This window comes from Dysidea avara, chromosome 5 (assembly GCF_963678975.1).
Source record: "Dysidea avara chromosome 5, odDysAvar1.4, whole genome shotgun sequence".
In the NCBI taxonomy this organism is placed as follows: domain Eukaryota; kingdom Metazoa; phylum Porifera; class Demospongiae; order Dictyoceratida; family Dysideidae; genus Dysidea; species Dysidea avara.
The window spans coordinates 39,565,500-39,637,588 of NC_089276.1; the positions used below are offsets into that span (position 1 = coordinate 39,565,500).

The following is a 72,089-nucleotide window of genomic DNA, read 5'->3' on the forward strand; positions in this document are numbered from 1 at the left end:
GGAGTACACGAGAAGTTCAATACAAGCACCTTAAAAAGATAGTCAAAAAGTATTTGTGCATGCTTGTAACAAGTGTAAGGTCAGAAGTATGGGGTGCCGTTTGTACCAAAATTGTACAAAAATGCCTTATTTATAAACTATAAGCATACTTTATAAATCAATGCACTACTTTATAAATCATGAACATATACTTTATAAATCATATGCATGATTTATAAACCATATACCTGATTTATAAATCATTGACATACTTTATAAACTATAACATTGATTTATATAAATTATACATGTGATTTGTAAACTATAACACTTATTTGTAAAGTATAAACACTGATTTATAAATTATAATATTAATTTATATATCAATGTACTATATAGTTATACAATGGCCACGAGTGCTCTGCCTGATATAAACGCACGAGCCTGAGGGCCGTCAGGCCCGAAGGCAAGTGCGTTTATACAGGCAGAGCACGAGTGCACGTTGTATAACTGTTATGTACCACTCACCTAATAGGTGGGGAGAGTCTCACAAGACAGCTGTAACACTTATAAAGGCCAGGTTTCTAATATCGATTGTGGGTAACCAAGCCGGACGTTGCGATGACGTTCCCCCTGCAGTACTGCAGCCACCTGAGATACTGAAAGCTAGTACGCAAATGGATAAATTATATCACTAACCTGCATTCGCTGTTCTACTCTCATCATGTAGTGTTCAGCATGCCAGTGTGATCACTCAATTGCCATATAGACTAAGCACCAGACTATAATCACCATAGTGATTCTCTCGAGCAAAAAAAAGCAGCTAAATAGACGGTTTAAGTGAACAAAACCTAACTACTAAACGATACTAGTCTAATTCTTACTATTCACACTGGCTAAACTTGAATCTGGTGGCATGACAAAACTGGTTACCACAATCGAACGTAAAGGTTAGTATTATTTAGAATATATTAGTTTTATTGAGTCATTGTCGAAGTGGACTACAGTTTAATCTGGGCTAAGATGGCACCGACTAGTAAGGTGTATAAGTACGTTTATATATGTAGACTAGAGTTGTGGCCACCCGCGTTGGCTTTTTCGATCGCCATTGGCTGCTTGTAAACATTATACGTATTGGTGACGTTATGGCCCACAATCGACCTTTACATGTCAGGCTATAAAAGAATTCGAGTGATCTGTGAAGTGTCTTTCCACCTATTAGGTGAGGTGTCGTAGTGGTCTTGGCCACCGGTACTTGTGCTATGCTGCACAAAACCGCAGCCAGTGCAATATCTGTATATTGCACTGCGGTCGGTGCATTATAACTTATAATGCACTCGTTGCGGTCTACAAAACCGCAACCAGTGCGTTATAAGTTATAATGCACTCGCTGCGGTCTGCAGCAGTGCATATACAAATTATGGCACTGGCGGTGCCTTTGAACTTCCCACACAGAGTGGTACATTACTTTATAAATCATGTGTATAGTTTATAAATCATGTGTATAGTTTATAAATCATACACATGATTTATAAATCAATAACATACTTTATGAACCATACATGCATAATTTATAAATCATCATTATGATTTATAAATTGCACATGTCAGATTAATAAATCATAAGTATATTTTACAAACCATCATCACGAGTGACTTAGTTTGGTTATTGTTGTATTTTATAAATAATTGTCCTACTTTATAAATTTAACACATACTTTACAAATCACATGTACAATTTACTTTTGTAAACTAATACATGATATATAAATCAATAGCGTAATTTAGTAGCCATATGTTGTTGTTTAGTATCGATAGTTAGAATTCATATCTATATTGCTTAGATGTGCATCAAATGGAAAGCATTTGTGGCATGTGATCCAGCACAGGATTTAGCACACTTAGTAGCTACAAGCTTTGGCAGCTGTTGTGAGCACTTGCACTAATGAGAGCAACCCGGCAAAGTGGAGTATCACCATTACCAATGCCCCTATCATCGTCGTGGGTAACTCCCCTGCCAGTAATTCCACTAATTATGCCACTCTTGCTGGCTACTCTTACATGGTGTAGGATTTGGGCTCAAGCCGGCCAGTGACAACAGTGGCATAATTGGTGACAACAGTGGCATAGTTGGTGGAACCATTGGCAGGGGCATTGGTAATGGTGATATACTCCACTTTGCCGGGTTGCTCTCATTAGTGCAAGTGCTCACAACAGCTGCCAAAGCTTGTAGCTACTAAGTGTGCTGAATCCTGTGCTGGATCACATGCCACAAATGTCTTACATTTGATACACATCTAAGCAATATTGATATGAATCAAGACACACGATAGTGTGTCGTGCGGCCCAAGAAGCCAGCACACCGTGAGTATATTAAAAGGAAGAAAGAAAACGCAATTTTCACACCTATGTAGCTCTGTGATCCCTTACCCGATTGGAACCAAACTTGCTACAGACGTGCCGCCCAGTTAGGGGAGTATACATACCAAATTTGAAGAAAATCGCTCCAGCCATTTCCGAGATACGAGCGAACAAAATTTCGTTTTAACTTCTTCGTTTTTTTCTTCATCTTCTTCATTTCGCACACTTCGCAAAATTAGCCATAAAACACGAATGCGTGCTCGGAGTGGGCTGAAATTTGGCACATTTAAAGGGCTCATTAAGGCTGATCTCTGTACCAACTTTGGTAGGAATCCGATGAACATCCACGGAGTTATGACCGATTATTTGTGTAAAATAAGGTCGAAGGTCTGTCACCCCTACAGGGTAAACCCCTTGGAGGAATCAGTTGAAAATTGATATGTAGATGGAGCAACCATCGTAGGAGTGCCTTTTTGTGGTTTGAAAGGAATCGGGATAAAGACCATGGAGATATGACACAAAACCCAACCTGTGTCAAAATTATGCGATCGATTTTTATGAATAAAAAAACTATTAGTTTTCGTGTCTACCAGGAAAACCACTTAGAGCAACGAGCTAAAAATCAGTATGTAGCTGGAATAATCATCATAGAAAGTTCTTGCAGTAGTACAGAAGAATCGGAGTACAAATCACTGAGTTATGATTCGAAAGGCAACTACGTGCAGCAAATGCGAGATCGAGATACTCTAATAGAACAGTCACCCTAATAAAGCATTCAGCTGCATTTATAATTTACTCAGTTATATTACATTGCAAGTTATTCTGTAGGGAATTCAGCTACAAACAAGTCACCCTGTAGTCAGATCAGCTAGAAGAAGATACCTAATAGAGAGTTCAGCTACAAAGAAACCATCATGTAGAGAGTTCAGCTCAAATAAATCACCCTGTAGAGAATTCAGCTACAAACAAATTGCCCTGTAGAGAGATCAGCTAGAAGAAGTTGCCTTGTAGAGAGTTCAGTTACAAAGAAACAATCGTGCAAAGAGTTTAGTTGCAAACAAATCACCCAGTAGAAAGTTCCGCTATGAACAGATCACACTGTAGAGAGAAACAAGTCATCCTGTAGATAGATCAGCTAGAAGAAGTCACTTTGTAGAGAGTTCAGCTACAAAGAAACTACCATGTAGAGAGTTCAGCTGCAAACAAATCACCCTGTAGAAAGATCAGCTAGAAGAAGTTACCTTGTAGAGAGTTCAGCTACAAACAAATCACCCTGTAGAGAGCTCAGCTAGAAACAAGTCACCCTGTAGAGAGATCAGCTAGAAACAAGTCACCTGTAGAGAGTTCAGCTAGAAGAAGTTACATTGTAGAGAGTTCAGCTACAAAGAAACTACCATGTAGAGAGTTCAGCAGCAAACAAATCGCCCTGTAGAGAATTCAGCTACAAACAAATCACCCTGTAGAAAGATCAGCTAGAAGAAGTTACCTTGTAGAGAGTTCAGCTACAAACAAATCACCCTGTAGAGAGCTCAGCTAGAAACAAGTCAACCTGTAGAGAGATCAGCTAGAAACAAGTCACCTGTAGAGAGTTCAGCTAGAAGAAGTTACATTGTAGAGAGTTCAGCTACAAAGAAACTACCATGTAGAGAGTTCAGCTGCAAACAAATCACCCTGTAGAAAGATCAGCTAGAAGAAGTTACCTTGTAGAGAGTTCAGCTAGAAACAAATCACCCTGTAGAGAGCTCAGCTAGAAACAAGTCAACCTGTAGAGAGATCAGCTAGAAACAAGTCACCTGTAGAGAGTTCAGCTAGAAGAAGTTACATTGTAGAGAGTTCAGCTACAAAGAAACTACCATGTAGAGAGTTCAGCAGCAAACAAATCGCCCTGTAGAGAATTCAGCTACAAACAAATCACCCTGTAGAAAGATCAGCTAGAAGAAGTTACCTTGTGTAGAGTTCAGCTACAAACAAATCACCCTGTAGAGGGTTCAGCTACAAACAAGTCACCCTGTAGAGAGTTCAGCTAGAAGAAGTTACATTGTAGAGAGTTCAGCTACAAAGAAACTATCATGTAGAGAGTTCAGCAGCAAACAAATCGCCCTGTAGAGAATTCAGCTACAAACAAATCACCCTGTAGAAAGATCAGCTAGAAGAAGTTACCTTGTATAGAGTTCAGCTACAAACAAGTCACCCTGCAGAGAGTTCAGCTAGAAGAAGTTACATTGTAGAGAGTTCAGCTACAAAGAAACTACCATGTACAGAATTCAGCAGCAAACAAATTGCCCTGTAGAGAATTCAGCTACAGACAAATCACCTTGTAGAAAGATCAGCTAGAAGAAGTTACATTGTAGAGAGTTCAGCTACAAACAAATCACCCTGTAGAGAGTTCAGCTAGAAACAAGTCACCCTGCAGAGATCAGCTAGAAACAAGTCACCCTGTAGAGAGTTCAGCTAGAAGAAGTTACATTGTAGAGAGTTCAGCTACAAAGAAACTACCATGTACAGAGTTCAGCTGCAAACAAATTGCCCTGTAGAGAATTCAGCTACAAACAAATCACCCTGTAGAAAGATCAGCTAGAAGAAGTTACCTTGTAGAGAGTTCGGCTACAAACAAATCACCCTGTAGAGGGTTCAGCTACAAACAAGTCATCCGGTAGAGAGATCAGCTAGAAGGATCACCTTGCAGAGAGGTCAGCTACAAAGAAATCACCCTGCTTCATCTTTTCTTCTTCCTGTAGTAAAGAAAAAATGACAGGTTAAAAAGCCCTAAAGCTGGCCATAGGCCGGCTTTGGGGTATACAAATACAAAAAGAAGTGAAATCTAATCCAAAACAGCCAAGCTGTAAAAAAAGTGTGCGGCCCTGAGAAAGGCTATGGTGAAAAAAGATGTGAAATCCAAGGTGGCGGCCAAGAAATGGCTGTGATGGTAGGTTAATGGTAAAAATTTTAATAACAACAATTCAGGTGAATTTGGTGCTGCTTGGTCTTGGCACAAAATTCACCTGAATTGTCGTTATTAAAATTTTTACCATTAACCTACCATCACAGCTATTTCTTGGCCGCCACCTTGGATTTCACATCTTTTTTCACCATAGCCTTTCTCAGGGCCGCACACTTTTTTTACAGCTTGGCTGTTTTGGATTAGATTCTAACTATCGATACTAAACAACAACATACACCTGTATGGCTACTAAATTACACTATTGATTTATATATCATAGTATTAGTTTACAAAAGTAAATTGTACATGTGATTTGTAAAGTATGTGTTAAATTTATAAAGTAGGACAATGATTTATAAAATACAACAATAACCAAACTAAGTCACTCGTGATGATGGTTTGTAAAATATACTTATGATTTATTAATCTGACATGTGCAATTTATAAATCATAATGATGATTTATAAATTATGCATGTATGGTTTATAAAGTATGTTATTGATTTATAAATCATGTGTATGATTTATAAACTATACACATGATTTATAAACTATACACATGATTTATAAAGTAGTACATTGATATATAAATTAATATTATAATTTATAAATCAGTGTTTATACTTTACAAATAAGTGTTATAGTTGATAAAGTATGTCAATGATTTATAAAGTATATGTTCATGATTTATAAAGTAGTGCATTGATTTATAAAGTATGCTTATAGTTTATAAATAAGGCATTTTTGTACAATTTTGGTACAAACGGCACCCCATACAGAAGAGGTGTTTTCCACAGCAGGCAATGTGTTAACACATAAAAGAAACAGACTGCTACCAGAGAATGCGAACCGGCTTGTATTCTTGCATGAAAATCTTGTGGATTAATCTCATCAGTTTGACAATGATTAAAGTTTTTATTGTGAATGTTCAGTTGTACAACATGAAAAATTAATGTACAAAATCAAACTGTATTAAAACGTAACATGACTACTATAGAACATACAGTTATGATGTTTAAATTAGCTACAGTATGCACTGGTACTGTAGTGCATATGGTCCATGGTCAGTTTCCTTCAGTATTGTATCGAACAGATTTGTTACAATGATACACAATACCCAAAATTCCCAGTATCGCAGAACACTAATTAGGTGTATGCGCCTAACAGATAGTATGATTTTTACAAAAAGGATTCTCCAAAAATTATAAGCGCATGCGCTTAACAACCTGATTTTATGATAATAACAATAAAGTGAAACTTTCTGCTGGAAAGGGTGATAGAAGGTTGATGAAACATGCTAAAATTAGGAGTGTATCGATATACTGATACATATCGTATCAGTGGCTGATATGGAGATTTTTGCCAATATTGGTAGGTTCCCTGATATAGCCACCAAAACCGATACAATATACCGATATAAAACTGAATAGTCTTAGCTATAGTGGAGTGACACTATACCCTCTGTTATACAGCTAACAGGGCTGGGGAAACAGTAGTTTTCTATATCCTTGGAAAAAAAAGAAACACTACACCACAAGAAGCCATAGAAATACGCATTTAGCAAACATTCGTTGTTACAATACTTACCAACTGTACAACAAATGATCATAGTGGAGAGCTATAAAAAGCAACCATGGGATAAACCAACTAGAAACACAGCTTAAACAACCAGCCATCTTTACAAGCCATTAAAATACGGAGTAATGCGGACTCATCTTGGGGGAGCATGCATTAAAATATTTTGTGGGTGCCTCACTGTTTGGGTTGTTAATTGAGGCTACACCACCACAGGCAATCAAGTATTGTCAGTGATAGTCAGCAGTTTGAACTGCTCACTAAGTGCATCTTATGGCAAGAAAATAAAATGTTAAAGTTCCCCAGTTTCCTCCAATCTAAATGGATAGCTACACATTATTATATTGGTATATTGGATCAGTATCAGTGTTCAGACTCAGTATATCGGTTTATATTGGATCGGTTCAAAATTTCTCTATCAGTACACCTCTAGCTAAAATGACTTCACAAGGGAACGGACAAGTTTGCAGCTATGTTGCCATGCAGCTGCGGACCTACTACAGCCTCATGGATGACCATATGACTGTATTCTTGTTTTACTCTACCGGCCATGCCTTGTGCAGCTATGTTGCCATGCAGCTGCAGTCCTACGTATCACAGCTACACACAGTTTTATTTATTTTACTTTTTGTGTAGCTGGTAGCTAGTTTGTACATTATTCTAAGGGCCAAACAAGTGCACAGCCATTTGCAGCTATGTTGCCATGCAGCTGCGGACCTACGTACTATATACAATTTGTTTTGTAAAGTTTGTTCAATTTGTAATTCTATGGGCCAAGTTAGCACACAACTATGCAAGCTATTTGCAGCTGGGTTGCCATGCAGCTGCGGGCCTATCTACTATATACAATTTGCTTTGTAAAGATTCAATTCACAATTCTACGGGCCAAGCTAGCATACAATTATGAAAGTAATTTGCAGCTAGGTTGTCATGCAGCTGTGGACTCACTTATACAATTTGTTTTGTAAAGTTCGCTCAATCCACTTTTTCTTTTTACTTGTTTATTTATTTATTTAGTATTATTTTTTAATGGGCCAGGTTAGCAAACAATTATGAACACCGTTTGCAGCTAGGTTGCCATGCGGCTGCATAGATATAGAAGTTCTTTCATTCTCTCATTGATAATCCTGCAATAGCAGTAAGCTCTGCTCACAATTTTACCTATTATACTTTTGAGCAATGCTCAAAATTCAAGCCCACTACAGCTGTACAATGAAATCTGTTGTTTTCTAGTGTTTTAGCTAGCCTGGGGGGGGGGGGGGGGGGGGGGTGAACAGTAGCTTTTTCATCTTATTGCACTACCAAGATACGTGCACGAGTGGCTATTTATCTAGCTTGTTAGTGACAATTACCTCAGGTTTACACAGCACATTAGAGGCCTACCAATGTACCAATCATTGCCGATGCGTACTCGCATGGGCTTGCATTCACACTATCACAAAACAGACATAGCTACATGGAATGGGCTCACCGGATTCGAAGAACGTTGATGCGTTCTCAGACTGGCTGGCTCTTCCTGGCTGCCGTCTTCACTCCATGCCACTGCTATGACACGTGGTGCTACTTATCACATGTATAATTCCAATGAGCGCACACATGTGTACATGTGATGTACTTGTAATTAGCGATACTGACTCACTCAAATGATGGATTACTGTTTAACTGCAGCCCTACCCACATTAACTTAGTTTAAGGTCTTTAACTTCATATAGTTATGTGTATAAACTGAAACATTCCATGATTATATTTTCACGAAGCTATCATCACTTGTGAATTAAGTTTCAACCCTTGAAAATTTCCAGCTATACGGTACAATTAGAAGGTTATCCTTCACGTTGGTAAAGTGTTTTTACATTGGTAAAGGCAGGAAATAACAGGACGATGTATAAATCAGCTGTCATCTAACTCTAGACAGTATGGCGATATTTCTAAATTCGTCTGGTATGGTAACGGGTATCATTAAAGTACCTTCTCCTATGGTACGTACCGGTATATCGCCCAGCTCTATTTTCTCCATTAATTTTGCCATCTTAAATACTTAAATATTAATTTTATCAGTTCTTACTACTTTGCAATGCTGTAATTCCAATGATTCCAGTCTATAAATCTGGAACTTTGACTGAGCATTGAAAATAACAGTACTGAATAAGATATTGTGTTGAGTTTTCTCAGATTCACTTACATAACAGTATACCATAGTACAGTATCAAAATGTACGTATTCACATTGTGGGAATAAACTATGTAAAAGATACCACATTCTAGTAAAAAAAAACAACTAACAACTAGACTTTACAGTATGAGATGTTAACACTTGCTCTATTAATGAACCAAACAATTGCAACTTTTGAGCAAGTCATCATACTTGATAAATCAGAGAGGTGTTATACAATATCTAATCAAAAACAGCCAAGCTGTAAAAAAAGGTGCGGCCCCCAAAAAGGCCATGGTGAAAAAAGATGTGAAATCCAAGGTGGCGGCCAAGAAATGGCTGTGATGGTAGGTTAATGGTAAAAATTTTAATAACGACAATTCAGGTGAATTTTGTGCCACTTGGTCTTGGCACCAAATTCACCTGAATTGTCGTTATTAAAATTTTTACCATTAACCTACCATCACAGCCATTTCTTGGCCGCCACCTTGGATTTCACATCTTTTTTCACCATGGCCTTTTTGGGGTCCGCACCTTTTTTTACAGCTTGGCTGTTTTTGATTAGATATCACTTCTTTTTGTATTTGTATACTGCAAAGCCGGCCAATGGCTGGCTTTGGGTTTTTTTTTAACCCATGTGTTTTTTTCTTTACCACAGGAAGAAGAAAAGAACTTAAAGAACATTTTTAATACTTCAATTATTTTTGATTTTATTAGTAATTATACAAATTATATACATATATTTATTACATGCCCATTATTCCCCACAGGATATTATTTTGCAGCTGATCTCTCTACTGGGTGACTTGAAATGTAGCTGAACTATCTATAAGGTGACCTCTTCTAGCTGATCTCTCTACAGGGTGATTTGTTTCTAGATGAACTCTCTACAGGTGATTTGTTTGCAGCTAAACTCTCTACATGGTGGTTTCTTTGTAGCTGAACTCTCTACACGGTGGTTTCTTTGTAGCTGAACTCTCTACAAGGTGACTTTTTCTAGCTGAACTCTCTACAGAGTGATTTGTTTGCAGCTTAACTCTCAGAGTCTACATGATGGTTTCTTTGTAGCTGAACTCTCTACAAGGTGACTTCTTCTAGCTGATCCCTCTACAGGGGGATTTGTTTGTAGCTGAACTCACTACAAGATGACCTCTTCTAGCTGATCTCTCTCCAGGGTGATGTGTTTCTAGCTGAACTCTCTACTGGTGATTTGTTGCAGTTAAACTCTCTACATAGTGGTTTCTTTGTAGCTGAACTCTTTACAAGGTGACTTCTTCTAGCTGAACTCTCTACAAGGTGATTTCTTTGTAGCTGAACTCTCTACATGATGGTTTCTTTGTAGCTGAACTCTCTACAAGGTGACCTCTTCTAGCTGATCCTTCTACAGGGCGATTTGTTTGTAGTTGAATTCTCTACATGGTGATTTGTTTGAGGCTGAACTCTCTACATGGCGGTTTCATTGTAGCTGAACTCTCTACAAGGTGACCTCTTCTAGCTGATCTCTCTACAGGGTGATTTGTTTCTAGCTGAACTCTCTACAGGTTATTTGTTTGCAGCTAAACTCTCTACATGGTGGTTTCGTTGTAGCTGAACTCTCTACACGATGGCTTCTTTGTAGCTGAACTCTCTACAAGGTGATTTCTTCTAGCTGAACTCTCTACAGAGTGATTTGTTTGCAGTTTAACTATCAGAGTCTACAGGATGGTTTCTTTGTAGCTGAACTCTCTACAAGGTGACTTCTTCTAGCTGAACTCTCTACAGGGTGATCTTTTTGTAGCTGAACTCTCTACAGGGTGATTTGTTTGCAGCTGAACTCTCTACATGATGGTTTCTTTGTAGCTGAACTCTCTACAAGGTGACCTCTTCTAGCTGATCTCTCTACAGGGTGATTTGTTTCTAGCTGAACTCTCTACAGGTAATTTGTTTGTAGCTAAACTCTCTACATGGTGGTTTCGTTGTAGCTGAACTCTCTACACGATGGTTTCTTTGTAGCTGAACTCTCTACAAGGTGACTTCTTCTAGCTGATCTCTCTACAGGGTGATTTGTTTGCAGCTAATCTCTCTACATGGTGGTTTCTTTGTAGCTGAACTCTCTACATGATGGTTTCTTTGTAGCTGAACTCTCTACAAGGTGATTTGTTTGCAGCTGAACTCTCTACATGATGGTTTCTTTGTAGCTGGATTCTCTACAAGGTAACCTCTTCTAGCTGATCTCTCTACAGGGTGATCTTTTTGTAGCTGAACGCTCTACAGGGTGATTTGTTTGCAGCTGAACTCTCTACATGATGGTTTCTTTGTAGCTGAACTCTCTACAAGGTGACCTCTTCTAGCTGATCTCTCTACAGGGTGATTTGTTTCTAGCTGAACTCTCTACAGGTTATTTGTTTGTAGCTAAACTCTCTACATGGTGGTTTCGTTGTAGCTGAACTCTCTACACGATGGTTTCTTTGTAGCTGAACTCTCTACAAGGTGACTTCTTCTAGCTGATCTCTCTACAGGGTGATTTGTTTCTAGCTGAACTCTCTACAGGTGATTTGTTTGCAGCTAATCTCTCTACATGGTGGTTTCTTTGTAGCTGAACTCTCTACATGATGGTTTCTTTGTAGCTGAACTCTCTACAAGGTGATTTGTTTGCAGCTGAACTCTCTACATGATGGTTTCTTTGTAGCTGGATTCTCTACAAGGTAACCTCTTCTAGCTGATCTCTCTACAGGCTGATGTTTTTGTAGCTGAATGCTCTACAGGGTGATTTGTTTGCAGCTGAACTCTCTACATGATGGTTTCTTTGTAGCTGAACTCTCTACAAGGTGACCTCTTCTAGCTGATCTCTCTACAGGGTGATGTTTTTGTAGCTGAACTCTCTACAGGGTGATTTGTTTGCAGCTGAACTCTCTACATGATGGTTTCTTTGTAGCTGAACTCTCTACAAGGTGACCTCTTCTAGCTGATCTCTCTACAGGGTGATCTTTTTGTAGCTGAACTCTCTACAGGGTGATTTGTTTGCAGCTGAACTCTCTACATGATGGTTTCTTTGTAGCTGAACTCTCTACAAGATGACCTCTTCTAGCTGATCTCTCTACAGGGTGATTTGTTTCTAGCTGTGTGAACTCTCTACAGGCGATATGTTTGCAGCTGAACTGTCTACATGGTGGTTTCTTTGTACCTGAACTCTCTACAAGGTGACTTGTTTCTAGCTGATCCCTCTACAAGGTGACTTCCTCGAGCTGATCTCTCTACAGGTTGATTTGTTTGTAGCTCAACTTTCTACAGGGTGATTTGTTTGCAGCTGAACTCTCTACAGGGTGATTTGTTTGTAGCTGAACTCTCTACAGGATGGTTTCTTTGTTACTGAACTTTCTACAAGGCAACTTTTTCTAGCTGATCTCTCTACAAGGTGACTTCCTTTAGCTGATCTCTCTATAGGGTGACTTGTATCTACCTGAACTATCTACAGAATGATCTGTTCATAGTTGAACTCTCTACAGGTTAATTTGTTTGTAGCTGAAATCTCTTGTTTGAAACTGATCTCACTGTAGCATAACTTCTTTGTAGCTGAACTCTCTACAGAGCGACTTTTTTTGTAGCTGAACTGTATATAGGGTGATTTGTTTGTACCTGAACTTTCTACAGGGTGATTTGTTTATAGGTGAATGCTCTGCAGGGTTTCTTTGCAGCTGAGTTCTCTACAGGGTGACTTCTTCTAGCTGAACTCTCTCTTGTTTCTAGCTGATCTCTCTACAGAGTAACTTGTTTGTATAGCTGAACTCTTTACAGAGTAGTATTTTGGTTGCTGAACTCTCTACACGGTGACTTGTTTGTAGCAAAATTCTTTACAGAGTGACTTGGTGGTAGCTGAAGTCTCTACAGAGTGACTTATTTGTAGCTGAATTCTCTACAGAGTGACTTACTTGTAGCTGAACACTGTATAAACTATAAAGTGACTTGTCTGTAGCTGAACTCTCTTCAGGGTTACTTGTTTGCAGGTGATCTCTATAGGGTAACTTGTTTGTATAGATGAACTCTTTACAGGATAGTTTCTTTGTAGCTGAACTCTCTCCACAGTGACTTGTTTGTAGCTGAATTCTCTAGAGAGTGTAGCCGAACTCTCTACAGGGTGCATGACTTGTTTATAGCTGAACTCTCTTCAGTGTGACTTGCAATGTTATGAATCACTACAGCGATATATTTGTAGCTGAACTCTCTATAGGGTGACTTGCTTCTTGCTGAACTGTCTATAAGATTAACTGTTTGCAGCTGAACTCCCTACAGAATAACCTGTAATGTAATAGAATTCTATAATGGAGTAAATAAATTAGCTGAATGCTCTATTAGGGTGACTGTTCTATTAGAGTATCTCGATCTTGCATTTGTTACACGGAGTTGGCTTTTGAATCATAACTCAGTGGTTAGTAACCCAATTCTTCTATACTACTGCAAGGACTTTCAATGAAGATTATTCCAGCTATACACCGATTTTCAGCTCATTGCTCTAAGTGGTTTGCCTAGTAGGCGTGAAAACTAATACTTTTTTATTCATAAAAATCGATCGCGTAATTGTGACACAGGTTGGGTTTTGTGTTATATCTCCATGGTCTTTATCTCGATTCCTTTCAAACCACCAAAAGGCACTCCTACGATGGTTACTCCATCTACATAGCAATTTTCAACTCATTCCATGAAGCGGTTTACCCTGTAGGCGTGACAACAAATCGATCTTGTTTTACGCGAATAAGCGGTCATAACTCCTGAATCATTCACCGGATTTGCACCAAATTTGATGCTAGGATTCGCCTTTGTACTCCCCTTCTGTGTGCCAAATTTCAAGGCGATCGGAGTAAGCGTTTGCGTTTTATAGCAATTTTTGCAAGTGTGCGAAAAGACGAAGAAGAAAAAAAAAACGAAGAAAAAAAACGAAACTTTGGCCACTCGTATCTCGGGAATGGCTTGAGTGATTTCCTTCAAATTTGGAATGTAGACTCCCCTAGCTGGCGGGCAACTCTGCAGCAAATTTGGTTCCAATCGGATGAGGTATCACCGAGATACAAATGTGTGAAAATGATGTTTTCTTTCTTCCTGTCAATATACTCACGGTGTGGCGCGCCGGCTTCTTGGGCCGCACGACACACTATTGTGTGTCTTGATCTATACGGTCTCAAAGTTTGTACAATTGCTTTGTAATAAAGAAACCCATTATTCAAAATCAGAAGCGTTATATCCCTTAAACCTGCATAGCCCAGAAAACTGGATTTGATAAAAACCGAACTTAAAAGCACAATAATTCTTGCCTATTAATACATACAGCCAGTCTGTACATGGAAGCCTGTTTATTTTAAACAACCATATCCCGTGAAGCATTCACCCAGTCTCTTAGAAATGCAGATTTTACTAATTGGCAAGGAGCAAGTTATCTAACTGTATAAAGTTTTAACCCTTTAACCGTCAAGTCTTCCAGCAGAGCATACCATGGACCAAAAATGGGGCTGCATTAGCCAACTTGTACAGATATTCACTTAATAACTATATATCAAAATGCTCCCTATGGACTAAGGAACTCGATCGAGGTGTTTTTATTTACACAGTGTAAACCACAAGACTGTTATTGGGGTGAGCCTGAGCAAGCCCCACAAATGGTAGTAGTCACTCGTACGTCCGACCGTACATCTGACCATTCCCGAGAGTTTACGTAATGAACATGGACAGCCCCTCACTGGTAGTGTTCAACTGTACGTACGACCGTACGTCTGACCATTCCCGAGAGTTTACATAGCGAACACGGACAGCCCCACACTGGTAGTGCTCAACTGTACGAAAGACCGTACGTCTGACCATTCCCGAGAGTTTACGTAACGAACACAGAAAAATGCACCACATGGCTTAGAATTTGTCACTTCACTCACAACTTCTTCTTATCTACATTGACATGGACAAAGAAGACCGTCTTGGAAGAAGGCGGGGAGAGAACGAGACAGAGCGAGGAGGGAACACTGGCTGGTGAATGCCCAAGTGAATGATACGTGCGTCACGTTCACAAAACTTCCTGTACGAAAAAGGCCATATTTGCGCACTTAGCTTAGAATTTGTCACGTGGGTTACAACTTATCTACATGGACATGGACAAAGAAGACCGTCTTAGAAGGAGAGAACGAGAAGACAGGGTGAGGACGGCAGCAGAAATACCAGATGAAGCAGAGGTAAGTAGACATCTGATAGACGCCATGCACACTCGCAGAAGAGAGCATGCAGTTGGCCAATGAAACTGCAGAAGACAGCGAGATAAGTCCTAGCTGACTATGCTTCCACACAGTTATGTAGCTATATACTGGCAGGCCACTGAGCCTCCCAACTTGAACTTTTTTTCAGCTACCTCTAGAGTAGCCTGAGAATTTCTGTAGCTATGTATAATTACAAACACACACACACACATTAAACGCTATTCATGGAAATACAGTTGATGCCGCATCACTTTTTACACAACTCAGGCTCGCCCCATCATGCTTTTAGCATCTGTCTAGTATATATATATAAAGCTAAAAAGCTGTCTGTCTGTCTATTTGTCTGTTTCATGACGCCGCTAACTCAACAACCAAAGCACCTATCAATTTGGCACTTAAAATTAAGTGCTTATCATCTGGCAACTCCAAGTTTGTTTTTACAAATCGCTATGGCTTCCTTTCGTTCTCTATAAAGCGTTGAAGGCATTGGTGTAGGGGAAAACTTGAGCTACATTCCTGTCAAAACCATTTACAAACAGCCAAAGTGATAGCACATAGAACTGTTAACCTGAAGGTCCAGGGCTCAATTCCTGCCCATGACAACTTTTTCTCAGTGTCACCTTTTCTTGACACACTTTTTCATGTCAGCTATTGACAATGATTACTCGGCAATCTGTACATGTATTGACACAATTCACATGCATAACAAAACATTTACCATCTGGTTATGTCACAAAGTTTATTGCAAGCTTCTACGTGCGTTCCTTTGTCCGCTACAGCACCTTGAAGGCCATGATGTAGAGAAAGCTTCAGCTGAATTCCATTGCTATCCACATGATAAACAAGTCAGCTGGTAAATCACCTCCCTGAAGTTGTTGTGGTTACTGCTGTGTAGGATGTGGGTTTGAATCCGGCCAGTGACAAACTTTTTTGTTTTGTTTTGTATACATACCTTTTTGATGCATACTTATTCTAATTCAACTTTTTTTCCTCATGGTAAGTTCATAGCATCTTGGTAGAGCTGCAGAGAATATGGAGTGTTGGAAAAGTATACAGTAGCATATTCGATAGGTATAGGGCAGGCCAATTAGGTGTGTATCATTTGTCTGTGTGTTAGTCCCGTGTGTTCTATTAGAGTAAGTTCCTTCTCTTTGTAACTCCAATTCTTTGTAATGTTAACTACTTTCTTAAATTATAAAGCAATTAGCCAGAAAGTGTGTACCTGGTGTAAAGTAAACTTTACTTAAACCTTTGCTTGCAGTATAGCTACAAAAAAAAAATACTGCTCTTTGTTGACCACTACAGTGCCTGCATGATGGGACAGCATCACATAATTTACAGAAGCATTGCATTGGCTTAGCTTACAACAAGCATGCTACTTTAGGACATGATCTTTAATGCTTCATTTTCCTGTAAGCATTTGAGCGTTAATTGGATTGCCTCAGGTTCGAGGCTGCCCATGGATTTTTTCTCCTTTCTCCACCTTTTCAAACACACTTTATGTAACAACTTTAAACAGATTGTAGCTACAGACCTTCAGCACTTGTGCTGTAAAGCCTTAATAAATAAAAAATAAAATTCCCGGTGCATTGAATCATGTTATTGTAGTTAATGTGGAAAGTGAAACAGTCCTGCATGTAGGGCAGGTACCAATGCTACTTAAACAATAAAATCACAAAAACGGTATATTATCAGCTGCAAACATGATCCTATCTCTATCAAAGTGTATAATGTTACTTCTAGTACTGTTCTAAGGTGTTAACACATGGAGTGATTTAAATCAGGTCTAGTTTCTTCAAGTTCTCCACTGTCACGCTCAATGCGCATGTTTGAAGAAATGCATGGCCACCATGCCGCGTCTTGAAAAAGTAACTTGTACCTGTCCCCATTGTTATAGATCGTCTTCTTTCATTCCTTCTTAATGATAGACATGATTAACAACTTAAACAACTAACAAACTAGTCTGCTTTCACGATGAGACATTTTCCGTCATTATGTAACTTTTGCACAATAATCCGCAAGGGATCCATTTACCCCAGTAACCGGGACTCTGTGGGAGTGAAGATTTCAGGTTAAGCACACTGCATTATTAAACCCACAAACAAGTCATAGCAAAGTCAAAATTGTACCCAGCACGTACATTATTAGATTGATATGCCATATGGCGGTTGTGATAGTTAGAGGTTTAAGATACAATGAGGAACCCACCCACCATGAAACGTTGAATCTTTCACCTTCAACTTGCTCATCGGCCATTCAATGAATCAAGTGATATCTATATATCAACCAAATCAGCATACCGTGACAAGCAACATGATGTTAAGAGAAAGTTGATAGAATGAAGTATGGCCAAGTTATGGCCTTTTGTTCATCAGTATGAGGGAAGATGAAAAGATATGGTACTGCACATGCGTAACGTCCGTCACAAGCACTTGAGTGTACGAAATTGCGTGGGATAAAAACTTGCTAAAAGGGGGTGTGGTAGCCGTTTTGCTCGTGAGTCTTCACCTGTCAATTCCAGGGATGAAGACATGCAAGTGAAACAACTGCCACACCTTTTTAGTGAGTTTTTAATCATGCGCATCGCATACATTCAAGCACTCACGACATTATGTGGTACTGTACTGCTTTTGTAATACTAAGGCACAGTGTAAAAGTTCTGGGTTGGAGGGATGAAAGACCATTTAACCAAAATTTAATAGTGAGTGAAAGGGCATTCATAATTTTAAGATAGCATTAACAGTTCTTGTGCTATTGGAGTTTGTTTTAAAAGGTATGCGTAGAATCCAGTTTACTGAAAAATGCACTTTCAGTGCTTGCGTTTTTTAAAATGGCTGTGGGTTTAAGGAAAATATCAATCAAGCTATTGAAATGATGTTTGTATGCAACTTTGATCACTAAATATTATGACAATAGCATGACTTTAGTGTGGATAAGATACATATGTGACCCACTGAGCGAAAACCTGACTAGTTTGCATAATTCTGTTTCTGAGAAAAACCGCATTGAAATACATTGGGCAAAAAAAGCATACTACAAAATAACCTTACGCACGTTTTAATTGCTTCAGTAAACAGTGAAACAAAGCTGGAATGCAGATAACTGAGTGACCAACAGATTTGCCTGTTAATGGTGAGTAAGAATATCTTTGTTTTGTTTCAGTGTTATGAAGCAAACAAAAGTTACGGGAGTTTGTTTATGTAGTGGTAAAATATTACATAACATTGCCATTTTAAGTTTAAACAGCCCCCTAAATGCATGGGTGTATGTAGGGTATAAACTGTACCTTGCTGAATGCCCCAATTCATTGTAAAGACAATGAGTCAGGTCCCATCTCCATAGCTTGTCTTCTTCATTAGTTATGATTTATTAAACGAGTGCTTGTAATTTTTTTTCCATATAGTCACTGTACAAATCAATTGTTTTGCACTTCCTGTTGTCTATCGCTATAACTTCACAGCTATTCACCAGATAAGGCTGAAACTTTGACAGCCCATTCGTTTTTCCCTCTGAATAACAAAGAAGTTATAAAAAAGAGGTTTGATAAAAAAGCAAACTAGTCGAGTTTTTGCTCAGCGTGGGTCACATATTATGGACACCCGTAAACTATTATGATCAACTTACACTGTACAGTGATGTTAATATTCCTAGCAGCGCTATTGACAATATTACTAACTGAACATGTATACATTCCAGTGTCTACTCTCATAGCTCCTGTCACCATCAGTCCTACACTTACACTAGTCACATTACCAACACCAGTAGATGACATCACTTCACTACCAGATACTAGTCTCATATTACTTAGACTACTCCCATCACTGTTCTGCCATACAACTGTTGGTGGAGGATAACCTGTAGCTGTACATGTGATTGATCCATCACTTTCTTCAGTGATATTAAACTCTTGTCCTTCCACTGGTACAACAATGTTTGGTGATACTATAAAACACCAAATGATGTACACATCACATTTTAGATAATAAAATAATCCTCACCATTAACAGTCAATACTCCAGAAGTAGTGTCACTAGATACCACATTAGTAGCATTACATGTGTAGGTACCCACATCAGATGACTGTACACTCATTATTGTTAGTGTACTACTGTTAGTAGTGACATTTAAGGATGTCACTGATACAGTATATTTTGTAGTATTAGTCACATCCACTGGAACATCATTAAAGTACCAACTGATGGTAGGAACTGGTTCACCAGTAGCTTGACAAGTGAAGGAAGCTGTGTCTGTCTCATTTTGTGTTTGGTCCATCACTTCAGGACTGATAGCTGGAGGAACTGTAATGTATGAGAATACATAGATACTTGATAAATGACAATTGGTACCCATTCATATAGTAAGATGCCACGTACATGTATCACACCAATGTATGCGACCACATTTTTGAAAACCATTCTGAGTGTATACAGCATTAGTTTTAGAAAAAAAATTGAACAGAAACTACTATGCTTATGATTTGTTTATTGTATGTCATTTAACACATTAAATCCCTAGCTGGTTGGTAAATTTCATATCATTGCAAAAAGAAAATTTCAACAATGTAGTAGCTTCACAATGGGTGCCGTGTTCATCACCAGCTAGGCTTCAAAGTGTAAGGAAAGGATTGAAGGACAGAGACATGAAATATATGTTTCTAATGGCTCTAAGGTACAGGCAAGCAATAAAGTCCATTTCACTGACTCTTATCAAGTATGGTCCTTGCCAAAGCCAGAGTTCACCATTCAAGTTTGGTACATATCTCAGAAAAGGTGTCTCTTAAGAAGGCTCTCTCTTATTTAATTTAAGAAATGATGGTGAGACTTACAATCACTAGTATGTGCATATATATCATTAAAAATTGGTATAAATGGACATATATGAAAGTAATGAAATAGATCTAGGCAACTGTAAAAAGACTGCTATGTACATTTACAAAAATTTTTGATACTAAAGTTGGTAGCTATGGCCTTATTGTCAATAAATCTGCAAATAATGACATCACTAAAAATTAATGCTATGTGTTTATCATATACTACAAGATGAAATTGAATTTTGGAGAACAAACAGCTGCGTGCAGCTGATCACTGTAAAAGATGGCAGTACCTTCAATAGGATAAAAATCCAATACTAGAAAATAAAGGATATGCCAACAAGAAAAGTACAATTCCATTGTGCAGTAGCATTGCAGACTGTAGCTATATATAGACACAATAATATAGTTTACAGTATGTAGGTAAATAAACAGCAGCAAGCACAACCACACAGCAATTATCAGCCTAAGGGCAGCACATTTTGTGTATGTACTGTTTGTTATCTCAGTCACGTTGTATGGGATGTAATTACGGTAATGTTTATAGTTTTTGTCTCAAAGTAAAATAATGCACGGTGATGACAAAACAACAAATTAAAATGAAATAAAACAAACAAAACCACAATTGTTCTAATCAACTAGAATACGGCTTTCCACTAAACACAGCTCAGTGGAGACAGCAGGGAGCTATGTTGACTGTAGGTTTCTGTTCCCATGAATAGCCAGTACAGCAGAACATAATAGTGAAAACAACAAAGCACAGCGTATCCTGAATTAAAAGTGTCTGGTTGTTAGAGGTATTGTGCTTCTGTGACAAAGTCATCTCGCTCCTGGCACTGAAAGGCTCCAGGTTGAGGGCTATGTATTTCACACACAAACTTATTAGCTGAAAACTGTGCCGGCATTAATGTTCTCCACACAATGGCTTTCCAGGCACAATGCAAAACTACTGATAGCTGAGTGCCGGTACATTAATGGTGTGGCAGTGGCATAATGATGTGTAACACAATATTGTACAACATACAGGAGATGTAGTTTATACCATAGAACTGTATGCAGCAATGTATTATTGGCACTGAACACTAGAGATGGAAATAATTCAGCTAGCAAGCCAGGTAAAGGATGAACAGAAGTAAACAAATACACAACAAACAATCATGTTAACATACTCTTAATCTTGTTCATCAGCTCACCTGTAATGTGTCCACTGGCACCTGGCATGGCGACTTGGAACTCGATGTGCCACCTGAACATACTTGTAATCTTGTTGTTTACGCGTAAGGTGGCCTCTGGATTTCCTGCAGTCACTCACGCCTGTTTGCTAATCTTCTCCTTCGCGCAATCTGAAATTAAAGCATGGGTGTGGTACTGGGCGTATATAGAATTACATGTACGTTAAAGTCATCAGCACGAACAGGCGCAACGATTATACAGTTGCGCCTTCGTTCACAGGCGAATTGATCCCCGGTTAGTTTATGTCTCTAGGCCTCATAGTTGTCTCAAACATTAATTAATTAATTTATTATTTATGACGTAATCTTAACTGCATTTCATATTGTTCTTAGTACTTGGTTGTATAATTACTCTTTGAATGTTTTATTAGAGAGTATGAACACTAAAGTTTAGTACTTTATGACATTGAATTCACAAAATTTGAATAATCACTGAATACAAGGGTGGATTATATCTATCTAGCAATTATGAGGGTTTCAGTACCGTGCACAGAAAGAAAGCCGAAGATCCCATGCTCTTATACTACAACTCTTATTGAAAGATAATTACAATATTCAAAATAGTGGTTGACATGATGTGTTTGTTTACCAAAATCCAGATAAAATGCAGCTGTTTGTAATAAAGCAAAGCAAAGCCCTTGCCTTTATTTTGGCCAATTTGCTCTGAGTAATTGGAATACAACCACTACAGCACTTTATTATACTTTTCAAGTTACTAGCAACAGCAAAAAGGTACAATTATTTAAACATTATTTTGAGCACACAACTCTTGGGTGTGGCCACATCACCATGTGTACATAGGTAATAAGCTGAACAACTCCACCTAGTTTTAGCACACTTCCATGAGTAGAGTTGAGTTATGAATTTACAAAAAAATGTGTGAATATCTCCTGAAGTGAGTTACGTACATAAAAGCTGCACTTCTAATAGCAGTAACCAGATTTATATGTATCATCACCATTGTTAATGTACTATTGTTGCTTTAAATAACAGTAACATCCACAGAATTATAATGTAATGTGGAATGTAACTGAACACATGTAACTAATGTTTGCTTCATGGTACAAATATGAAACAATGAAACAAAACTCTCCAAAAAAGCGTGTGGTTTAGATTCGTGGAAAAAAAAAACTGATTGCTTGCTATACCTACTTGACAAACGTGACCTGTTAAGCAAAAAATAGACATTTTTCTTGAACTTCATTTTATACAATTTTGTTGTCAAGAGGGAAAAACCACAAACCATTTTACTCAAATAACATGCCAACAGCGCTAGTTAGGCTTTTGCAAAAAGCCACCCTGTAGAGAGATCAACTACAAACAAATCACCCTGTGAAGAGTTCAGCTACAAAAAGCCACCATACAGAGAGATCAGTTAGAAACAAGTCACTGCAGAGAGTTCAGATGCAAACAGGTCCCCAGTATAGAGTTCAGCTACAAAAATCCACCATGTAGAAAAATCAGCTAGAAACAAGTCATACAGTAGAGAGTTCAGCCACAAACAAGTCACCTTGTGGAAAGTTCAGCTACAAACAAGTAGCGCTGTAGAGAGTTCAACTACAAGCAAGTCACACAGTAGAGAGTTCAGCTACAAAAAGTCACCCTGTAGAGAGCTCAGCTACAAACAAATCACCTTGTAGAGAGTTCAGCCACAAACACATCATCCTGTAGAGAGTTCATCTGCAAGGAAATCACACTGTAGGGAGTGCAAATTGTCCTCTAGAGAGTTCAACTACAAACAAGTCACACTGTAGAGAATTCATCTACAATAAAGTCACTCTGTAGAGAGTTCAGCTACAAAAATATGTGACCAGGCCTGCAAAAATAGGACATGTGGGCACATGATTTTTGCCTACTTGTTTAAACTTTCATCACTCATAACTTTTTGTACCATTATACTATGGCAATGCAATTTTGAGCATCCAGTACAAATTTAATTAGCTTTATGATGCAAGTAAAAAAATACAAATATTCTGTTCCACCACTGAGATATGACCTGTACAGTGATGCGATGTAGTTTGTGCCCACATGCCCTGTTTTTGCAGGCCCGGTCACATATCATCCTGTGGAAAGTTCAGAGCTACAAGCAAGTCACCCAGTAGAGAATTCAGCTACAAACAATTTACCTGTAGAGATTTCAGCTAGAAATAAGTCACTGTGTTGACAGTTCAGCTTCACCCTGTAGGGAGTTCAACTACAAACAAATTCTACTCTAGAGAGTTTAGCAATTCAGTTACAAAAAGTCACCTGTAGAGTTCAACTACAAACAAGTCATCCAGTAAAGAGTTCAGCTACCTAGTAGAGAATTCAGCTACAAACAAGTCACCTGTATAGAGTTCAGCCAAATAGGCAACCCAGTAGAAAGTTCAGCTACAAACAGGTAACCCAGTAGAGAGTTCAGCTACAAACAAGTAGAGAGTACAACTAACTACAAACAAGTCACCCTGCAAAGAGTTCAGTTACAGGCTAGTCATTCAGTAGAGAATTCAGTTATAATCAAGTAACTTGTAGAGAGTTCAGCAACAAACAGGTCTCCAAGTAAGAGAGTTCAGCTACAAACAATTCACCTGTACCAAATTCAGCTACTTTTTAAAACTAAGTTGTGTAGATAGTTACATAGTAATGATTAATTAACTGTCCAAAATTGTACAGTTACATACTGTTGGCATGTTGAGAAAAGTTCATTTATATAAAAATTTATACAACTATAAAAAATGTATCTTTAAATCTTTTACATCTCGTTCTCCTTCCTGTACTGGCCTAGGCCTGCTTTGGAATACACAAATACAAAAAGAAGTGATATTAAATCCAAAACGGCCAAGCTGAAAAAAAAAAAGGGTGAGGCTCCCAAAAAGGCATGGTGAAATGATGTTAAATCCAACCAAGAAAAATCCAACCAAGAAATGGCTGTGATGGTAGGTAAATGGAAAAAAAAGTTGAGAACAATTCGGGTGAATTTGTTGCCGAATCCTAGTGAAGGTACAAATTTGTTGTTATATAGATTTTTGCCATTTACCTACCATCACAGCCATTTCTTGGCCGCTAACTTGGAAATTATATCTTATTTAATTGGGGCCGCACCTTTTTATACAGCTTGGCTGTTTTGGATTATACTTAGCTACGTACAATAGTTTTTGTACTTTGACTGGATCAGCAAAAACCCGACATAATGGTGCATTTTTCAAATTTAATATTAAAATCTACTTAGCTGCGTGCACGCTCTGGTCAAGTTTCAGCCTTGTATGCCAATAACTTTTGGAGTTTCAGCCCTACAAAGTAGCAGCAACAGAAAGATCGATTTGTACAGCAAGTAGTGGGAAAATAAATTACAGGTGCTTACAAAAACGACTGTAATTTACAAATGCAATGCAGTACAGAGTTGTAACTTGCACCATTGTGGTCGTCATGAATAGGAGAGTCCATTACATGGTGAGTTTTTCTCCTACTGCCTTTCTTCACTACATACAGAGACGAAATCAGTGAAGAAAAATTGATTGCGTATGACCGCTTCGACATGACGTAAACAAATGCCCATAACTCATGTATCTTTTATGCTACTGCTAGGTAACAACTATTTTTGAATTCCTCTTGAGTAGGCGAATACGATGGTACCCATGTTTTTATCATTGCACCCTTTCTTCATAAAGCACAAAGTGTTTAAAAAGTTTATAATTTTTTTCATTTATGGAAATATTTTACGCATTGCAATCAATAGCCTATACTGAAAATTTAGGCTTGTGCCATTATGTCAGGTTTTTGCAGATCTGGTCACATATAATAACTCATTATGATTGTAGCTGTTTCATATGTGAGATAATAACAATTGTGTACATTACATCACTTTAGACAGTGAAGACTCTGTTAAATAACAAACCACACACAGTATTCACATACGAAGCAAATTAATACTACAACAAAGTGACTAAGTCAGACAAAAAAAGAGTCTGGGACAGAAATTCTACCATTGCAGGTTTTAGATTCCTGTGATGGGGTGTGACAATCTTCCCTAAAGTGCTGAAAACACGTTCAGACGGTGGACTTGTTGCACACACTGACAGGTATTTTGTAGTCAAGTGAGACAAGCAAGGGTAATTATGGCACTCAATATGTCACCATTCTAATGGGTCATCTTCCAACATCAATGCATGGCCTATCTGTGTAAGATCAAACCTCTTTCACCACTTTGTCCCTTGGTGTCTACGTTTGCTGTTCACTCTCATTGGCACTCCTCAGAAGTCTTGCAAGCTTGGACCTCTGGGCTGATAAATTTTCAATCTGGTAAGTGATTTCGGAATTGTAGTGAGAAATAACAAGAAGAGCAAAACAATTGAATTGTACAGTGCCTCTATGGGAAAAAATTACAGGTGCTCGTTTCATCGATCATAATTATGTCTTGAGGCTACAGAGTTGGGACTTGTGTCATTCTATTCACCATGAACTGGGGTATTCATCAAAGTATAGTTTTTGACCTAAAAACACTGCAAGAAGTTTGTTTAAGCTTACAAAAGACAATGATAAACCACTATGTAACTAAACACATGTAACTCATGTTTACTCCATGGTAGAAGAACGAAACAAAGACATTCTTACTCTCCAATAACAGTTGACATATCCAAGTGTATAGCATGCTGTGGTCAGTAATAGTATGGCTTCTGATATATGACCACAATAACAGTTAAATATCCACACACAAAGTAGCCTGATACTCACATTGTATGGTGACAATCACTCTAACATCAATATCACTGCCAACACCATTTCTAGCTACTTTTGTGAATCTACGTATTTAATAATACATTGTATAGGTGTATATACGTACATACAGCACGTACATAGAATAGGTAGCTTTTTAACTTACACTGTACAGTGATGTTAATATTCCTAGTAGTGCTATTGACAATATTACTAACTGAACATGTATACATTCCAGTGTCTACTCTCATAGCTCCTGTCACCATCAGTCCTACACTTACACTAGTCACATTACCAACACCAGTAGGTGACATCACTTCACTACCAGATACTAGTCTCATATTACTTAGACTACTCCCATCACTGTTCTGCCATACAACTGTTGGTGGAGGATAACCTGTAGCTGTACATGTGATTGATCCATCACTTTCTTCAGTGATATTAAACTCTTGTCCTTCCACTGGTACAACAATGTTTGGTGATACTATAAAACACCAAATGATGTACACATCACATTTTAGATAATAAAATAATCCTCACCATTAACAGTCAGTACTCCAGAACTAGTGCCACTAGATACTACATTAGTAGCATTACATGTGTAGGTACCCACATCAGATGACTGTACACTCATTATTGTTAGTGTACTACTGTTAGTAGTGACATTTAATGATGTCACTGATACAGTATATTTTGTAGTATTAGTCACATCCACTGGAACATCATTAAAGTACCAACTGATAGTAGGAACTGGTTCACCAGTAGCTTGACAAGTGAAGGAAGCCGTGTCTCCCTCGTTTTCTGTTTGGTCCATCACTTCAGGACTGATAGCTGGAGGAACTGTAATGTATGAGAATATATAAATGACAAATGATAAATAAATTATAAATGACAATTGCTACCCACATACTAGGAAGATGCACAGTTTAGGACACTACATGTAATACACCCACGCCTATGTGACTGCATTTTGAAAAAAAAAGCAGTAAATTTAATCTCATAATAATTGAACAGGGGTAGCAACTATGCTTGTAATTTAAATCCTAGCTGGTTTCTGAACTTCATATAAGAAAATGTGAACAGTGTAGTACCATCATCACGCTTCACAATGGCCAGGGAGGGCATATAGAGCACCAGCTAGGCTTCAAAGTGTAAGAAAACGATTGAAGGACACAGACATGAAACTATACGTTCTAATGGCTCTAAACTACAGGCAAACAGTAGAGTCCATTTCACTGACTCTTATCAAACAAGGTCTTTACCAAAGCCAGAGTTCACCTTTCAAGCTTGGCACACATCTCAGAAATGGTGTCTCTTTAGGTGGCTCTCTCTTATTGATTGATGGTGAGACTTACAATCTCTAGTTTAGCGTATAGCTATGCAACGCTGGTGTTGATTGAGGTTTTCTAGTGCATGGTTTGGAATCATTTTGGGAAAATTATAGATGCAGGTGCATACACACATATGATTAAAAATCTGCTTTATAGCAAATAGGCACAACCTTCTATCAGGGAGTACGAATACTTAACTAGAGTACCTAGATTTGAAGCTTATGACCTTGGATTCACAAAACTTGATTAAGTACTGAATACAAGGGCGTGTCATATTGATATACCAATGATGAGAGTTCAAAAGATCCTATGCTCTTATACTAGGCCTCACATGAGAGAAAATTAAAATTTCAAAATGGTATTAGTTGCGAATTGACATGATGTATTAACGCTATGAAGTTAGGATAAAATGCAACCATTTGTAATAAAGTAGAGAACAAAGTTCCTGCTTTTCTTTTGGCTAATTTAAGGAGATGTAAGGGTTCAAAGACATAAAAAGCAGTGAAACAAGGAAGGTTGTCTATACCTGCAGATATACTGGTGGACAATACATCCCTACTCTTCACTCTATAACTATGACTGAATTAGGAATTAAATGTCCACTGGTATATCTGCTTGCTTCACCACTGTTTAGCAAGAGTTCATAATACAAGTAAGGGAGAGAGTATCTAACTGGAAAATATCCAGGAAAATCATTGAGTCAGATAACACATTAATTTGGTGTCTTATGTTGAATTCCACAGTCAACTCAATCACTACATTTTTATGAAGGTCTTCCAACTTTAGGTTCTTCTATTCATAGAATAATGCCTTGACCTTATCAACACTATAGTCTGTTAGCGTTCAACTGAGCCCTCGTCTCTTGTTATTCACTCTTGTTACATAGGCTAGCTGCCCAAACATTTAGTAGCGCTGTGAAGCCATTTAAATACCAGAACTGTTAATCAAAAAGCACTTTGATATGGGCAAGAACAAGTTAGTTATGAGGCTTTGAAAATATCCCATGCATTTAGTATAGGTGATTCAGGTGAACATGTTTGCAGCATGAAAACTTGCTTGTTCTAGTACAAGTATGTTCTTGCCATTGGGAGTGAACTATATTTGGTGGGGGCTCACGTACTGACTATAATAAGCATCAATCAACAGTTCCCTATCACCAGAAGAAGTATTTGATCAAAGGTATAACTTGACTGAGCTTAACACAGTGATTTTGTACCTATATTGGAAGCCTCTCTCCCTTACTTATACTAGATGATCAAAAAATTGAAAATTTTAAATGGGGAATATGATCGCTGGGGGGTAATGTTAACCACAAATCCCTAATTAGACTCTCTGTCATAAATTTTAATTACACGATCCTTCATTTTGAGATGAGTCAAAAAGGGATTTGTGGTTTACATCACCACCCTAGCAATCCCTTCTTGTTTCCTGGCTTTTTTTCAGCAATCCCTATTCCTCATTCATTTTTTTCAATTTTGGTTCATCTAGTTTGTGTACTTTTCAGTCTTCCAGTAATGAACTTGTTTCATTGATACTGATGATTGTTGTTGATAAAGCAATTTACATTAGTGTCTTTATAGCTGTCAAGTTCAGTACAAGCTTTGCTACTATCAGACACACTTGACCGCATTATTAGAGTATTTACATGTCTACACATTCTAATATTGAGCAGCTGTTGTCATATTACATGTGCAGTTGTAGTCTCAGGATGCTTGGTCATCGTTTTTACACATTAGCATTCTCGTGCAGTGATAATGAAAACACACCAGATGCCATATATTGAATTAACTACCTGTGATAAGCAGTTCATGCAGTTTTACTAGAGATATACTTTTCCAAATCTGTTTAAAGGTTGTAACTTACTGGACACATTAGTTTAACAGAGATTCACCAGATTTAAAAGATTATTAGATACTTTATTGTATCAATTATTTAGCTAGTTACATAGGTATAAATTAAGATTATTGACACTCTGATTTGTGAATGCATACATACAATGAATGAGCCAGGCCACTACATAGTTCTTGCCATACTGCAGTACATGATTATTGTCTTGGTCATTGTTGTCTTGGTGTCCTTACTGAAAACACACACAAGATGCTATACTGAGCTAGCTACCAGTCATAAGAACTGCTGGTAATTCAGATGAATATAAGTTTAGCAGTCAATGATTGTCTATCATCCCAGCTAGAGACAGAATAGAAACACTACCCCCATTGGGTAAATCACACTGAAATGTTGTCAGCTATGTGTTATGGTGAGCATGTATGCAATGGCTTCCCACAGACCATATGTTAACATGCTGATTGGTGTGGCAATACCCCGGGCGGTGTGTACTTGGCATATTCGAACAGTGCACACCGCCAGGGTGCAATCACCACTTACCATGTATTTAAAATACACATAACTATATGTGACCAGATCTGCAAAAACCTGACACATTCATGCATTTCTTGAATTCCAAATATTTATAATCTACTTAGCCAAGTGTACCATCTGGCAAAGTTTCAGACTCATATGCAAATACCTTTTGGAGATACAGCCCTACAAAGTAACAACAACAGATTGATTTATACAGCAAGTATAGGGAAAATAAATTACAGGCACTTACTAAAACGAATGGATTGACATATGGAGCTGAAATTTTCACCATTGTGTTCACCATGAATAGGGGAATCATTTACTGGGTAAGTTTGTCCTTTTATCGCCTTTCTTCACTGCATACAAAGGTGAAATTTGTGAAGAAATATTGACTGCGTACAATCGCTTCAACGTGATGTGAACAAATGCTCATAACCTGCGTATCCTTGGGTCTACTGCAATGAAACAACGATTTTCTAACTCCTTTTGAGCAGGCGAATAAAATGATATCCAGGGTTGTATTGTTGCTCATTTCCTTCACTAAGAAAGAGGCGTTCAAAAAAATTTAGAGATTTTTTTCAATAATATGCAAATATTCTACCTCTTGTATTCAATGCTTTATGCTGTAAATTTAAATTTGTGTGTTGGGTTTTCAGAGATCCGGTCACATATAGTACTTTCCTAGCTATACACACCACCCTTCCACTGCACCTAGCTCTATTGCCTACTTCAGCCCTAATAACATTTTCCACAAAGCCTGCACAACCACACCACACAATATCTACCATGTAACATTACATAATTGCTATAAAGTGTACATAACAGCACAAAACACAAATAACATTCATATAGATATCTATACACAGGTACTTTGGGGAAAGGGCAACTGAGGAATTGTTGGAGTAGGGTGTAATAACTTTTGCACAAGCCACCTAGATAAGTGGCACAATACATAAGTGGATTTACAGTTGACCGTGAAGCAAATATTATGTCTTCCAATTAGTACACACACATGAAACTGATCAAATTGTAATGTGCATACAGAGTCTCCTATGAGCTAGGATTTACATTACTAGTACCTTAAATAGCTGTCAAATTCAGTGCAAGGATTGTTATCAGATATACACTTGACGATATTATTAAAGTATTTATGTGACTGCTCTATTAGAGTATTTAATCACAAAGCGAAAAAATCACCTTGCAACAAAGTCTTTTTAGCACAGGTCAAGCTTCCTGGCCTATATTGAGTTTAATAAGGACAGATTTTATTAGCAACAAGCAGAAAATGAAACTCGGAGTGCAACTTTGCATGGCTTTGCATGTGTAATTGCGGTTTGGCAAGAAGCAACGACCCAGTTTGGGCTGAAAATGAAATCAAAAATAGGTCATGGACATGCACAATGATACATTCAGCAAGCTTTGCTACTTTTTATCCCAGGACTCTCCTTGTAAACTTTGTTATGCCTGTGAAAGAATAATAGAGTTGCTTCAGCAATTGATCCAGCATAAGTTATTCCCATGTATCCACCATTTTGGTGCACATATGTAATGCAAGCGCGAGCGAATCAATATTTGAAAGACGTGCAGAAGTATGACATCTAAATATGCTGAAGGCTTAGAGAAGGAAGCAAAGCATCTGTAGAGAGAATCTCATTGATTAACTGATGGGATTGACCTGTTTTCCCAACCTAGTGAGTGAAAGGGAGCTTGGAGTTCCGCCAGCCAGTGAAAGACTGTGTTCTTGTGTCATATCATTTTTGGTAAGGCATGGCAGTTTAAAGCCAGGAAAGGCTAAGAGACATACAATCAATTCGTGATAGAGATGAAATGGAAGTAGAAATTTGCTGTAGCTAAATGTCTGGCAATCTGGGACATGAAATGTTATGCTACAATCAGTAAGTTTCCTTTAGAAGTCTAGCAGCTTTCAGTGCCACCATTTAATTTAAATTTTTTTATGCATTCAAACATTAGACAATGATGAAAAGGTTTCATTTTATACTTGGCTCTTTCAAATTTCAACTACTGAAGGCAATATTCGAACCATGTTATGAACACTTTGTTGTTGTTGTTGTTGTTGTTGTTGTTTTTTTTTTTTTTTTTTTAAATTTACATTTCTTAAACCTCGTTTACACATACAGTATACAGTTACTATGCACCACATCATAACATCATAATAGTTCTCTGAATGTCTTTTAAAACAATTCTCCATCCCCTACAGTCAGAAGCTCTGCTGGGATTAAGTCCCATAAAATTTACTACATTTTGGTTTGAGTCATCACATCTTAGCTTCATTATTGCTCACACAATATTATACCGTTGAAATATATTATAGTAAGGCTACAGATTTAGAGCCTGTCCACTGGCAAAGTGCAGCTTTGTCTCATGTAAGTCGTTTGGACAGCCTTCAATCCCATATTGAGAATATGTGTGGCTTTACATTTCCCTCTTTGACTGACCGTTGCAGTGCCTCTATCTTGGGTTTTACATGTCGTCTCTTGGATGGTGAAGGGCAAGGCAACCTTCAAACTTTCCGCACATCATTTAAGACAACAACACAGAGATTATCTAGTAGATTACACAGTTTTGATCCAGCCAGCCATCTTTGTTTTCAGAGTCCCAGTAATTTTCAAACGTTGGACTACTTTTACCATAGTTGGCAGATACAGTGTGAAAGATATTGTCAAAGTCGATAACTCAAATGGATCTCAGACTTCAAAACCTGATAATTTGGTCAGGATAAGACAGTTTAACCCTTAAACCCGCAGCTGTTTTATAAAATGCAAGCACTGAAAATGCATAATCCAGTAACTGGATTGCATGCATTCCTTGTAAAACTAAATTCCATAATGTAGAAACCGTTAAACAATAAACACCATCTTACTCACTATTAAATATTGGTTTAAATGGTCCCATACTTCGTCACGTTCTTCTGCTTCACTTTGAAAGAGCAAAAGAACAATCCTTCCATCTTCCTTCTTCACATAACAATGTACAAATGGTCATAACTCGGCCGTAATTCATCGTATCGGCTTGTTCTTGGTGTCATGTTGATCCTAATGTGATGGAGATTCAGTTGATATATAGATATCATGCGATTATGTCATTGTTGGACGAGTACAATGATGATACGAAGATGAAAGGACACAAAATCATTCAGCGTGTCATAGTGAATGGTGAGTTCCTTGTTGTATGTTGAAAGTTTACATAGTTAGATAGCTTACTCTTTGCCAATTTATAAAATCTGTTTTTCTTAGCGATCGGACAAATGCTTCATGAGATATGCCTGTTTGTAACCACTTACGTAAATTGGCTAAAGTATTGTGCATTTTTAATTTGCTTTTTAAATTTTTAAAAAAATCAAATTCAGTTTTCTGGATTATGTGGGTTTAAGGGTTAAGAAAAGCAATGTCACAATGTTTCAGGGAAAAGTATAGGAATCAGGAATCATTATTGATTCTTTCAAAGATTTTACTGAATACCCATCAAACCTACTATCATGAGCATCTATGTGGTCTAACTATAAATATTCCAATGCTACAAAAATACTGATTGATGGCACAAGTAACTGTCCCATTTATTATGGAAGCTTGAGTGGTCATGTAAGTGTGGTATACTAAAGACTCTGCTCCCTGGTAATACAGTGTTTGCTGATTGTGGCTTTGACATTGCTGATTCAATGAACATTCCAGGACTCAGCTATCTGCCATGGAAGTGGAAGAAACCAGATGAATAGAAAAAAAAGAGTTGATCATGTTATAGGACTGTACCCCATGCATACTTTGGAGCACCAAATCCATTCACTATTTTGATAGTGCTGAAACGATTATTCAGATATTCGACTCGTTAACATGCTATTCGAATATTCTTTAGCACTGTAGTAAGCTGTGATCAGATGAATAAAGCCAACCTAGAAGCTTGAGATTGTGAACAAAGTGATTGAAAAATTCCATTTTAGAGGAGATAGAAGTAGCTCACTGGCTTTACCTTACTGCCCAACAAAGAATAATCAAATAATTGGTCGTTTTGTTCACAACTATTCAAATAGTAAAATTGCTATTCATTCTAGCACTACTATTTAATAACAAAAGCTGGTGAAGATGTTCCATTATTTGACCGCATCGTGCATCTATGCTGTGCTGTGCTACGGACTTGATTTTTTCACTGTTTGACGTCGCTTTGTCCCGAGAGGTGCCTTTTGGCATACTGCAGTACGTACAATGCATTCTTCATGGACTTACCAGTGTCCTGATTTGTGTCCCATTCATCTTTGCTGACAGCGAAAAGTGTCGATTTGGCGGTAGCACGTGATGGCTTCCCCCTTCATAACAGAAATTGTCCGTATTTTTCATAGTGGCTACTTTGATTGCAGAGGTGCTTTTTGAACAGTTCTTGATTCGTACTGCTGTGTAATGGGTTGAACATAGTCGACAACAAAGCGTAATGGATACTTCACTTTTCAGATGATAATTGATATAACTGGGGCACACGGCGCCATTTCTTTCGCTATGCATGGATTGCAGAAGTGCTTTTCGAACAGTTCTTGATTCGTAATGCTGCGTAATGGCAACAAAGTGTAATGGATACTTTACTTTTCAGACAATAATTGATATAGCATTTCAGATGCAGTACATGTGGGTTCACTAGTCATAATAATTATTTACAAAATAAAGTTAACAAATAAAGTACACATAAAAATTAAAAGTTTCAACTAGAGTAGGGCCATAGAACATCAATAAAAAGTAATGAAACAAGCTGGAGTAGTGCATGATATTAAATCACAGTAAAACAATAAGAAATGTTATATCCCTACTGTGCTAAAACCCTACACTAGTTGAAAATTTCGATTTTTTATGTGTACTTGTTATATATGTGTATATATATATATGTACCACTCTGCGTGGGCAGTTCAAAGGCACCGCCAGTGCCATAATTTGTATATTGCACTGCTGCAGACTGCAGCGAGTGCATTATAACTTATAACGCACTGGTTGCGGTTTTTTAGACCAAAACGAGTGCATTATAAGTTATAATGCACCGACCGCAGTGCAATATACAGATATTGCACTGGCTGCGGTTTTGTGCAGCATAGCACAAGTACCGGTGGCGAAGACCACTACGACACCTCACCTAATAGGTGGAAGGACACTTCACAGATCACTCGAATTCTTTTATAGCCTGACATGTAAAGGTCGATTGTGGGCCATAACGTCACCAATACGTATAATGTTTACAAGCAGCCAATGGCGATCGACAAAGCCAACACGGGTGGTCACAACTCTAGTCTACATATATATAAACGTACTTATACACCTTACTAGTCTGGTGCCATCTTAGCCCAGATTAAACTGTAGTCCACTTCGACAATGACTCAATAAAACAAATTATATTCTAAATAATACTAACCTTTATGTTCGATTGTGGTAACCAGTTTTGTCATGCCACCAAATTCGAGTTTAGCCAGTGTGAATAGTAAGAATTAGACTAGTATCGTTTAGTAGTTGGGTTTTGTTTACTTAAAACGTCTATTTAGCTACTTTTTTTCGCTCGAGGGAATCACTATGGCGATTAGTCTATATGGTGATTGAGTGATCACGCTGGCATGTTGAGCACTACATAATGAGAGTCGAACAGCGAATGCAGGTTAGTTATATAACCCATAGCGTACTAGCTTTCAATATCTCAGGTGGCTGCAGTACTGCAGGGGGGACGTCATCGCAACGTCCGGCTTGGTTACCCACAATCGATATTAGAAACCTGGCCTTTATAAGTGTTACAGCTGTCTTGTGAGACTCTCCCCACCTATTAGGTGAGTGGTACATAACAGTTATACAACGTGCACTCGTGCTCTGCCTGTATAAACGCACTTGCCTTCGGGCCTAACGGCCCTCAGGCTCGTGCGTTTATATCAGGCAGAGCACTCGTGGCCGTTGTATAACTATATAATATATATATATATATATATATATATATATATATATATATATATATCTAATCCAAAACAGCCAAGCTGTAAAAAAAGTGTGCGGCCCTCAGAAAGGCTACGGTGAAAAAAGATGTGAAATCCAAGGTGGCGGCCAAGAAATGGCTGTGATGGTAGGTTAATGGCAAAAATTTTAATAACGACAATTCAGGTGAATTTTTGTGCTGCTTCACAAAATTTACCTAAATTGTCATTATTAAATTTTTTACCATTAACCTACCATCACAGCCATTTCTTGGCCGCCACCTTGGATTTCACATCTTTTTTCACCATAGCCTTTCTGAGGGCCGCACACTTTTTTTTACAGCTTGGCTGTTTTGGATTAGATTTCATTTCTTTTTGTATTTGTATACCCCAAAGCCGGCCTATGGCCAGCTTTGGGACTTTTTTAACCTATGTTTTTTTCTTTACTACAGGAAGAAGAAAAGATGAAGTAGATGTACTTTAAATATTTTATCAGTAAATGTACAAATTATATATACTGTGTAATACATATGTGACCGGATTTGCGAAAAGGGGTCTTCCACACACATCCAATTTGCCAACTTTGACAATTGATAACTTCAGATTGGAAAGAGCTATTGCCTTGCATTTTGGGCAGTGGTGAGCACCACTATAGCTGAATACATGGTGAAATTTTCAGGTTAATATGTTACTTGAACACTGAGTTATGGTCTCCAACGTTTACGGAATTGGATGTGTGTGGAAAACCCCTTTTCGCAAATCCGATCACATAATATTATATTGATTACAGAAATCTCCATGGTGGTTTCTTTGTAACTGAACACTCTACAAGGTGACTTCTTCTAATTGCTCTCTCTACAGGGTGAATTGTTTGTAGCTGAACGATCTACAAGGTAACTTCTTCTAGCTGATCTCTCTACAGGGTGATGTGTTTGTAGCTGAATTCTGTATAGGTGATTTGTTTGCAACTGAGCTCTTTACAGAATGGTTTCTTTGTAGCTGAACTCTCTAAAAGGTAACTTCTTCTAACTGATCTTTCTACAGGGCAATTTGTTTCTGGCAGAATTTTCTACAGGGTGATTTCTTTGCAGCTGAACTCTCTACATGGTGGCTTCTTTGTAGCTGAACTCTCTACAAGGTAATTTCTTCTAGCTGATCTCTCTACAGGGAGATTTGTTTGTAGCTGAACTATCTACAAGGTAACTTCTTATAGCTGATCTCTCTACAGGGTGATTTGTTCGTAGTTGAATTCTGTACAGGTGATTTGTTTGCAGCTGAGCTCTTTACAAAATGGTTTCTTTGTAGCTGAACTTTCTCCAAGGTAACTTCTTCTAACTGATCTTTCTACAGGGTGATTTGTTTGTAGCTGAACTATCTACAAGGTAATTACTTCTAGCTGATCTCTCTACAGGGTGATTTGTTTGTAGCTGAATTCTGTACAAGTGATTTGTTTGCAGCTGAGCTCTTTACAGAATGGTTTCTTTGTAGCTGAACTCTCTACAGGGTGATTTGTTTGTAGCTGAAATCCCTACAAGGTAACTTCTTCTAGCTGATCTTTCTACAGGGCGATTTGTTTGTAGCTGAGTTCTCTACAGGGTGTGTGTTTGCAGCTGAATTCTCTACATGGTGGTTTCTTTATAGCTGAACTCTCTACAAGGTGACTTTTTCTAGCTGATCTCTCTACAGGGTGATTTGTTTGTAGCTGAACTCTCTACAGGTGATTTGTTTGTAGCTGAACTCTCTACAAGGCGATACTTCTAGGTGATCTCTCAACAGGATTCCTTGTTTCTAACTGAACTCTCAACAGGGTGATCTGTTCATAGCTGAACTTTGTACTGGGTGATTTGTTTGCAGCTAAACTCTCTAAATGGTGGTTTCTTTGTAGCTGAACTCTCTACAACGTGACTTCTTCTAGCTGAATTCTCTACAAGGTGACTTGTTTCTAGCTGATCTCTCTACAGGGTGACTTGTTTCTAGCTGAACTCTCTACAGGTGATTTGTTTGTAGCTGAACTCTCTACATGGTGGTTTCGTTGTAGCTGAACTCTCTACAAGGTAACTTCTTCTAGCTGATCTTTTTACACTGCATATTTGTTTGTAGCTGAGTTCTCTACAGGGTGATTTGTTTGCAGCTGAACTCTCTACATGGGAGTTTCATTGTAGCTGAACTCTCTACAATGTGACTTCTTCTAGCTGAACTCTCTACAGGGTGACTTGTTTCAAACTGAACTCTCTATAGGTGATTTGTTTGCAGCTGAACTCTCTACATGGTGGTTTCTTTGTAGCTGAACTCTCTACAAGGTAACTTCTTCTAGCGGATCTTTCTACAAGGTGATTGAGTTTTTTGCAGCTGAACTCTTTACATGGTGGTTGCTTTGTAGCTGAACTCTCTAAAAGGTGACTTCTTCTAGCTGAACTCTCTACAGGATGATTTGTTTGCAGCTGAACTCTCTACGTGGTAGTTTCTTTGTAGCTGAACTCTCTACAATCTGACTTCTTCTAGCTGAACTCTCTACAGGGTGACTTGTTTTTAGCTGATCTCTCTACAGGGTGAATTGTTTCTAGCTGAACTCTCTACAGGTGATTTGTTTGCAGCTGAACTCTCTACATGGTGGTTTCTTTGTAGCTGAACTCTCTACAAGGTAACTTCTTATAGCTGATCTTTCTACAGGGTGATTTGTTTGTAGCTGAATTCTCTACAGGGTGATTTATTTGCAGCTTAACTCTCTACAAGGTGACTTCTTCTAGCTGAACTCTCAACTGAGTGATTGATTTTTTTTGCAGCTGAACTCTCTACATGGTGGTTTCTTTGTAACTGAACTCTCTACAGGGTGATTTGTTTGTAGCTGAACTCTCTACAGGGTAATTTGTTTGTAGCTGAACTCTCTACAGGGTGATCTGTTCATAGCTGAACTCCCTATAAGGTAACTTCTTCTAGCTAATCTTTCTACAGGGCGATTTGTTTGTAGCTGAGTTCTCTACAGGGTGACTTGTTTCTATCTGAACTCTCTACAGGTGATTTGTTTCTAGCTGATCTCTCTACAGGGTGACTTATTTCTAGCTGATCTCTCTACAGGGTGACTTGTTTCTAGCTGAACTCTCTGCAGGTGATTTGTTTGCAGCTGAACTCTCTACATGGTTTATTTCTTTGTAACTGAACTCCCTGCAAGGTGACTTCTTCTAGCTGATCTCTCTACAGGGAGATTTGTTTGTAGCTTAACTCTCTACAGGTGATTTGTTTGCAGCTGATCTCTCTACATGATGGTTTCTTTGTAGCTGAACTCTCTACAAGGTAATTTCTTCTAGCTGATCTCTCTACAGGCCGATTTGTTTGTAGCTGAACTCTCTACATGATGGTTTCTTTGTAGCTGAACTCTCTACAAGGTGATTTCTTCTGTAGCTGATCTTTCTACAGGGTGATTTGTTTGTAGTTGAACTCTCTACATGATAGTTTCTTTGTAGCTGAACTCTCTACAAGGTGATTTCTTCTATAGCTAATCTTTCTACAGGGTGATTTGTTTGTACCTGAACTATCTACATGATGGTTTCTTTGTAGCTGAACTCTCTACAAGGTAACTTCTTCTAGCTGATCTCTCTACAGGACAATTTGTTTGTACCTGAACTCTCACATGATTGTTTCTTTGAAGCTGAACTCTCTACAAGGTGATTTCTTCTAGCTGATCTTTCTACAGGGTGATTTGTTTGTAGCAGAACTCTCTACAAGGAAACTTCTTCTAGCTGATCTCTCTACAGGGAGATTTGTTTGTAGCTGAACTCTCTATACATGATTTGTTTGCGGCTGAATTCTCTACATAATGGTTTCTTTGTAGCTGAACCCTCTACAAGGTAACTTCTTCTAGCTGATCTCTTTACAGGGTGAATTGTTTGTAGCTGAACGATCTACAAGGTAACTTCTTCTAACTGATCTCTCTACAGGGTGATTTGTCCGTAGCTGAACTCTCTACAAGGAAACCTCTTTTAACTGAGCTCTGTACAGGGTGAATTCTTTGTAGCTGAACTATCTACAAGGTAACTTCTTCTAGCTGATCTCTCTACAGGATGATTTGTTTGTAGCTGAACTATCTACAAGGTAACTTCTTCTAGCTGATCTCTCTACAGGGTGATTTGTTTGTAGCTGAATTCTGTATAGGTGATTTGTTTGCAGCTGAGCTCTTTACAGAATGGTTTCTTTGTAGCTGAACTCTCTACAAGGTAACTTCTTCTAGCTGATGTATCTACAGGGTCACTAGTTTGTAGCTGAATTCTCTACATGGTGGTTTCTTTGTAACTGAACTATCTATAAGGTGACATCTTCTAGCTGATCTTTCAACAGGGTGATTTGTTTGTAGCTGATCTCTATACAGGTTACTTATTTCTAACTGATCTCTTGAATTCTGTTCAGGGTGACTGCTCTATTAGGATGACTGCTCTATTAGAGTATCTCGATCTCGCACTTGCTACACCAAGTTGGATTTCGTGTTATAACTCCGTGGCTTTAAGTCTGATTCTTCTACACCATTGAAGAGCCTTTCTAAGATGATAACTCCATCTGTACAGCGATTTTCAAAGCATTACCCCAAGTGGTTTATCTGGTAGGCGTGGCAAGCATAATAATTACATAACCAAGTAATAATAATAATAATAAGTGACGTCATAAATAATTAAATAATTAATTAATTAAATAATTAATTAATTAATTAATGTACAGCGAAACTACTTAGCACACACACAAATGCTCACCGGGATTGTGTTAGACGATAGTAAAACAGGAAAAATAAAAAGGGATTTTTTCTTCCGTCCATTCGTTATTGAATAGAGTTTTCCATATAACGCCATCCCTTTTCAGTACCTGACGACCAGTAACTCGTTAGTTACCACTCGTAAAACCTGTTTGCGTGCCCAGTAACCAGTAAGGCCGGTTTGTAGCTCATAGCAACCAATTCAAATGCGCTGCGCCGCCTGCACGTTAAACAAGGCTCTTGAGGGAAAGCACTATTATTGGTGGAAGCAACAATGTTTTCTTTCTTGGAGGTTAGTTCTATGTAATGTACTCCAACTAATACTTTACTGCAGGTAGTTTTTAGGGTATTCCATTTGAGAATTAAAATGCGCAAAAGCATTAGAATACACTTACGAGATTTTAGCCTATAGTCAGTAGGGGAAAAGTCTTATTATTGGGCCAAATTTACAAGTTTGTGTTACTGTCAAATCACTGATACTACGCTGTGTGGTATGTTATTTAGTGACTAGTCCATAAGTGGCGACTTACTATTTGTAGCATTCAAGGTAGCATTGTTTAGCTAAAAGGTAAATTTCTATCGGCCAAAAGACTGTTTACTATGCTCAGGATTGAGTAAGAGGCACCAAGAAATAGTTTGTCATGTAGCAGTCATTCTTATAAGACTTGTTTGTGTTTCATGTGTATGCAGCTTCTGTAGACATATCAGTACTGTGCATGTTGTACACTAACGATGCAGTCACATGTGTCATAAGATAAATAATATGCTTTGAACATTTGCTTTTACCATACCTTTACAGCACTGGATGTGCGACTGCTGGTCAAGACAAATCTATTGTAAATAACATGGCTTATAGCTACTATAGCAATCAAACCAAGCACTGTAATATTGGTAACACTGAGTAATAATGACTACAATAGCAGTGCAAATGCAGATGTAATGAGCTATTCAATTTGTGGATGGTAGCAGTGTTAGTGGAGTATGTACTAGGATTCTGTCTTATAACAGTGCTGCCTGTTCACGTCTCAAAACAAACCCAAAGATTCACTCGCAAACAACTATAAACTTGTTGCTAACTACTCACGTAACACTTGTCTATAATATATCGTACACATACAGGATACTATAATATAGTTATGTTCTGGTTAAATGTCTGTTGTTACATATAGCTTGTAATGTATGACTGTGTACAGTACATATGTATAATAACTTACAATATGTAACCGTCTCAGCGAAAACCCGTCTAGTTCGCACAAGCATGAGTATTGAGAAAATCTAAATTTTAAAATAATTCGTAAAATTACACAAGCTACAAGAAAAACTATGCAAGTTTTTCTCGGGCTAATACTTGAAGAAGGAAGATTCAAATCAATTAAACTATACACCATCTTACTCATGGGGAGTTTGAAAATCTTTGTTTCATTTCTGTAGCCCTAATGATTTGCGTGTCACGTGAGTTTGTTTACGGAGCAGTAGGCGTAAACAAAGCTATTGATGTTTTTTTTTAATAAAACTGCCTTCATACGCCTATGTACAGGTGAATACAAGGCTAAAACTATACCTTAGTTGGTCTGCCAATCCATGGTGAACATTGTAAGCCAAATTCCAACTTTTTAGACTAATCCAAATGGAAGTTATGGCTACGAATGCAAGCGCCTATAGTTTATTTTTAGTATAGTCACTGTACAAATTGATTTCCTTATTCTTCCTACTTTCTAGCGCTGTAATTCCAAAACTAATCAACACAGAAGGCTGAAACTTTGGTGAACCATTCCTTGAACTATGCATGCAGATAATGCTGAGAAATTTAAAAAAAATATTTGAAAGTTGTGCGAACTAGACAGGTTTTCACTGAGATGGTCACATATGTGACTATTGTAAGTACATTAAAGTGAAATTAAGTAATGGATAACTCTCAATCTTTCTTTAATATTGTTGCTCTGTGTTGTGTTGGATGGTCCATCTGTAATGCTATACTTTTTTATAGCATACTGCAGTATTGTTACTAGGTTGTACTGAGAATAAAGCAGATGGGGTTGATAATGGTCCTATTCAGTGTCATACATGGTATTGGGGACATTAGCTTTATATAAGTTGACCATATAATATTATTATGTATGTATACTGAGCACAGAGTTGTCTGTATAGTAGCGTTGTGAACCGGTATGGAAAAACTGGTTATTATCTGGTATTGTCTTTTTCCCACTCACTTGGTAGACTTCTGCTGCCAAGTGATAACGTCATAGCATAACCTCAAAGCATGCGTAAATGCTGTGTAACAACAAAATAATATTTAGGCAATTTGCAGTTGTTAATTTGGCGAAATACACACTATTTAATTTTTATTAAATTTACTGATAAATTGGCACTACACTGTTGCACATGTTGTAGGCTGACAGATGGATGAATTTGTATCCTGAATGTTTCTTGTGCTGAAATGTTTGCCTTGCAGATTTAGTGCTCAGTCACAGCGAGCTGTCCACTGATCCTTTTCACAAGGTTAGATCACACGACGCGTAATCAAATATCTGAGTCTGACCTGGATTGGATCATGTGTGCAATGGATCAATTAGTTCACGTTGAAGTGTTTTAAAATAGTCCTGCTACAAACTAGTTTTTTGTGAGCCACACCCACTTATCATGATCATGTACAGGGTGTATATCTCAAAGTAATACAGTAAACCTTTGATTTCTTTAGGATGTCATATCAAGTTACACATACAGTGTTAAGGAGTGTTGACAATGTCATCAGTGGACTGCTTATTGAAGCCAAACTACAAGGATCATTGAAACTTAATGCTGAGTAGAGACCTGACCAACTAACACATTGAAAGTGACTGTAGGTATTGCATCATCACTTCGAGATATGCATTTGTACAGGCTATACTGAAGTAGGAAGATCTCCTCTCTTTATATATTATGAACTCTTGCTAGTGGCCATGGGTTTGACTCCATGTAAACTTACAGACAGCATCAAACATAAGATTCATGTAGACTGTAATACTATTGATAAATGAATACAAGCAGAGTCTTACAATTAGAGCAAATTTGCTAGTTTGTGTGTAAAATCACTGATATGAGCAGTTGTTCTTATAAATAAGACTTGTTTGTGTTTCATGTATACAGCTTACCTAGACATATCAGTACTGTCCATTTGGTGCATATAGGCACATATGTCAGAGAATAATAGTAGAGCTTTGAGCATCTTATTTAAAGATCACTTTCACCATACCATGCAGCAGTTTGGATGTGTGACTACTGGTTAAGACCAATCCATTGTAGATACACTTTTCTATACACTTCGTAGAACGAAATTAATTTTGTGTCTAAACATGGCTTATAGCTGCCGTAGCAATTAAACCTATCACTTTACAATTATATCGGAGTACTGATGGCTACAATAGCAGTGCTAATATAAATGTAATGAGCTAGTCATTTTGGGAGTGGGTAGCCATGTTAGTAGTGTGCATACTAAGATTCTATGATATAAACTATTGGCATATAGCTTATAATGTATGTGGACTTATAATGTATGTGGACAGTATAGATCCTATTATAAAGTTCATCTGTGTTGGGTACACAAGTATGTTGGTGACATTGAAATTCATGGGAACTACCCACAAAGGGATTTACCAACTGGTCTAAGAGAGATTTTAACCAGTTTGTGAAGGCTAGCGCTGAATATGGGCGAGAAGATCTTGACGCAATCAGTAAAGAAATAGATGGCAAAACGCTTATAATGTATGTGGACAGTATAGATCCTTGCTAATCCAAACTCCTGTAATCTGAACACTTGCTAATCCCAACAGTTGAAATGACTGTTCTATTAGGGTATTTTGAGAACAAGTGTTTGTTCTATTGTTCTATTAGAGTATTTGAATAGGGTTCTGTATATAGTCAATAATCTGAACAATTTCACTACTTTTATCAACTTGAGAACAGTGCTGTTCAGATTATTGAGGATCCACTGTTTAATAGATTGCTATAATATCCATTTTATTGTATTATTAGCTTACAATGTGTGACTGTTGTGTGTACATACAATGAAATTAAGTGATAGATAACTCCCAATCTTTCTATGATAGTTATGTTCTGTGTTGGCTGTTCCATCTGTTACCCTATAATTTTGATAGCATACTTTAACATTGTTACGAAGTTGTACTGAGCTTTCAGTGTCTTTGTATTGGTACTGGTGACATCAACTTTATAATATGACCATGTATTTTGTGTATGTACACTATGCACATGGCTTTCCCCTTGTTATCTGTACAATGGTCCTTCTATAATTTAAATTCATTAAATAATGGAAAGTTAAAACAAATTGATTTATATACAGAATTCCATTCAAATACTCTAATAGAACATACAGTGAACAAAATACTCTAATAGAACAGTCACTACTGTTTGAATAACAAAACATTTGGGTATCGATGGCCGAACATTAAAGGGACCACTGCACTGGGGCATGTGTGACCTATTAGAGTATTTCGTCATTTAGTGAACATTCTATTAGAAAAAGTGTATGTTTTATTAGAGTAGCTGAACGTAACTCTATATAAACAAATGGTCTTCATTTATTTGAACAAATTCACTTAACTGGATGCTTTTAATGTTGAACTGAAACAGATGTTCGGATAATGGAAGTCCTACAATACTTATTATACATCACAATTAGACAAAGCAAATATACATTGTTTTATATGTTAACAAATTTACTTGGTTATGTGTGACCCGGTCCTAGTAATAATAATAATAATAATAATAAATAAAAAAATTAGCTAATCTCGATTGCGTAATTGTTACACACTGTTCATTTTTTCGCTGTATCTTCCTGGTTTTTAGCTCGATTTCTTTCAAACCACAAAAGGTTTGAGGTTCAATAGTTAACCTATTCACCCACCGATTTTCAGCTTCTTCCCATTTGCGGTTTACCCTGTAGGCGTGACAACATATTGGTGTTATTTTTCGTGCATAATCGCTCATAACTCTTTGCCTGTTTATGGTATTCCAGCCAAAGTTGGTACTGAGATGCGCCTTTATACCCCCCTTCTGTGTGCCAAATTTCAAGGCAATCGGATAACGCGTTCGCGTTTTATAGCAGTTTTTGTAAGTGTGCGAAAAGAGGAAGAAAAATAAGAAGAAAAAAAAACGAAGAAACTAAGCCAATTTTTGAAGTCGCATATCTCAGTAATGCCTGAAGCGATTTCGCTCAAACTTGGAATGTGGAGTACTGAAGTTGGAGGAAATTTACACAGCAAAATTTGTCTTGTTTCATCAAGGCAGCACAGAGCTACGGAGGTGCGAAAATTGCGTTTTCTTTCTTCCTGTCAATATACTCACGGGGTTGCGCGCCGGCTTCTTGGGCCGCACGACACACTACCATGTGTCTTGATAACAAGTGTGAGATCGAGATACTCTAATAAAGCAGTCAGCTAAAAAACAAACTATTAGAGCATTTAGGTATGTTACAAGTCACCATGTACCATAGAGAATTCAACTACCCTTGTAGTGTTGCACCGATATTCAAATTGGCCGATAATTCTGATAACCAATATTAAGCAACAAAATTTTCTGATACTGATAACCGATCCGATGTACACTAATAATACTAACACTCATCCTCATCATTATTAAATGACTCATATTAGTGACATAACCATTGATATACAACTCATTCTAGGCTAAAATGTAAAGTTAGATGTATACCACAAGTAAAAAGTTACTCATGGTAAACAGGTTTAAATACATTTTACTACTGCTATACAGTTGAGACAAGTAGCTGGTAATACATAGAAACTTAAAAACCTCAGTTTACTTTAAGCATGGCCGAAAACCTGACAGTTTACCATGGGCATGGCTTGTACTCACCGATCAACACATAACTCAATTAAAATTCCAAATAACTTATGTCTAGCCTCCCCCACATCATTATACTACACAGTGCAGTGGAGATTAACATCTGCTTTCAAAACTGATTAATCGGCTAGTAGCCAATATTGGCCTGATACCTATTATTGAACCGATTATTGGTGCAACACTACTGTAGAGAGTTCAGCTACAATCCAGTTAACTTCAACTACAACATGTTACCCTGTAAAGAGTTCAGCTGCAAACAATTCACTGTGTAAAGACTTTGTTAACGTGTAGTTAACTTTTTACTGTAAGTTAAGTAATGTAAGTCTTGCCAGGGCTCCTGCACTGATAACTCTTTGGCTATCAGTGTATGGTAACCCTGAGTCTAGCCCCTGTCTGTATATTGTCTTAATAATCCATAAGACGTTTGATCAATCTTAGCTACAAACCAAGTCATCTTGTAGCAACAAGTCACCTTGCAGAGTTCAGCTACAAACAATTCATCCTGTAGAGAGTTCAGCTACATTAGAAGTTACCCTGTAGAGAATCCAGCTCGCGTCTGGGGTGCTTTCTTCTCCACATAATGCCAAAATTGAGGCTCCCATGAATTAGCAGTTCTCAAATTAATGAAAACGTTATGCACTGCAGTGAATGCAGATTAAAAAAAAATTGCCCTGCAGTTGCTGACTATTGATTTACATAATAGTTAGAGAACCAATGGCATCTGTGGCTGGATTACAAGGCTCACCACACTGAAGTATGGATGGTACTTCAGCTGTCTCCACTATTCTTGTTACAATCTACATGTTTATGGCCAAAATGGGCTTAACTATAATGCCAAAATAACCATTTAGTCCACATACCTTTTTTTGATGCAGCTGCAAAAAATAATGTGCTTTTTGGTGTTTTTTTTTGATTGATCAGAGGGCTAGGAGTACACCAATTAGTACCAACAAATTCTTGTATTATAAAAGGTGACTTATCCAAATTAACAACTTAAACTGACTGAACTAGTGACTCAAAAATCTCTGTTTTATACTAAATCTAATCAAAACAGCCATGCTGTAAAAAAAGGAGTGACCCGGCACCAAATTCGCCTGAATTGTCGTTATTAAATTTTTACCATTAACCTACCATCACAGCCATTTCTTGGCCGCCACCTTGGAATTCACATCTTTTTTCACCATAGCCTTTTCAAGGGCCGCACTCCTTATTTTACAGCTTGGCTGTTTTTGATTAGATTTCACTTCTTTTTGTATTTGTATACCCCAAAGCCGGCCTATGGCCAGCTTTGGGGCTTTTTAACCTATATTATTTTTCTTTACCACAGGAAAAAGAAAAAGATGAAGCAGATTTTATAAATACTTTAACTCATTCTGATTTCATCAGTAAATGTACAAATTATATGTAATGTATATATTTATTACATGTCAATTAATCCCCACAGGATAATTTGCAGTTGATCTCTCTACTGGGCGACTTGAAATGTAGCTGAACTCTCTACAGGGTGATTTGCTTGTACGTAGATGAACTCTTTACAGGATTCTTTCTGCAGGGTGACTTGACTCTAGCTGAACTCCATGCAGGGTTATCTGTTTGTAGTTGAACTCTCTACAGGGTGATTTGTTTGCAGCAGAACTCTCTACGAGGTAACTTCTTCTAGCTGAATACTCTACAGGGTGATTTGTTTGCAGTTGAACTCTCTACAAGGTGGTTTCTTTGTAGCTGAACTCTCTAAAAGGTGACTTCTTCTAGCTGAACTCTCTACAGCGTGATCTTTTCATAGCTGAACTCTCTACAGGATGATTTGTTTGCAGCTGAACTCTCTACATGATGATTTCTTTGTAGCTGAACTCTCTACAGGGTGATCTATTCATAGCTGAACTCTCTACAGAGTGATCAGTTTGTAGCTGAGCTTTCTACAAGGTACAGTATCTTCTTCTAGCTGATCTCTCTACAGTGTGAATTGTTTGTATCTGAACTCTCTACAGGGTGATCTGTTCGTAGCTGACCTCTCTACTGGGTGATTTGTTTGCAGCTGAACTCTCTACATGATGGTTTCTTTGTAGCTGAATTCTCTACAAGGTAACTTCTTCTAGCTGATCTCTCTACAGGATGACTTGTTTGTAGCTGAACTATCTGCAGGGTGATTCTTTGTAGCTGAACTCTCTATAAGGTGATCCTTCTAGCTGATCTCTCTACAGGATGACTTGTTTCTAGCTGAACTCTCTAAAGGGTGATTTATTTGCAGCCGAACTCTCTACATGATGGTTTCTTTGTAGCTGAACCCTCTACAAGGTAACTTCTTCTAGCTGATCTCTCTACAGGGTGACTTGTTTCTAGCTGATGGGTTATTTATTACACCAGGTGCACGCCCACAGCCGGCCGAAGGCCGGCTGTGGGCGTGTGCCTGGTTTACTGAAATTGTTTTCGTAAAAGTGTGTGTGTGTACCTATCTATCTATCTATCTACCTATGTTTGTCCGTACGCACCCACGTGAGTAAAATCGTTTAATAACGGTAAAAGCAGCTTTTACGTAAGAAGTAAAAGTGAAATGAAGTCTGTATTAAACTTCTGCACAGGTGAACTTTGCTCTGAGGTGGTTTCTTTTCGGCGGACTGAAATACGGGTGTGGTGACTTTCCTCAGACTACCTTCCCCTTGAGCTTTTCAGGCATTTAGCAACTGAAAAACAACGGTGCAGGCCTCGTACACTGCCAGGAATAGCCTATCGCTTCGAGTTGAAAGGGGGCATATCCCTTACATACGCGAACGAAAATGAAGAGCAGCTTTGAGGCTTTGTCAAGAGAATTTGTGGGAAAAAACACGTTAGTCACACTATAAAACAGTTTAGAAGATAGTTTTGTGCGTAATATGTTGTTAAAAGCGGTTTATTTAACAAACACTTCCTTAGCAGTGCATAGCAACGTAATTGAACGAATTACGAATATTTCATGAATTACGAATATTTCATGAATTACGAAATACGAGAAATAGCTAATTATATTATTGCACAACTTAAACTACCCTATTGTAAAGTAGTAATACATAGTTGGTTAATTCATAGTAGTATATACTGTCTATAGTTATTCCAGATGAGTTAGCTAGCTGCATGGCGCCTGGTTTTTAGAAGTAGCACAACATCAACTTGTTTCTAGCTGAGCTTTCTACTGGGTGATTTGCTTGCAGCTGAACTTTCTACATGGTGGTTATTTTGTAGCTGAACTCACTACAAGGTGACTTCTTATAGCTGATCTCTGTACAGGGTGACTCGTTTCTAACTGAACTCTCTACAGGATGATCTGTTCATAGCTGAACTCTCTACAGGGTGATTTGTTTGCAGCTGAACTCTCTACATGATGGTTTCTTTGTAGCTGGACTCTCTACAAGGTAACTTCTTCTAGCTGATCTGTCTACAGGGTGACTTGTTTATAGCTGATCTCTCTACAGGGTGATTTGTTTGTAGCTGAACTCTCTACAGAATGATTTGTTTGCAGCTGAACTCTCTACATGGTGGTTTCTTTGTAGCTGAACTCTCTACAACGTGACTTCTTCTAGCTGAACTCTCTACAGGGTGATCTTTTCGTACAGCTGAACTCTCTACAGGGTGATTTGTCTGCAGCTGAACTCTCTACATTTGTAGCTGAACTCTATACAAGGTAAATTCTTTTTTCTAGCTGATCTCTCTACAGGGTGAATTGTTTCTAGCTGAATTGTCTATAAGATTAACTGTTTGTAGCTGAACTTCCTACAGAATAACTTGCAATGTAATATAATTCTTTAATGGAGTAAGTTATAAATGTAGCCAAATGCTCTATTAGGGTGACTGTTCTATTAGAGTATCTTGATCTCGCATTTGCAACACGTAGTTGGGTTTCGAATCATAACTCAGTGGTTTGTAATCTGATTCTTCTGTACTACTGCAAGGACTTTCTATGATGATTATTCCAGCTACACACCAATTTTCAGCTCATTGCTCTAAGCGGTTTACCTGGTAGGCGTGAAAACTAATAGTTTTTTTATTCGTAAAAATCGATTGCATAATTGTGACACAGGTTGGGTTTTGTGTCATATCTCCATGGTCTTTATCTCGATTCTTTTCAAACCACAAAAAGGCACTCCTACGATGGTTACTCCATCTACATAGCAATTTTCAGCTCATTCCTTCAAGGGGTTTACCCTGTGGGCATGACAGACCTTCAACCTTATTTTACGCGAATAATCGATCATAACTCCGTGAATGTTCATTGGATTCCTACCAAAGTTGGTACTGAGATCCGCCTTAATGAGCCCTTCAAGAGTGCCAAATTTCAGCCCAATTGGAACACGCATTCGTGTTTTATGGCGGATTTTGCGAAGTGTCCAAAATGAAGTAGAAGAAAAAAACGAAGAAATTAAAACGAAATGTTGTTCGCTCGTATCTCGGAAATAGCTGGAGCGATTTTCTTCAAATTTGGTATGTAGCCTTCCCTAACTGGCCCGCACTTCTCTAGCAAATTTGGTTCCAATTGGAGTAGGGATCACAGAGCTACATAGGTGTGAAAATTGCGTTTTCTTTCTTCCTGTTAATATACTCATGGTGTGGCGCGCCAGCTTCTTGGGCCGCACGACACACTTTTGTGTGTCTTGATCTCAATGTTCCTGCATGATCATGCACATACTACTACTACCTCATCAAATGTGCAAGTTTCATCTTGCCTTATGCAAGTTTCTACATGTATACGCTTTTTTCGCTCTTCCAATTGAAACTATTATTGATTTTTGGGTCTAATAAAGGTCATATCATGAAACTGGTGCCAGAATTGGAATCCTTGAGGTTTATTTATCCTAAAAAGTGTCTTTGTGCACTATTGTACGCAGCATACCCTGATTTTAGGTTGCGTTAGCAGCAATTTTAAATTTCGCACCATAGCAAAAAATGTCGGGACTTTTGGGAGGGACCTGGGAGCTAAATTTTCAATAAATGACCCCAAGAAGTGAAATCAATCATCAAAACATGCTAGCCGAAGAGTGGTCACAGAATTGCCATTTTTGACTATACTATCTGCTGAATTAAACTTGTTGAAACCTAAAGTGTGACCTTCATTTATATATCTCATGAAAAAGCACATATAGCAATGAAGTTAAGTATTACATTTCACCAAATTCATTACCATGTCATTTTTTACTTGGAACATTATCATTTTAATAACACAGCTGTTTTTAAAGGACAGCCTTATACATGTACATATTTACAAATTTGAAATAATCAGTGATATCAGTATCAGTACATTTCTAGCATTTGATGATACTAAAATACTTACATTGTATGGTGATGTTTACTGTAACTGCAGTATCTGTTTCATTCCCAACATCATTGCTAGTTGAACATGTGTACATTCCAGTGTCTACTCTCATAGCTCCTGTCACCATCAGTTCTACACTGACACTAGTCTCATTACCAACACCAGTAGATGACATCACTTCACTACCAGATACTAGTCTACTATTATTTAGACTACTCCCATCACTGTTCTGCCATACAACTGTTGGTGGAGGATGACCTGTAGCTGTACATGTGATTGATCTATCACTTCCTTCAGTGATAGTGAACTCTTGTCCTTCCACAGGTCTAGTAATGTTGGGTGATACTATACAAAGGAAAATAACAGACAATACTACGAGTGAGACATAACAGCACTGTTTTTAAGTTTTATATAGTTAATTCCTTATAACCTACACAGCCGAAGGTGAAATTTCAGTTTCAGATTCTAAGAACATTTTGAGTTACAGTGCTACACAGTAGTGATAAAAGAAATATTGAAGTGTACAGCAACTACTGGGAAAACTTGAGGTGTGGCTATAACCTATATGAATGCAAGCACTGTTTTCTCCACAAACAGGTAAATCCATTGTTTCCTTGTACTTCCTTTCATTTGATGAAAGGTGAACAAATATATCTCACTTTTCCTTTGGTGCCCTGCAACAAAACAATTTTTACTATGACAAAATTGATGATTTTTTACCATCAGAGCTTGCCTTCATTAAGAACCAGGAATTTTTAATAATACGCTTATAATGTTCCCAATATAAAGTGTTTAGTAGAACCACCATAACTCAAATAGACAGAAGCATTCTTAGTACTTATCTGCCCCTGATTTATGAAAACTACAGTTTTTTTCCTTAGTCTCTACCTTATCCATTGAGTCCAAATAGAAATCTCTCTGTGTGTTTAACATGCTGGCTTGTTTGACTCTTGTTTCTTTACTTTTTTAAAGTGATCTCTATTCCCATGTTTTAATTAAAAACTAGTGCTACAAAAGGTACTCTTTACCAACTTATCTGAGCCAGCTTTGAGTATTTTTTACCAAGGCAATTGCTTTGATAGTCTCAAAAGTACATGTATGTACGTAGCTGTGCCAAATGGACATTATGAATTAATTAAGTAAAGCTATTTGAATGTCTCTTATCACATGTGACCTCTCTTTTGGCAAACAAACCATGCTACAACATGAAGTATGCATTCTTCTTCTTTCTTCAAAGCATCTCATTTACTAGAACAATTGCTGATTCATTTCAAAGCATGTCTGCCAACTTGGTATCTTGGTCTTGAGTATGCTAAGCCTTTCAAAAAAGTGAAAGTAAATACGACAATATTTTGAGGCTTCAAGTAGCTTTGGTAAAGAGTCCTACATTTCACAATTGGGGTACCATCTTTAGAATGAAAATGCCAGGTTTGGCTTTCATCTGGGTTCACAGAAAAATTACTTTTACATAATGTATAAAAACATTAGTAACTTGTTTTGTTGAATTTGATCACATCGATTTGTGTTCATATCCATAGCATCAATATTTTTCCTTGTTACTTCATGTGCAGTTTGAGAAATGTGGTTACTGGGTAATTCAAATAATAACCGATCGTTTCTCTGCAATGCCAATTCATCAGTGCCATGAACCAAAGTTGAAATTTCAGGTAGAGCTGTGGGACTCACTGACAATCCATAAGTGTTGTGAAAGTGGTTGATGGCTGGACAAAAGCAAGCTAGGCTGCTGAAAGAGTCTAAATCTCAATTTACGACAGAATTGTGCAGTGACTAATTACACAATGAGGAAGGCTTTTAGATACAAAAATTATTCAAGGAGCAAGCACAAGGCCTAGATGAAGCTATTAAGAAATTGGGCAATTCATTTCTTCATAATACTCCAGAGCTTCCAACGTTAGACAATCTGAGATACATGACCATCCACTAAGTAAAAACCTGACTAGTTTGTTTTTGAAATAGATTGCAATGAAATACAAACACTGGGTAAAGATATGTGTTCCAAAAATAATTTTATGCCATGTCTAACAAAACACAAATCATTATAACATAAATAGCACATGAATACCTCTTCATGGACAGTAAGAATATCATTTCTGTAGCATGAAGCAAACATGAGTTACGTATGTGCATTTGTTTACATTAGGGTAAAATGTGACTTTAAAGTAAGCTTGAACAGACTTCTTACTTGAAAGCACAGGTGGATATAGGCCAAAGATTGTACTTTGATGTACTTCCCAGTTCATAGTGGACAAAATGAGACAGTTCCAACTTCATACCATGTTAGCTGTTGCACTCGAGACGTAATCACTTATGATTGATTACACGAGTGCCTGTAATTTACAATCCGTGTATATAGTAGTCACTGTACAAATTGATTGCTTTGCTCTTCTTACTGTCTATCACTATATGTAACTCCAAAAGTATAAGGGCTGAAACCTTAACACCCCAATGGCTTTCTACTCTAGATAACAAACAAGTCATAAAACGAATTTTGAGAAAAATGCAAACTAGTTTTCACATACATTACCTATATTGTATGCAGCTCTAAAGAATCAACCAGATATTATACGTACGTCAAGCAGTGATAATGAAGTAACAGAGTCTACTGTGCATGGGATGACAATGTGTCCAAGTGTGTGAGGCGATTAAACTTGCATGTATATTTGCAGTAATATTTACGAGGATCATTTGTTTTTCACTGATGTTACCAATTAGAAAGCATGCATAGAGCTAACCCTAATAATCGTTAATTTTCAAGGATGAAAATTTCGTGCACAGCCAAGGAAACGTAAAATCCGCAAAAATCACGTCCCTCAAAAATTAGTACATATACGGGTTCCATATGTTATACCATCTTTCAAGCAAGGTGATAGGTTATGAGCTTCTTTACGTGTAAGTGCTAGTAAGGTAAAGCAGTGTACACATTTGTGTAAAACACTCCAATACACTGTATTGTGGAGTTTCTCTACTAGTATGAACTACCTCACTCCCATCTGAATGAAGCTCATCCTAAGCTACTGCCTAAGGAATTTGATGTGTGGGGTAAATCAGGACACCCCTGGGGCACCTACTCATACACAAGTACCTAAAAAATGTGGAATTTTCAACTGGAGTAGGAACCATAGCACATCGATAAAAATTACTGAAACAAGCTGGAGTAGTGCATGATATTAAATCACTGTAAAACAATAAGAAGTGTTATATCTCTACTGTGCTCAAGATACCATGCACAGTACGGATGTATATATATATATATATATATATATATATATATTAGTGTTGCGAACCGGTATGGAAAAACCGGTTATTAACCGGAATTGTCTAGGTCAAGCCAATTATTGGCTAAGAAGCCTTTAAACCGGTTTTGCCCACCCACTTGATAAGCCATAAATTACCCCTGCTGACAAGTGTTAACATCACAACATAACCTCAAAGCATGTGTAAATATGTGCTTGTAATAGCTGTTATTGTAAGGCAGGATGTTGATGGTCACTTTGGTACCACCCTAACACTTCCAAAAGGCATGTTTAGTGCCATAATGTCTGCTAACTTATCAGACAATAACCAGTCAATATCCAATTATTCACCTTCCAATAACCGGTTTTAGTAAACTCTGCAGGTTCACAGCACTAATATATATACAAGTATTTTAAGGAATTTTCAATTAGAGTAGGGACCATAGCACATTGATAAAAAGTACTCAAACAAGCTGGAGTAGTGCATGATATTAAATCACAGTAAAACAAGAAGTGTTATATCCCTACTGTGCTCCAAGATACCATAATGGAAATGCACAGTAGGGATATAACACTTTTTATTGTTTTACTGTGATTTAATATCATGCACTACTCCAGCTTGCTTCAGTACTTTTTATCAAAGTGCTATGGTCCCTACTCTAGTTATAAATTCCAAATTTTTTGAAATACTTGTTTGTTAACTTTTTTGTAAATGATATCTAATCAAAAACAGCCAAGCTGTAAAAAAAGGAGTGCGGCCCTTGAAAAGGCTATGGTGAAAAAAGATGTGAAATCCAATGTGGCGGCCAAGAAATGGCTGTGATGGTAGGTTAATGGTAAAAATTTTAATAACAACAATTCAGGTGAATTTGGTGCCGCTTGGTCAATTGGCACAAAATTCACCTGAATTGTCGTTATTAAAATTTTTACCATTAACCTACCATCACAGCCATTTCTTGGCCGCCACCTTGGATTTCACATCTTTTTTCACCATAGCCTCTTCAAGGGCCGCACTCCTTTTTTTACAGCTTGGCTGTTTTTGATTAGATTTCACTTCTTTTTGTATTTGTATACCCCAAAGCTGGCCTATGGCCAGCTTTGGGGCTTTTTAACCTATATATTTTTCTTTACCACAGGAAAAAGAAAAAGATAGAGCAGATTTTATAAACACTTTAGATTTTATAAGTAAATATACAAATTATATATATAATGCATATATCAAGAGTTCATAATATAAAAAGAGAGCATATATTTATTACAAGTCAATTAATCCCCACAGGATAATTTGCAGCTGATCTCTCTACTGGGTGACTTGAAATGTAGCTGAAATCTCTACAGGGTGATCTGCTTGTACGTAGATGAACTCTTTACAGGATTCTCTCTACAGGGTGACTTGACTCTAGCTGAACTCTCTGCAGGGTTATCTGTTTGTAGTTGAATTCTCTACAGGGTGATTTGTTTGCAGCTGAACTCTCTACAAGGTAACTTCTTCTAGCTGATCTGTCTACAGGGTGATTTGTTTCTAGCTGGTCTCTCTACAGGACGATTTGTTTGTAGCTGAATTCTCTACAGGGTGATGTGTTTGCAGCTGAACTCTCTACATGGTGGATGTGTTTGCAGCTGAACTCTCTACATGGTGGTTGCTTTGTAGCTGAACTCTCTAATAGGTGACTTCTTCTAGCTGAACTCTCTACAGTGTGATCTTTTCATAGCTGAACTCTCTACAGGATGATTTGTTTGCAGCTGAACTCTCTACATGATGATTTCTTTGTAGCTGAACTCCCTACAAGGTAACTTCTTCTAGCTGATCTATCTACAGGGCGATTTGTTTGTAGCTGAACTCTCTACAGGTGATTTGTTTGTAGCTGAACTCTCTACAAGGTGATACTTCTAGGTGATCTCTCTACAGGATGACTTGTTTCTAACTGAACTCTCAACAGGGTGATCTGTTCATAGCTGAACTTTCTACTCGGTGATTTGTTTGCAGCTAAACTCTCTACATGGTGGTTTCTTTGTAGCTGAACTCTCTACAAGGTAACTTATACTACCTGATCTCTCTACAATGTGACTTGTTTCCAGCTGATCTGTGATTAGTTTGTATCTGAACTCTGTACAGGCTGATTTGTTTGCAGCTGAACTCTCTACAAGGTAACTTCTTCTAGCTGATCTGTCTACAGGGTGACTTGTTTCTAGCTGGTCTCTCTACAGGACGATTTGTTTGTAGCTGAATTCTCTACAGGGTGATGTGTTTGCAGCTGAACTCTCTACATGGTGGTTTCTTTGTAGCTGAACTCTCTACAAGGTAACTTCTTCTAGCTGAACTCTCTACAGAGTGATTGATTATTTTTGCAGCTGAACTCTCTACATGGTGGTTGCTTTGTAGCTGAACTCTCTAATAGGTGACTTCTTCTAGCTGAACTCTCTACAGGGTGGTATTTTCATAGCTGAACTCTCTACATGATGATTTGTTTGTAGCTGAACTCTCTACAGGGTGATTTGTTTGTAGCTGAACCCCCTACAAGGTAATTTCTTCTAGCTGATCTATCTACAGGGTGACTTGTTTCTAGCTGGTCTCTCTACAGGACGATTTGTTTGTAGCTGAATTCTCTACAGGGTGATGTGTTTGCAGCTGAACTCTCTACATGGTGGTTGCTTTGTAGCTGAACTCTCTAAAAGGTGACTTCTTCTAGCTGAACTCTCTACAGGGTGACTTGTTTCTAGCTGATCTCTCTACAGTGTGATCTGTTTGTAGCTGAACTCCCTACAAGGTAACTTCTTCTAGCTGATCTTTCTACAGGGCGATTTGTTCGTAGCTGAGTTCTCTACAGGGTGATTTGTTTGCAGCTGAACTCTCTACATGGTAGTTTCTTTGTAGCTGAACTCTCTACAATGTGAATTCTTCTAGCTTAACTCTCTACAGGATGACTTGTTTCTAGCTAATCTCTCTACAGGGTGACTTGTTTCTAGCTGAACTCTCTACAGGGGATTTGTTTGCAGCTGAACTTTCTACATGGTGGTTTCTTTATAGCTGAACTCTCTACAAGGTGACTTCTTCTAGCTGATCTCTCTACAGGGTGATTTGTTTGTAGCTGAACTTTCTACAAGGTGATACTTCTAGCTGATCTCTCTACAGGATTACTTGTTCCTAACTGAACTCTCAACAGGGTGATCTGTTCATAGCTGAACTTTCTACTAGGTGATTTGTTTGCAGCTTAACTCTCTACATGGTGATTTCTTGTAGCTGAACTCTCTACAAGGTAACTTCTTCTAGCTGATCTTTTTACAGGGAATGTTTGTTTGTAGCTAAGTTGTGATTGGTTTGCAGCTGAACTCTCTACATGATGGTTTCTTTGTAGCTGAACTCTCTACAAGGTGACTTCTTCTTGCTGATACAGGGTGACTTGCATGTAGCAGAATTGTCTATCAGATTAACTGTTTGTAGCTGAATTCCGTACAGAATATCCTGCAATGTAATATAATTCTGTAATGGAGTAAGTTATAAATGTAGCTGAATGCTCTATTAGGGTGACTGTTCTATTAGAGTATCTCGCGATCTCGCATTTGCTACATGTAGTTGCCTTTCGAATCATAACTCAGTGGTTTGTAATCCGATTCTTCTGTACTACTGCAAGAACTTTCTATGATGATTATTCCAGCTACACACCAATTTTCAGCTCATTGCTCTAAGCGGTTTGCCTGGTAGATGTGAAAACTAATAGTTTTTTTTATTCATAAAAATCGATCGCGTAATTTTGACACAGGTTGGGTTTTGTGTCATATCTCCATGGTCTTTATCTCAATTCCTTTCAAACCACATAAAGGCACTCCTACGATGGTTACTCCATCTACATATAAATTTTCAACTCATTCCTCCAAGGGGTTTACCCTGTAGGCGTGACAGACCTTCGACCTTATTTTACGCACATAATCGGTCATAACTCCGTGTATGTTCATCGGATTCCTACCAAAGTTGGTACTGAGATCCGCCTTAATGAGCCCTTCAAGTGTGCCAAATTTCAGTCCTATCCGAGTACGCATTCGTGTTTTATATAAATATTTTAATAACAACAATTCAGGTGAACTTGGTGCCGCTTGGTCTTGGCACAAAATTCACCTGAATTGTCATTATTAAAATTTTTACCATTAACCTACTATCACAGCCATTTATTGGCCACCACCTTGGATTTCACATCTTTTTTCACCATAGCCTGTCTGAGGGCCGCACTTTTTTTACAACTTGGCTGTTTTGGATTAGATTTCACTTCTTTTGTATTTGTATACCCCAAAGCCGGCCTATGGCCGACTTTAGGGCTTTTTTTAACCTATCATTTTTTCTTTACTACAGGAAGAAGAAAAGATGAAGCAGGGTGATTTCTTTGTAGCTGACCTCTCTACAAGGCTATCCTTCTAGCTGATCTCTCTACCGGATGACTTGTTTCTAGCTGATCTCTCTACAGGGTGACTTGTTTCTAGCTGAACTCAATATAGGGTGGTTTGTTTGCATGTAGCTGAATTTTCTACAGGGCGATTTGTTTGCAGCTGAACTCTCTACATGGTAGTTTCTTTGTAGCTGAACTATAATAACAATAATACTATCTACAATGTAACTTCTAGCTGAACTCTCTACAGGGTGACTTGTTTCTAGCTGATCTCTCTACAGGGTGACTTGTTTTTAGCTGAACTCTCTACAGGGTGATTTGTTTGTAGCTGAACTCTCTACAAGGTAACTTCTTCTAGCTGATCTTTCTACAGGGTGATTTGTTTGTAGCTGATCTCTGTACAGGGTGACTTGTTCCTAGCTGATCTCTGAACAGGGTGACTTGTTCCTAGCTGAACTCTCTACAGGTTATTCTTTGTAACTGAACTCTCTACAAGGTAACTTCTTCTATGCTGATCTCTCTACAGGGCAATTTGTTTGAGCTGAACTCTCTACATGATGGTTTCTTTGTAGCTGAACTCTCTATTAGGTACCTTCTTCTGGCTGATCTGACTACAGGGTGACTTGTTTGTAGCTGAATTCCCTATGCAATGTAATATAATTGAGTAAATTATAAATGCAGCTGAATGCTTTATTAGGGTGACTGTTCTATTAGAGTATCTCGATCTCGCATTTGCTACACGTAGTTGCGTTTCGAATCATAACTCAGTGGTTTGTAATCCGATTCTTCTGTACTACTGCAAGGACTTTCTATGATGATTATTCCAGCTACACACTGATTTTCAGCTCATTGCTCTAAGCGGTTTGCCTGATAGACACGAAAACTAATAGTATTTTAATTCATAAAAATCGATCGCGTAATTTTGACACAGGTTGGGTTTTGTGTCATATCTCTGTGGTCTTTATCCCGATTCCTTTCAAACCACAAAAAGGCACTCCTACGATGGTTGCTCCATCTACATAGCAATTTTCAACTGATTCCTCAAAGGAGTTTACCCTGTAGGCGTGATAGACCTTCGACCTTATTTTACGCAAATAATCGGTCATAACTCCGTGAATGTTCAGCGGATTCCTACCAAAGTTGGTACAGAGATCCGCCTTAATGAGCCCTTTAAGTGTGCCAAATTTTAGCCCGCTCCGAGCACGCATTCGTGTTTTATGGCGGATTTTGCGAAATGTGCGAAATGAAGAAGTAGAAGAAGAAAAAAACAAAGAAATTAAAATGAAAGTTTGTTCGCTCGTATCTTGGAAATAGCTAGAGCGATTTTCTTCAAATTTGGTGTGTAGACTCCCCTTGCTGGCCGGCACCTCTCTAGCAAATTTGGTTCCAATCGGATAAGGGATCACAGAGCTACATAGGTGTGAAAATTGCATTTTCTTTCTTCCTGTTAATATACTCACGGGTGGCACGCCGGCTTCTTGGGCCGCACGACACACTACAGTGTGTCTTGATTATTATGATTGGTGACGCATACTGCATTTGAAATGGCACCGTGCGTCCCAGCTATGAGATATGAGCGGCATGAATTTCTTCAACTTTTCTTCTACATGTACTACTAATTTTGCATTATTTGCAAAATCTGCAGGCAGGCGGGCGGACAGGCAGGCGGGCGGACAGGCAGGCTGACCAAAATACGTTGTTTAAAGTTCTTTACCTGGCCGCCTAAAATGTTTTCTTGTTTTTAATGCTATAATGGATGTTAGATGAAGTAATATTATCTAATCCAAAACAGCCTAGCTGTAAAAAAAGAGTGCGGCTCTCAACAAGACTATGGTGAAAAAAGATGTGAAATCCAAGGTGGTGGCCAAGAAATGGCTGTGATGGTAGGTTAATGGTAAAAATTTTAATAACGACAATTCAGGTGAATTTTGTGCCAAAACCAAGTGGCACCAAAATTCACCTGAATTGTCGTTATTAAAATTTTTACCATTAACCTACCATCACAGCCATTTCTTAGCCGCCACCTTGGATTTCACATCTTTTTTCACCATAGCCTTTCTGAGGGCCGCACTGTTTTTTTACAGCTTGGCTGTTTTGGATTAGATTTCACTTCTCTTTGTATTTGTATATCCCAGGGCTTTTTTAACCTACTTTGTTTTCTTTACCACAGGAAGAAGAAAAGATGGAGCAGATGTTAAATACTTTAAATATTTCTAATTTTATCATTAAATGTACAAATTATATATAATACATATATTTATTACAGAACTCTCTACATGGTAGTTTCTTTGTAACTGAACACTTTACAAGGTGACTTCTAGCTGATCTCTCTACAGGGTGATTTATTTGGTGGCACACACCATTTTAAGGGCAGTTCCAACTTAAACAGTACAGTGGACCCTCACTTATCCGGACACAACAGGGCCAAACAGTGTTCAGATAACTGAAATGACTGGATATATGAAGCATTAATTGAACAATGAAATTGAACATATTTGTACATGTGTATGAACCTATGGATGTATAATTATACAACCAAGTACTAAAGATAATACGAAATGCGGTTAAAATTACGTCATAAATAAATAAATAAAAATTAAATAATTAATAATTAATGTTCTCGAAAACTATGAGGTCTAGAGACATGAACTAACCGGGGATAGATTCGCCTGTGAATGAAGCACAAACGTATAGTCATCGTGCCCATTTGTGCTGATGACTTGACCATACGTGTAATTCCATATAATGCCTAGCACCACACCCTTGTTTATTTACAGATTGCGCAAAGGAGAAGATTAGCAATGTCCGTGGAGTGACTGCAGGAGAGCCAGAGGCCACTTTACACGTAAACAAGAAAATTACAAGTAAGTTTTTATGTTTGTAACGTCTCAAGTCTTCATGCCAGCTGCCAGTGGATTCATTCCTCGATTCATTCACATAAAATATGTAATTAAACAACACAAGAAAACATTAAAACATATGCCACGCTCTTTACAATACAGTTACATATAAAATACAAGTAAATAATCTTGTCTTGTGCAGCTGGCATGGCGAACTTCCTTTGTGTTGGTGTCAGGCAATTCATGTGCTTAATTTTCAGTTTGCCTCCACCTGGCTTAGCTACTAGGCTCTGGCTGGCTTGGCCGTCTTCCTTTATCTGGTTCATCTGGCTTGCATACTCCTACAGTATTATGTAGCTATCTCCTGCAAGTTGTGCATGCATAGCTATAGTGTGTCACCCATCACTGTGCCATTGCTACACCACTGATGAACCCTAGTTGATGTTGATACTGTGCTGTATATTGGTTAATAATTTTTATCTGTTGATGTTGCCTATAATGTATTGCTGCATACAATACTGCAATAATGTATAGTTCTCTCCTGTATGTGTTGTATACATATACTGTGTGCACATCACTGTGCCATTACCACACCAATGATGTACTGGCACTTAGCTACCGGTGGCCTTTAGTTACGATGCCACTATTGTGTTGTATCTGTCACTACTGTGACATATTGAGATGATTTGAGGATCGTACCTTCACCACCTAATAGCCTCACCAGGGGGCTGTCACGTTGGTGTATGTACTTGGTTGTATGTGACGCGGTCCTAGTAATAATTATACAACCAAGTACTAAGAATAATACGAAATGCAGTTAAAATTACATCATAAATAATGAAATAAATAATTAATGTTTGGGAAAACTACAAGACCTGTGAACTTGCACTAACCAGAGTTCGACTCGCTGGTGAACAAAGGCACAGACGTATAATAATTACGCCTGTTCGTGCTGATGACTTGAACGAACGTGTAATTCTATATAACGCCCAGCACCATGCCCATGATTCTAAAGGCCCAGAGAAGATTAGCGACCACGAGCGACCATCCACAGGTGTACTACTAACTTGTCTACTAATCGTTTGTGTGCAGATCTTTGTTCAGACAATTGCCAGGTGCCGCTGTATGCCCAAGTTGCCATGCCAGCTGTCAGTACATGCGTTCAGGCGGATTATTAACAGAGGTATACTATGTTTTCATGTTGTAATACTGTTTGCATTGTTTGTTTGTTTTTGTGTGTTTGTTTGTACTTAACTAAACAGTAACAATAAATAAAATATTATCTCCTGTTGCTGTGAAGTGCCAATCACTACTGTAGCTACCATTCAGTGTCTGCACACCACTGATGTGATGAGTATTCCTTTGAAGACACTGCTACCTTTCACAGCGATCTGCTACACATCTTGCAGTGTATCCAAGATGCCATCTGACCATTTTTTGACATATTGGCCAATCTTATACTTTAAAATGTAACTCAGCGGACTCAGTCAGATAGCGGTTGTGTGTGACACATAGTGGAAATACTCGGCTTCTTTTGTCCCGGATATCACTGTGGTCTGCCCTTGGCAACTCCAGCCATGTCTTAATCCATCACCCTGATCCATCCTCATTTAAACAACTGGTATCACATGAGGAGGACACAAATTGTGTACAGATACATAAATTAATATCCTAGACTTAATTAAGTATGAATTCTGAGGACCTGCTATATATGTATATAATTATATTAGAGTGCACGTGGCTGTTGTCTTGATTATACCCAATAAAGCTTAAACATCTGATTATAATCGCATTTATGTGCCCACACACACACACACTGTACTGGTCATGCACTGCCTTATTGGTAGGTTGTCCCGTTGGTGATTGTACTTGGTTGTATTTGCCCCGGGCCTAGTTATACAACAAAGCACTAAGAATAATACGAAATGCGGTTAAAATTACGTCATTAATAATGAATAAATAAATAAATAATGTTTGAGCAAACTACGAGGCCTAAAGACATGAACTAAGTGGAGATAGATTCGCCTGTGAATGAAGGCACAACCGTATAATAAGTACGCCTGTTCGTGCTGATGACTTTACCATACATGTAATTCTATATAACGCCCGGCACCACAACCTTGTTTAATTACAGATTGCTCGAAGGAGAAGATTAGTAAACGTCTGCGAAGTGACTACAGCAGAGCCAAAGGCCACCTTACACAACACTACAAGTATGTTTAAATGTTTGTAACTGTGTATTTTGTATGCAGGATATGCACTCCAGGCGTCATGCAGTGAACAACCAGCTGATGACCAGTTGGGATACCAGCTGATGCGCTCATAAACAACCAGCTGGAACAACAAGGTAATGAGTAATGTAATACTTGTACCGGTATTCATCATTCATCTGGCTTGCTAGCAGCTGGAATTACTTTCCACTTGGCTTAACTACTACTCTACTGGAGTCTGTAATAGCTAAACAAGAAGCCAATGCAGTGCTGCATATACAACAATGTGTAACTATCTCCTGTATGTTGTACATGGCTGTATGCATAATATTATAGACTGTGATCACTGTGCCAATGCCACACCACTGATATACTGGCACATCACCAGTGGCCTCTAGTTACAACAGAGTTTGTTGTGCCATATTTGCTTGATTGGGATCAATTGCTAATCGTGCCTTCACCATGTCCCTTGTTCTGCATAACTTCACTTCACTGCTGAGTCATCGTCAGAGACACGTCACACCTACAATATATTGCTACTTTCAATATAGTTAACTTAACTTGGTTTTTGTGTAGGTTGTGTTTTAGTATTGTGGTTTTCTGATGCCAGTTAAACTCCCTTTCCTGTGTACGTACGCATATGTATCATTCCACCGGTACACACACACTTCTCTGAGTGCTGCCTATGGCACTGTTTATACTTTCCCAATGGGTAGGTTGCAACGTTGGTGTATGTACTTGGTTGTATGTGACGCGGTCCTAGTAATAATTTATACAACCAAGTACTAAGAATAATACGAAATGCGGTTAAAATTATGTCATTAATAATGAATGAATAAATAAATAAATACATAAATAATGTTTGAGAAAACTACAAGGCCTAAGGCTTCGCACTCACCGGGAATAGAATCCATGTTGTATAAACAGATAATCGTATAATGGGTGAATGTTTCCATGGAGGTGATAGAAACGGTACGACAATTCTAGTTAATGCCGATCAAAACAGCACGTGATATACCCACTACCAATCAAGCAGATTCAAATGGCTATTTAGACAAGCAAACTACTGTTCAATTGTGTTTGAAAGTGTTTTCAGCTGGCACACTCACTAAGTCTCAAGTCGCCATGCCAGCTGCCAGTGGATGCGCTCCTTGATGGCTGCAGGGCACCTGAATAAGTTTGACATGCCAGCTGCACAAGAACAGGTATGTTTGTTTGTATTGTAATGTACATATGTCTTGTATTTTATATTGTTTTCTGGCTTGCTAGGCTCTCGTTGATTTGGTTGTCTGTTTGTACTAATGTATTGTAAAGAGCGTGGCATGTTTTAAATGTATTCTTGTACATTGTACCTTTACCTAGCTTACTAGGCTCTGGCTGGCTTGGCTGTCTTCCTTTATCTGGTTCACCTGGCTTGCATACTTCTACAGTATTGTGCATCTCCTGTAGGTTGTGTATGCATATAGTGTGTACCCATCACTGTGCCATTGCCGCACCATTGATGAATCGTATTTAGCTACCGGTGACCTCTAGTTGATGTTGATACTGTGCTGCATAGTGGCTGCATAACTTTTATCTTCGGTGATGCTGCTAATAATGTATTGCTGCATGCAATACTGTAATAATGTATAGCTCTCTCCTTTATGTTTTGTACGCATCACTAGGGGGTTGTCGCGTTTGTGTATGTACTTGGTTGTATGTGATGAGGTCCTAGTAATTATACAACCAAGTACTAAGAATAATACGAAACGCGGTTAAAATTACGTCATTAATAATGAATGGATAAATAAACAAATAATTAATAAATAATGTTTGAGAAAACCACAAGGCCTAAGGCTTCGTACTCACCGGGAATAGAATCCATGTTATATGAAGATATAATCGTATAATGGGTGAATGTTTCCGTGGAGGTGATAGAAATGTACGACAATTCTATTTAATGCCAATCAAAACAGCACGTGATATACCCACTACCAATTGAGCAGATTGAAATGGCTATTTAGATGAACAAATTGCTGTTCAATTGTGTTTGAAAGTGTTGCCAGCTGGCACACTAAGTCTCAAGTCGCTATGTCAGCTGCCAGTGGATGCATTCCGTGTATCTATGGCTGCAGGACACCTGAATAGGTTTGACATGCCAGTTGCACAAGGACAGGTATGTTTGTTTGTATTGTAATGTACATATATCTTGTATTGTATAGTTTTTTTTCTGGCTCTGGTTGGTTTGGTTGTCTGTTTGTACTAATGTATTGTAAAGAGCGTGGTATGTTTTAAATGTTTTCTTGTATTATTGTACATTTTCCCTTTACCTAGCTTACTAGGCTCTGGCTGGCTTGGCTGTCTTCCTTAATCTGGTTCACCTGGCTTGTATACTACAGTATTGTACATCTCCTGTAGGTTGTGTATGCATATACTATGTACACATCACTGTGCCATTACCACACCAATGATGTACTGGCACTTAGCTACTGGTGGCCTTTAGTTACGATGCCACTATTGTGTTATATCTGTCACTACTGTAACATGTTGAGTTAATTTGGGGATCGTGCCTTCACCACCTAATAGCCTCACCAGGGGGCTGTCACGTTGGTGTATGTACTTGGTTGTATGTGACGCGGTCCTAGTAATTATACAACCAAGTACTAAGAATAATACGAAATGCGGTAAAATTACGTCATTAATAATGAATGAAATAAATAAATAATAAATAAATAATGTTTGAGAAAACTATGAGGTCTAGAGACATGAACTAAGCGGGGATAGATTCGCCTGTGAATGAAGGCACAACCGTATAATAAGTACACCTGTTCGTGCTGATGACTTAACCGTACGTGTAATTCTATATAATGCCCAGCACCACGCCCTTGTTTAATTACAGATTGATCGAAGGAGAAGATTAGTAAACGTCTGCGGAGAGGCCAGGCGCCACTTTACTGGTAAACAACAACATTACAAGTATGTTTAAATGTTTGTAACTGTGTATTTTGTGTGCAGGATATGCGCTCCAGGCGTCATGCAGTGAACAACCAGCTGATGACCAGTTGGGATACCAGCTGATATGTTCATAAACAACCAGCTGGAACAATAAGGTAATGAGTAATGTAATACTTGTACCGGTAATTGTGTTATACATCTTCATCCTTCATCTGGCTTGTTAGCAGCTGGAATTATTTTCCACTCGGCTTAACTTCTACTCTACTGTGAGTCTGTAATAGCTCAAGAAGCCGATGCACTGCTGCATATACCACAATGTGTAACTATCTCCTATATGTTGTGCATGGCTGTATGCATAATATTATAGACTGTAATCACTGTGCCAATGCCACACCGCTGATATACTGGTACATCACCAGTGGCCTCTAGTTACAACAGAGTCTGTTGTGCCATATTGGCTTGATTGGGATCAATTGCTAATTGTGCGCCTTCATCATATCCCTTATTCTGCATAGCCTCACTTCACTGCTGAGTCATCTTCAGAGACACGTCACACCTACAATATATTCAATATATCTAACTTAACTTGGTTTTTGTGTAGGTTGTGTTTTAGTATTGTGGTTTTCTGATGCCAGTTAAACTCCCTTGCCTGTGTACGTATGCATATGCATCATTTCCACCGGTACACGTACACTGCTCTGAGTGCTGTCTATGGCACTGTTTATACTTGCCCAATGGGTAGGTTGCAACGTTGGTGTATGTACTTGGTTGTATGTGACGCGGTCCTAGTAATAATAACAATAATAATAATAATGTAACAGACTCTTCATCACGTATCTGCACATGCATTAGCCTGGTCTTCTCACATAAAATGGGACCACTCATTGGAAGATTCTGGCTTCGTTTTTGTATGAACCAGAGGTAAAGGGCTTGGTAGAGTGTATGGTCGTCAGCTAATCTCATATCTTTGCTGTGCTCTTTGTGCTCACGTACACTAGAACTTTCCATTGTTGTGGCAAATTCTCTAATCTTCTTTTCATTCTTCTTAAAGTCTCTTACAGTCAATTTTCCAATCCCATGTTTACTTGCAAGACTAGACTGACTTTCTCCTTTCTTCAAGCAATCGATAATTTCGAGCTTGGTTTCCAATGACATGCAAGTACGCTTTCTTTTTGTAGCCATACTTTTTTTCACAAATACGTGACCCAAAATTTTGAGGCTGGATGATCCGAGCGGCCGGATAGGCGAGGGTCCACTGTACTACCATACTGCTTAATACTTTTGAACAGTGTAGCTACGTATGTATATCAATGGCGGACCCGGGATGGGGCATCCCCCCCCCCCCCCCACTGACCTTGTGGAGGAGCCAGCCATATTTCTAGCAAATACTAAGGCCAAGATCAGTTTATAAAACTCATGAAAATATGCATATTTTACTAGCATTTATTACAAATTCACCGGAACCAAAGCGAACCAAAGTCAAACTAGCTGTGAAATTGTCAACAAGCACCTTCGTGCATACTAAGTACCTCTAAAAAAAATTATTCTGTTGCTGTTATTTAAGAGCCTTTTAAACAGCTTTTAAATACTTCACAACTATCTGCAATGGCCAAAATGGCAAAAATCAATAGTGAGAAACTACTAAGAGGTGATTATTTGCTGCTTCAAAAATGCAGCAACTAACAAGAGAATCTGGCTCTCCCCAACCACCTATAACTTGTGCCCCTCCACTTGCCAGTTCCTGGATCCGCCCCTGTATATATAAATCATGTGTTGAAAAGGATTTATATACCAGAACTGTTATAGTGCAGTTAGTACGTAGCTCATATAGTGGTGTAAGATAGTTTTCTGATGTACATAGGTAGTGCAATTTCTGTCATGTTCAGTGGTTGAAAACCAACAATTGATTATAATTGTGACTGTCTCTTGGAAAACTGGTCTTATCGCCCATGACTTCAGGTTCGATTTTTCATCAATAATACAAAGCTACATGAATAAACGAACAAATTTCATAATCACACTTATGTAGCTAGACTTGAGTGGTCTGCTTTTGCTGGCCACTTTTCTCAAGCACAGTTATGATCTGTACGAGCAGTCTGAGGCCCTAATGAGTTCTGGCAATGGTTGTATGTTCAATGGTGTTGAAAACACGCCTGTGCTGTAAACGTTCTATCAGTTTTGAGCTTTCAAAGACCCACAATTCATCCTTACGTCTTCTTCCTTAATTTGTTTACACAGCTTTTTGCCCTCCTCTGGTACCCTCCACCCACCCCTTTTGGAGCTTGCCTGATACAGTCAACATCGAGTTAAAACTATCTAAAATGGCAGAAACTTAGCTGTTGGTTACTTGTACAGTGGATTCTTTGGAAGGTGATAAGATGTGTGAAAATTTGGTACATGTAGCTTCAACCATTGGCGAGCTAAACACACACTGAATACAGTATGTGTCAAAATAAGCAACGTTTCATAATTGTGCCATACTACATTTGGTTTTTACATGAAAGTGTAATATGTTTATGAGTAGCTCCTCAGTTTCATAATTACAATCATGTCTTCGTATATACAATCATTAAAAGGCATTATGTACATTTGTATGTAGCTACGTTGGACAAAAACTAAGCCTGTTTACAGCTATGTCACATACGCATGTCTGTTTCTCACTGTGTGTCAGTCGTATATGTGACCGTCTCAGCAAAATCCTGACTTGTTTGCACAATTAAAAAAATAATTTAATCACTCAGCAATACCTGCAGTGTCCCAGTAATGGGCCACCAAAGTTTCAGCCTTCTGTCGTGTATAGTTTTAGAATTATAGCGCTAGACAGTAGGAAGAGCAAGACAATCGATTTGTACAGCGACTATACTGAAAATAAACTACAGGCGCTTACATTTGCAGCCATAACGTCCATTTGGAAAAGTCTACAGAGTTGCAATTTGGCTTAAAACGTTCACCATGGATCAGTACATCAGCCAAGGTATAGTACTAGCCCTGTACATACTTGCGCATATGGATATGTATGCGGTTTGGTAGAAAAAACGATGACAATCTTGTTTACGTTTACCGCATTGTAAACAAACGCACGTGACACGCATACCGTTGGGGCTAGAGAAATGAAACAAAGAGTTTCGAACTCTCCATGAACAGGCGAATAAGATGGTATACAGTTTTAATCGATTTGAGTCTTCATTCTTCGAATACTGGCCCGGTAAAAACTTGAATATTTTTTCTTGTAGCATGCGTAATTTTATGAATTATTTTTAAATTTCAGTTTTCTCAATACGCATGCTTGTGCGAACTAGACGGGTTTTTGCTGAGACGGTCACATATTATGCAAGCTTATAGCTAGCAACGTATAGCTACACACCTAATTTACGTATGTATTTTTTTCCACAGGTAGGCCTAGCCACACTGCAGCAGCTATCTTCAGAAACATATAGCTATATCTGTACAATATTATTAGTGGGGAAGATATTATTGTAAATGTCCAAGATGTTCACTTCTGGTAGAAAGGATGAATTTAGGTACTTTGATTCCCAATTTTATATAGAGGAACCACTTCATCAGAACAAGGTTTCCTACTTAAATTAGAGTTCAGAATGGGTGTGGTCAAGATTTTAAAGTTAATATGAAGACATTGCTTTTTTTGCTTGCTGTTTTGGCTAGTACATTCTAAAAATACATTCATTAGTGGACTTAATATGTATAACATACAGATTTATTATATTTGTTGCTCAGTGCACTGTCCACTACAATAGCACAACGTGTACACTTATTATGTTGGCCTTGCGGCATTTGCAGTGTCCAAGACATCATTTCTTGCAGTTACACTTCATCAATTCTCTGCATTCTTTTGAATACTCAGCAAGTGTGGTCCATAATGGTATCCGTTTTCCATCTATGTCTTTCTACCAACCCCAATCCACAGGACTTGGAAGAGACGGCTTTGTTATCAGCGTTTGTCCCCAAATATGTCCTGCTTGGAATGATGCATGTTTCATATGCTGATATAGAGCTGCTCTTGAAGGAGTGTGCTCGTACTTGCCATAGTGTTAGAGGGATGTGAAATCCGGTTAGCATTTGATCACAACAAAATTTCAGGTTCATTGCAGCTCATACAATTGTTGCTGAGCTTGGTGATGATTGGTGCAAGGGCTTGTTGATTATGTATGTTTTCTCATGTTGTGATACAGTCTCATCTTTCTGTGGGGAAGAAAAAGTTGCATACACCATAACCTTCTTTAGACCATGTTGGTGAGCATGTGCACAATGAAGCATAATATGATGGTCAGCTTCTTCTTGTGTGCAAGGCTGAAGAACAGACACATCTAATGTGCTGGTTGATACAACACTTTCTCCCTTTGTGATGATGAGGTGTTCTCTCAAAGACACGCAAACAATTTTCAGTACTGCGTCACTCTCTTGTATGCGCCTTTAAGCTGTCTGCAGTGTACAGTACGAGTCCCACACTAGATCTATTCACTGAACAATCTGAAGTTGCTTGAAGATGTAAAGCTAGGCATGAGGCTATTATGCTCCAAAAATTTAGCATTATGCTTCGGAGCAGTGCTCAAAAATCACCTAATATGCTTAAAAGTGCCCATTATTCCCACAATTATGCCACTATCTTTGGCCAATAATGCAAGTTTATTGCTGTGTTAGACCATTTACATTGATGTTTCAACTTCAAATAGCTGTATATTACAGTATTTCAACTGTTTTAAAATGGCAGCGACCATTCTATTAGGGTTTCTCCTGACTGCTCTATTCGGGTAACTCAATCTTTTCAGCAGAATTGTGCAATCTGCAGACTTTATAATCTCCAGATTGCTAGCATAACATAATTCCTAAATGCTAGCATAATTCCTGATTCCCACACATACCTATTATGCTGGAAATTATGCTGGCATAATCGTTGCATCCCTGTATAGATAGGGCTAGAACACTTTGTTTGCAAAATCCTTGAATGACTTACAGCCATTTCAGCAAATCTACTTTGTTTCCATGATACA

At 38.1% G+C, this 72,089-nt stretch overlaps 1 protein-coding gene across 1 annotated transcript; it reads right to left on the reverse strand.

The window, feature by feature from the left end:
* Positions 1-18,807: 18,807 nt before the first annotated feature.
* On the reverse strand, positions 18,808-32,557 carry LOC136255275 (peroxidasin homolog). The gene is made up of 6 exons (XM_066048000.1): positions 32,530-32,557; positions 29,777-29,827; positions 26,493-26,792; positions 26,119-26,436; positions 19,217-19,516; positions 18,808-19,160 (listed from the first exon to the last, which is right to left on the reverse strand). Exons 1-6 carry the CDS (start codon positions 32,555-32,557, stop codon positions 18,808-18,810), a joined length of 1,350 nt encoding a protein of 449 aa, XP_065904072.1.
* Positions 32,558-72,089: the final 39,532 nt, after the last annotated feature.

Coding starts and splice junctions, on each gene's coding strand:
- LOC136255275 (XM_066048000.1), bottom strand. CDS start 32,557: ATGGGACCATTTAAACCAATATTTAATA. Junction 26,437..26,492: donor TGGAGTACTGACTGTTAATG/GTGAGGATTATT, acceptor GGTGTTTTATAG/TATCACCAAACATTGTTGTA. Junction 19,517..26,118: donor TATTAACATCACTGTACAGT/GTAAGTTAAAAA, acceptor CATACATTACAG/TTCCTCCAGCTATCAGTCCT.